Source organism: Petromyzon marinus, unplaced genomic scaffold, assembly GCF_048934315.1.
Source record: "Petromyzon marinus isolate PM22_M1 ecotype Great Lakes invasive population unplaced genomic scaffold, UKy_Petmar_22M1.pri1.0 PM_G_Scaffold_252, whole genome shotgun sequence".
Lineage (NCBI taxonomy): Eukaryota > Metazoa > Chordata > Hyperoartia > Petromyzontiformes > Petromyzontidae > Petromyzon > Petromyzon marinus.
The window spans coordinates 4,258-76,346 of record NW_027422820.1 but is presented as its reverse complement, the minus strand read 5'-3'; the positions used below and the strand labels follow the sequence as shown (position 1 = coordinate 76,346).

General features: G+C 45.6%; 4 protein-coding genes across 6 annotated transcripts in view; 2 read left to right on the top strand and 2 right to left on the bottom strand.

Annotated features, from left to right (window-relative positions):
- LOC142913415 (hydroxylysine kinase-like) overlaps positions 1-8,567 on the top strand; it is a 13,594-nt gene extending 5,027 nt beyond the window's left edge. The window contains exons 3-5 of the mRNA XM_076060958.1: positions 264-444; positions 1,592-1,871; positions 2,584-8,567. Coding sequence (XP_075917073.1) covers positions 264-444; positions 1,592-1,871; positions 2,584-2,758 — 636 coding nt within the window. The 3' untranslated portion in view covers positions 2,759-8,567. The remainder of the gene's footprint in view (positions 1-263; positions 445-1,591; positions 1,872-2,583) is intronic.
- An 11,425-nt stretch (positions 8,568-19,992) lies between these two features.
- On the bottom strand, positions 19,993-28,690 carry LOC142913414 (speckle-type POZ protein-like). 2 transcript variants are annotated; one of them, XM_076060956.1, is made up of 8 exons: positions 28,594-28,690; positions 27,907-28,028; positions 27,583-27,734; positions 24,237-24,364; positions 23,313-23,490; positions 21,848-21,903; positions 21,298-21,420; positions 19,993-20,274 (listed from the first exon to the last, which is right to left on the bottom strand). In XM_076060956.1, exons 1-8 carry the CDS (start codon positions 28,669-28,671, stop codon positions 20,119-20,121), a joined length of 993 nt encoding a protein of 330 aa, XP_075917071.1. In that variant the 5' UTR covers positions 28,672-28,690; the 3' UTR covers positions 19,993-20,118. The 2 variants fall into 2 exon arrangements, with proteins under 2 accessions (XP_075917071.1, XP_075917072.1); XM_076060957.1 differs by lacking the exon at positions 28,594-28,690 and adding an exon at positions 28,454-28,541 and having other exon boundaries at positions 19,994-20,274.
- Positions 28,691-34,480: 5,790 nt separating this feature from the next.
- On the top strand, positions 34,481-42,024 carry LOC142913413 (hydroxylysine kinase-like). Its single transcript, XM_076060955.1, has 5 exons — positions 34,481-34,805; positions 37,817-37,959; positions 38,449-38,629; positions 39,775-40,090; positions 40,227-42,024. Exons 1-5 carry the CDS (start codon positions 34,481-34,483, stop codon positions 40,399-40,401), a joined length of 1,140 nt encoding a protein of 379 aa, XP_075917070.1. The 3' UTR covers positions 40,402-42,024.
- A 23,046-nt stretch (positions 42,025-65,070) lies between these two features.
- LOC142913412 (speckle-type POZ protein-like) overlaps positions 65,071-72,089 on the bottom strand; it is a 10,843-nt gene continuing 3,824 nt past the window's right edge. Inside the window, exons 3-8 of one of the 2 annotated variants that reach the window (XM_076060954.1) lie at positions 71,848-71,975; positions 70,887-71,064; positions 69,668-69,723; positions 69,113-69,235; positions 67,947-68,092; positions 65,071-67,784 (exon numbers count right to left, since the gene is read on the bottom strand). In XM_076060954.1, the coding sequence (XP_075917069.1) occupies positions 67,751-67,784; positions 67,947-68,092; positions 69,113-69,235; positions 69,668-69,723; positions 70,887-71,064; positions 71,848-71,975 (665 nt within the window). In that variant the 3' untranslated portion in view covers positions 65,071-67,750. The remainder of the gene's footprint in view (positions 67,785-67,946; positions 68,093-69,112; positions 69,236-69,667; positions 69,724-70,886; positions 71,065-71,847; positions 71,976-72,089) is intronic. The other variant, XR_012934652.1, reaches the window with a different exon arrangement.

Here is a 72,089-nt window from a genome sequence, read left to right as displayed (position 1 = left end):
AATGATAGAATTTTTAAAAATGTAGTTGTTTTTTCATTTATTCTTTTATTTTATAGTTTTACCTACGTGACTTTACCGGAAAAAAAAACAAAGAGAAAATAATAAGTCAAGGAGAACATATTTTTTGAAACGAAGACTATCCTTTGCTAGCTTGACGTTTTGCTGCCTTTAACTTACATGTGTACTCAACTGGCCAATGCGATGTTAATCTCGTATTGCATTTTTTGTCATCTTACCGCCTTCGTTTTTAAACATCTGCATAGTTTGAGCACCCGTTCCTGCACTCCCTGCAACGAGACAATTTCATCTGGAACCTGTCAAACACCCACCTGCTCGAGCCCTACCTCTTCACTCTGGACGGCGACCCCAACCAGGGTCTGGTCAGGGAGGTCATCGCCAAGTTCCGCGAGGAGATCCAACCCAACCTGCACAAGTTTACCAGATGTACGCTCGCCTCGCAGCTTCACCCGGGACGTAGCTCCATGCCTCAGGGGGCGAGGGGCGCTTCAGGCCACCGACGAGGCCTTGAAGCCACGACGGGTGCCGCGTACGTGTGTACGTTGAACTTCTTTCGCACCGTACGTAGCCAACCGTGCTAATCGGAGGTGCGGGGGAAGGACAACAAACTAAACACAAAAAATCAGTTCAAAAATAAATTAGTGTTCAATCTAGGTTTAAAAGTGCATAGCTCCAGTGCCTTCCTAATATCGGAAAGAAGAGCTTTTCAGACGGCCGCAAAAGTGCATCTGAAAGCGCGCGATGCGGTGACCGTCTTTGTTTGTTCGATGGTTAGCCAAAAGCCGCTGCGAGGATCACCCGAATTCGCGTGATGGTTTATGCTGCTTGACGAGATCAGCAAGGTATTGTGATTCATTTGTGGCAAGCATTTTCTTTGCAATGTGCTTCACGTGATTACTTTTACCCAGCATACACAGATGCATTACAAGGCATGCATGTAATGGGGGACACTCGCACAGACACGGATCACAGGTGAAATCAAATGACAGGTTTATTACATTCAGATGCTACTGTATATAAATCATAATTGTAATTTCTACCAAATCATTTTTCAATGCATGCTAAATTGTGTTCAACAGTTTTTGTTACACATATACTCATAATAATAATGTACAGCCCTTTGTCAATGCACTATCTGGACGAAGGCATTCCCAGGCTGTGTAGGGTCATGGGGGTTGTTTTGCCTCCTTCACCATGCTGGTCGGTGAGGAGGTAGGTAGGATCCCAGGACTGGTTCAGATATCAGTGATGTTCTCCATGGCCGGGAATCAAGGGCTCGTGATGCGGTGTGCATACCACTACACACCGCTCCATATCTCGCCCCTGTACAGGGTTGTACGACGCTGGTGGGTTATTGTAATTCTGTGCCTTTGAAGGCAGGAGAAGTCGGTTATTCACTGAGACTCTGCGGGGGCCGTTCTTAGACTCGCACACGCGGCTTGCGCAACACCAATCGTGCGGCCGGAATAAAAACGGCACGGGCACGAACGATGACGACGGCGACGAGGGGAGGACGGTCAACAATAAAAGACAACGGACGAAATCAAATTCGACGTTTTCTCCCTCGCCGCAGGCATAATCCACGGTGACTTCAATGACGACAACATCCTGGTGCAGGAGGTGGCCGCGGGAAGCGAGCAGCAGCAGCAGCAGGGGCCCAAGTCGGCGGAGGGAGCGCCGCGGCACCGCGTCTCTGGCATTGTGGACCTCAACTCGATGATGTTCGGCTACCACGTGTACGACCTGGCCATGGCCATCATGTACATGATGGTGGAGAGCGGAGAGGCGATGGAGGCCGGGGGTCACGTCCTGGCCGGCTACGAGAGCGTGCAGGCCCTCAGCGAGGACGAGAGGTAGGGCCGTTTACTTCCTGGTGGCGTGCAGGTGAGAGCGGAGGTGGGGAGGGGGGCCGGGGCAGGTCGGGTCGGGTCTGCCCGGATCGCCGTTGGCCGCATCGGGAAACGTTGGCTTCAAAAACCAGTGGCGGTTGCGTAACGAGAATTAATCCAAGTCTGGCGAGAATCCGATAAACTCGATGATTGTGCGGCAAAAAAAAACACACGTGCTTTATTATTTATTTAAAGCTCTTCATCAGACCAATGATGAATGAAGGTCTTGCCAATGCCATGTCGATTGTCGCGGTGGTTGACCATACTTCACCATGCTGGTTAATGTGTATTGGTGAACGGGGGGGATCAGTAACAGTTAAGACATAATAATGCTGATTACCATGATGTTGCTAACAGCACTTCTACGGATGCTGCTGATGACGGTGATGATGATTATAGAAAAGACACTCATAGCGATGTTGTTTACGATCATGTTGCTGATCACGCTGCTGCTGCTGCTGCTGCTGGAGACGAGGAAGATGAAGACGGCGACTTTCCTTCTGCTGGCACTTCTGCTGCTGACCACGAGACTTGATCCAACTATGGCTGCGATTCCTGGACGCTAAAATCCCAGCCGATCAACAAGTCGGCAGCAAAAACCTCTTGAATAACAAACGATATTAACCGTCACAACAGCAACGGCGACAACAACAACATGGTCTACTTTTCCCCGCAGGTTCTGCCAGTCGCTGGTCATGGCCCGCTACACGATCCTGCGATACCCGCAGAACGCCGACTACCTGCTGATAACGGCGCGCACCGGCTGGGTGAAGCTACGCGAGCTCTGGACCAGGGGCCTGGAGGACATGCAGAGGCTGTGGTCCGATGTTGCGGCACGGTACAGAAACTAGAACCGTGGTGGAGATCGAGCAGACGGCGAGGAGAGAGAAGGGGGAGTTTGGGGTGGGGGGGGGCCCACCGTGAGACACGTCCTCCCACTCGCCCCACCGGTACCTCCCGAGGCTTCGCAAGGAACCGGTTTCAACTTGAACATGGCGCCGTTGGTTTTGGACACGTGCGATCTTTGAATACGGAATCTGGAAAATGTGAATTGCTCATGCCAGGCACTTAATGCATAGGAGAGGTTTTTCGTGGCTTCAGGTTGAGGAGGCCACAAGTGCCACCTCGGGTTTTCCAGTCTCGGGCAATGGCGCGCGCGTCCGGTGGATCCGTTGAGTAACTGGAATGCGACGGCATTGGCTTCATCGGCAATACGATCCAAGCGCATTGAGAGACCGTCTAAATCCGCATCGCTGGGAATCGCCCAAAAACAGGAAAGTATTTATTCATTTTCTTCTTTGAAACATTTCGGAGACTTGAGACGATCGTAGACAAGAAGGACGAGGAAAGATTTTGGGCTGGACTTGAACAGGGGTAGTAAGATGGGAGATCTTAGTTGCCGGTGTGCAGATAATATAGGCGATTAGAGGGGGGGAGAGGTAGGAGCGTTGAGAGCCCATGGAAGATCTTGAAGACATTGAAGGCGTCTTCAAGATCCTCCATCTTGCGGTTGAGTCGGAATTAGATTGAGAGCACAGTGGAGGGATCCGAGTACCGGGTTGATGCGTTCTCATTGATGGGTGCAAGTTTGAAGGTTGGACGATCACTTGCACTTAGGAAGGTGGGAGATTTGTGGAGTCCACAGAGAGGGGTCCCTCCATGATTAATCAACGAGCACGATGAAGGCACGAATAAGATTCGGAGCGGCAGTTACATCGGCGCTTTCTCCAACCGGACAGGGGCACATATCTTCCCGGGATAAACTGCTCCGTATAATTGGTCCCTAGCAAAGGAGCTTCTTCATCATCAGACTTTTTTTTCACGTTCCAGTTCTCAATGAATCCACCTGTACGCGCCAAGTGATGGGCGGGGAAAGCACAGGGCCGTCACAGACAAAATCCATTGTCGTATTGTGCTTCTATGCTCCCGTGTCCATTCTTGGCCGCCTTTAACCCGCACTGACCGGCACGGTGAATTGTGGTCACGTGACCCCAACGGAGCAGCACGACGTGGGGTGGGGGTCGTCCTCATACAGCAGTGGATTGACACGAGGCCTGTACGCGTGCCTCTCAATCTCACGTCACCGGAGGTTGAACAAACCTGAAGTGGAAGCTGTTGTTTCCTCAACCTGGAGGCACTGGTCACCCACTGCCTTGTTGCATATGTACATACACGGATTTATACATATTTCCATACACATGTACATTTGCTTTCCATAGGTTACGTGTGTATGCATGGATGTATACATGCATGTGTACATTCATACCTACACACATGCATTCATATGTACAGATATAAATATATAAGTCCACTAATAATTTACATAGGAACTTGTTGGCAGATCTATACATTTGTAAATACATTTACAAACATATACCCATGTATGTGTACGCAACACATGCATGGGTATATGTCTGTATGGCGCGTACATTGACACGTATACGTATTTCCATACACATACATTTTTTCCCATAGGTCATGTGTGTATGCATGCATGTATGTATACATGCATGTATGCATGTGTACATTCATACATGTTTTTATGGGGCGTACATTGACATTGCTTACTTAGGCCCATATAATTATATTCGTATGTATAGCACATTGTCCTGTACAGGGTGTGTTGTCCTTGAATGTACCCATAATTAAATAATCGTAATTATACATCTAATTGAACTGTGCGGTTCAAGTTTCAAGTTTGCTATGTTCATGCAGGTGAGAACCCAAGAGACCAGGATGGTCTCATGTGAAGACTGACCTGGGGCATTCGGATGGGCAGTAGGGAGAGTGATGAACACCATGTATCCAATCGAGATAATTTGCGGTGTAATTTTCGCCAAACGTGGACCCTGACACCAGCGCACAGTGGTCCCACTCTTGCGAACTACGCCAAGGGATCTTTAACGTGTCCCCCTGGCTGAAATATTGGCAGCAAAAATCATCCTTACCGTGCTTGCATTTAACGTTTGCGAAAACCTCGAGCGAATCCGTGTCGGCAGCACGCACAGAGGCGCGTGCCGAGCGCACAAAAATGTCTCCGCCTTGGTCATTGTGCAAAATCACCAATTCCTAAATAACTGCATCCGTTGGTCATCCATCTTTCTAGAGTGGTCGCCGATAGCAGCACACGAGAAAAGCACGTGATGTTGGCAAACACCTGGGACTTTTAAATCTCGATATGATGCGTGTCAACGCGATGGTCGACATGTGGCGGTCGAGAGGAGGGCATGAGACACAGATGATGAAATCTTCACATTACCAAGTGTGAATGGGTTATGTGATTTCATAAACATAGCTAGGACTGCAGTCTACTGTAATCCATTTTCTTCAGTGATTGGTGGACACCCCTGTAACAGGTACATTCACAATCTTATACAGTAAACGTGTACATTGAGACATTAAATGCATGCTGTTAGAATTATGATGTATATGTATTACTATTAGGGATGTTCCCGATTTTCAGATTAATCTGAAAAATCTTGCAATCCAGGCTGAGACGTAAAATTTGGGACAAAATAAATAAATATTCTTTATATTGATCTGAAAAAGTGATGTCACAAACAGGTGGCATCACCTTCACGCCAAGAGTGGTGTCACTTGACAGGAGGTAATTGCCACGTGACATCACTTGTTAAAACCCCCAAAACGCATAAAAATTAGGACATCGTGTAAGTGGTCAAAAATCCATAAGAAGATCCATAATTGTTGTTACAAATGCAAGCAAGTAATTTTTTAAAATCAGAATATCGCCCATAGTATTTTACATGCATAAGCGTATCTGTACACACAAGTATGGGTGTGCATACACAAATACTAGGCGTGTAGCGATGCATAGACCGTAAACAAACGATTCCTACACCCACAAACGTTCGCATCTAATCGTGCATTTGGGAATTTGTCATTTACAAGTGATGCAAACGATGTCCGAGCGACACGGTACGCATCGCAGTCGGGCCAAGTTGAGTAAACGAAAACCGTAGAGACGAGAACGAAAAAAAGTGTGAAACAATACAAATGCGAGTTTCATCATCGATGGTGACCCACTGCAGGACCGGTGTTTTTATCGGTCGTAGTAACGACGCAGCGGATCAGAATCCTCGATCGACGGCGATTCCGTATGCTCGCAACACGTGTGGCAAATAGCGAACGTTAGAATCGCCCCTTGCGCTGGTCCAGATGTTCCACTTTTACTGGGAAACCACTTGCATTCCATCCGTGCAATCCACCTAATTGATCCGGTCACCTAATCCACCGCAGGCACTCGAGGTGCCGCGTTCACCACATTTGGTAATTAAAACCAAATTGTTTAATCTTGAATCTATCGCAGCGCCCGAGTGATGACGATACGTCGAACTGCTGGGTGGTGGGGGGGGGTAGTCTTATTCGTACATGCCTAGTATTTACCTACATGCATAACCTGCGCGCACAGGATAGTACTGGCGTAACGCGTGTAGCCAGTTTTCCGCCTTCAAAAGTGCCTTTATTTTTTAACAAAACAGGAGAGACGCGAGCGGCCCAGCTGCGGAGAGCTATCCTCCGGAAACGATGCTTGCGTTCCTCTGCACGGCTACCTCCTGGGGCGACAACCTGTGGTTAATCCCAACATTGCTCCCTGCCGTAGCTGCTCGTGCGTTAGGAACGTATTGTTGCTGCATCCAGCGCTGTTGACAAAACGGCGTTCACAGTTGACATGTAGTTCACATGTAGTTCACATGTAGTTCACATGTAGTTCACGCAGAGTTTCAGTGCAGCGTGCAACGTGTGCCTAGCTTTGAACTATTGTGTCGTGTTGTTTTAGTTTCCTGCCCCCCCCCGCCCCCCTCCCCGAATATATTTCACGTTAAGTGTATTTTTTTTCGGCGCAGGTGAGAAGCAAAATAAAAATTGGCGCAAAAACAACTTTCGGCACGTAAAATATAAAAATCGAAAAAATAAAAATATAAATGAATGTCATTGAAGATATTCCCTATGGCGCTTGTCGATGTGATTTCCAATTATGCTGTCAATGTCGCGCGTATCCATTTGAAAATCCTGCATAGCAGCGCACCACCCTGTGTGCCACGCACTTACAAAAAGAAATCCCCCGAAAATTCAGTTATTGAAAAACGCGACATGTTTCGAATGCCAACCCCCTTCAAAGCACCGTCTATACGTACACACGCAAACCTGAACAGGCTTAGGCTGAAATTAAGCAACAATGCGGATGCCGAATTTTTTAAATTCTGTCATGTTTGGATTTGACATCCTTCAACACTTCCAGACAATACTTTCGCAGGACCCAAGCTTGCAAACGACAAACACACACACACACACAAGTTTTAGCCCACGGAATTTTTAAGAGGGCAAATCGCAGTTTTCGGATTTTAAAATCTGATGTCATGTTTGGAATGTGTCACCCTTCAGCATCTCCAGATGCAAACTTGATTAAGTCTGAGTTTGTGAAAAAATAAGACACCCAAGTCTAAAATGTTTTGGTCTTACATTTGAGGGGCCTGTCATTAAAATGGCGGTTTTTCAATTTTTCCAAGTCGTAAATGTCGAGACTCCGCTCTCGTTCTTTAAATTTTAAGCTCTCCAAACGCTTTAGAACATCATTATAATTGACATCGCTCGCTCGGTGAACTTACTCGCCACTGTAATTAGATTGGGGAGGCAGGAATGGTGATGTTAAGTCGCTTATTATTACTGGAATCTTTAGATGTTAATAATGATTTAGTTGCGGTTGATGATCAAATGTGACGGTGCTGTCGTAGGGTCTCTAGCAATTGCACCACAATCGAGGGGTGTCCCAGAATAACCTGGTAACCCACACTTATTATTCTTCTCTCTAACCCCACGTGTGACTTCTTTGAAGCGCTTGACAATAGAACTTTCCCCGTACAGATGTTCCGCACAGTGGCCTTAAAACATTCGCTCGCATCATCTCTTCCATCCCCTTACTCTCTTTTACAAAGCCCTACCTCTCACGAAGGTGTGCTGCTTGTGTGGGTTATCAAGTTTTCCTAACACGCCCGCCAGTTGCAGTAGAATCTGGATATAAGCACACCCTTTACAGAGCAAGGCCACCAGTGTAACGTAAGAATGTGTTGCCATATAGGAACTGTGCTTATAGCAGGTGTGCTTATATCCAGCTACTTATCTGTTTTTATTTGCCAATGATTATTGCCCAGGGTCCACAGCATGGGACTAGTCGCTCGTGACGCCGACGTGCAGTGTTGTCAACGCAAACCACAATGACATGCGATTTGTGTTCTAGAAGTGTCTGCATGCGACCCCTATTGGCCTGCGGCCTAACCGCGCACCTATCTCGTCTGAGCAGGTTTTGAGCCTGGATACTGCTCGGATGGGCGACCACCTTGCACAAAACACAGGTGCAGTAGTAGTGGGCGTTCCGGGCAGTGCAGCTAAATCCATTTTGTGTCTGTACTCCCCCTGAGCTTTATCAAGACACACTGACGTGTGGTCAGATAACCCCTCACTACCGACTGCTGGGTGGCGTGAGCCCTTATCCAGCAGTGGATTGACAAACGGGGGATGTATACACGCACACGTACGGCTGTGTAGCCAAGACGAAAGATAATCCGTTTGATCTCTTCGAAACAATGGCATTGTAATCGAACAAATTGTTCATTCATTTTCACAAGTGAGGGGGAGAGAAAGAAGGGGGAGGGGGGGGTGGATCTTTTCCAACTCTGACCTCTTTTTAGCTCGCTGGTTGCCCCCAGTGGTCCGGCAAAGGCCGTGGTTTTATTCCGGGGGTTTGTGCAGTGCACGGAATTTATAGCGGTCCGCATCCAGTTGGGCCAACCACCACACCCCCCGTACATTCCACGTACAACCAGAGGGCCACAGCCCCCCAAAGTCCATTCAGTCTTCACGCGTGGCGCGCCCGCACACGAGGAGGCCTTACATTTCTCATGGAATATTTTCCGGGTCGCTGGTAGACCGGAGGAGGCACACGTGATTTTTTTGTGTAGCCACGGCCGTAGTGTGAGAAGTGCGTACTGGACGTGGTGTGCCGTGTGTGGGACGTGGTTGAAATTAAGCCCCGCTCACATGCGCATCCGTGGGTGATAATAATAATACTGTCAGAATATTTTTTTTCCCGTTCATTTACTCAGGAAATCCTGACTGTTTCTGAGATTTTGTATTCATGAAGTTCCAGCGTTCAGATGTTCGACCAATTCCTTTGTAGCTTGTTTGGCTCGTGAGAGGAAACCGGAGTAACTCGGAGATTACCTGTGCATACGAAAGGTGGTGGGGGGGGGGGGTAACACTCGACAACTGCATAGATGTTTTACATTTTTATTTTATTGTTTCCCTTCTACGTGACTTTACCAAAATAACCAAGAATATAAAAAGCGTCACCGTACACCGACATCTGTTGGCCAACTTGCAGCGCAAGGCCTGAAACGTCTGCTTTTCCCAGACAGTCTTCAAATTAAGCACTAAACCCAGGCTCTTCCCCGGCTGAGCTTCAAAGATCTGACGAGATTTGGTGCATTCTGGGTTAATTTTGTTATTTTGTGAGTTGCGGTTGCATTCAGATATTTTTGTTAATCTAAACTACAGTTGACCTTAGAACCCTCAGACATGGGCGTGGGGAGTCCTGGCCTCGTGAAAGATCAGTCGACTTTCTTGCGTTGCCATGACCTTCCACTCGGCGGACTTTGGGAACGGTAGTGGGGTGGGGGTGGTGGGTGTTTGATGATTTTGCTGTAAAGGTTTCCTCTACAAAAGTGGGACACTCCTGGGTTTTGCCACCAAGTACTAAGTCATGTTTTGCAGAGGGGTCAAATACTTATTTCCCTCATTAAAATGCAAATCAATTTATAAAATTTTTGACATGCGTTTTTCTGGATTTTTGTTGTTATTCTGTCTCTCACTGTTCAAATAAACCTACCATGAAAATTATAGACTGATCATTTCTTTGTCAGTGGGCAAACGTACAAAATCAGCAGGGGATCAAATACTTTTTTCCCTCACTGTAAGTTCGATTACAGGGAATGACTATAACATGAATTGAAAGTGATATCTGGACTCCTTCAAACAAACCGCATTGACCAGTGTGGTGCAGTATGGTCAAGTAACCCATATAATATGGGGAAAGGCATCATCCAGCAGTGGATTGATCTGAGGCTGTGAAAATTGGCTAAGCCTCGAACGCAGATGCACCACGTATACACTGCCGCCTCCTGTCTTATGCCATTACCGACGAGAATGTTGCCCTCTCATACTAAATTAAAACTTTTTTATTTTACCAGGGCCCACTGAGCTGTAAAGCTCTTTTTTTTAGAAGCGACCTGGCCACAAATGATAGCTCAACGAAGTGGCTTATCGTGTGAAAATTTCTAGCAGCCAAATACTCCAAACACATGCTTCTGAATTGGGAGGGAAAAACCGGAGGACTCGGAGAAAAAGCCACACGATCAAGGGGAGAACATCCAAATATACAGCAGCAGGCGTCAGTCGAGATCGAACCAACGACCTCCTGTATACCAGGCGAGGTAGTTAACATCTGGCCACTGTGCTTGCAGCCCATCTTACCCGAGTGAATGTGAGCTTGCATTCTGTGCTCTGGTAACCCGTAATTGTACACAAGCGAGAGTGAGAAAGTACACCGCCAGTTTTTCAGGTCGCCCTATCCGATGAGAGCGATCAAACACAATGTGCGATTCTCAGAGACAGCAATAATATAATCCCATTCCTCTAGAATTACTGTCAGCTGTGCCCCTATGATAGGAAAGGTTATGCCACTCTTCAGAGGTATGGGGTGCTCTCCTTTCCTTCTCACCTCATCTATGCCAACCGTGTCACGATGTATTTATTTCAATTCTGCCTCTCGTTCGCCAGTCTGATTCTTCAGCTTGTGTACGTCTTGTATCGAGTAGGTGGTGTGGCCAACACCACGCCAAAGGGGTCGTCCATAAATGACGTCACGCACCTGGGGGGGGGGTCAGACATTTGTGACGATGCGTGACGAGGGGGGGGGGGTGAGAAATGTGACGTCACATCAAAATGCGCAACTTTAAATAAATATAGACAACACGCTCCACTTAATTAAATAGACTTGTTAATAAATGTTTTCTCCTACAACATCAGAGTGCAGCGGCACAATAAATACGCACTACAATGACAATAGTTTAAAGCGATTTGAAGCATGTTTTATCTTTTTTTTGGGGGGGGGGTCAGACATTTGTGACAATGACGAGGGGGGGGGGTCAAAATTCGTCCAAAATCTCGTGACGTCATTTATGGACGGCCCCAAAGCCGCTTTTGTCGCCCCAATGCTGACGTATCCACAGCACACCAGGTACTCATTTAAGTCTGAGCCGACATAATTGAGGCCCAGGAAGTCACCGTTGTGACCACATACACACGCACGAACATTCGCCAATGCGTCATCATCGCCTTTCCGATCACTTAGCGGCCGACGACAACGACGACGACGACGATGTCTGGGGCCGCTCTACCCGATGCAAGGATTCTGCCGACGGCTAAAGGCTCCTCCTCCCGTGCGCCTCTGGCGATGCCCCCCGAACATCGCTGTGCCGAGATGGCTGCATCAACGGCGGGCGCTGCGCGGCTCCCTGGCGTGTGCACCTGCAGGGACGGCTACTCAGGGCTTCGTTGCCACAAGCGTACGGCCACCATCTGCTGCTGCTGCTGCCGCCTCTCAAATCCCCGCCGTCAACTCTTCGTAGAGAGAGATTGGGGGGGGGGGGGGGGGGTATCCGATCGGGATTTCCTTGGCATTTTTCCATCCAGTCCTCTGCATTCTCAAACTGAAGTTTGTGGGCCAGTCTTCCACGGTCCATTCGCATCTCCCATTAGTCGCCATTGAAGTGTAAATTGGACCGTATCGCTGCATTGTATTGCAGGCTGCTGATTTTGTGGGAAGTGAAAAGTGGGCCGCAGAAAGGTGTATCTACTGGCTTTACGAAACACCTGTTGTAGCCTATAGTTACCTGTGTACTAGAGGACATCGAAAGAACGGGTCAACTCCTTGGTAGGTCGGTAAGCTGTACAATGTGGTTATTTATATAAGCATCGTGTCGATCTGTTGATTTGAGAGCTGGAATCAAGACATTCTTCCATATAAGCTGGTATGCTTGATTTGTCACATCGTGTTCCCTGAGATATCACAAATAGAGGCATCAAATGACTGCATCTAACAGAGAAATCCATGTTTAGAAGTCTGTCTCCTTCCTGTTTTATTTCCTCGTAATGATATTTCAAATTTTCAGATTCAGGTTAATGTATCAAGATGCGTTAAAATTGTGGGGAAGATATGTGACCGTTAGTCATTATACCCTGGTCAATGCAGGTTGGTGAGGAAACTCACCCGACGTGGATAACCACACACCACTTGCACTCAGATGACCCCAACCACTCGGGACTCAAGCAGGTACACGGATAGCACCGGGAGGTCTTCATCCAGCTGTGGATTAATCGTGGTCAATGATGACATTCAATGTTTAAGGTGTAGTAGCGGTGCAATTGTTAGCGCAATGCACTATGAACCCAGCAGCGACTCAAGTTTGATTACTGATCACGGATGACATCAGTAGCGAGTGATATCTGAACTAATTCTGGGCACCTACCTGTCCTTCACCAATCCACACTGACCAATGTGGTGAATGATGGTCAAACAACCCCCATGGCAGAAACATCGTGGTGGAGGAATTTATCCAGCAGTGGATCGACAAAGGTCTTCACATTTAAATAAAATGTTTAGTGCCAAGCGATTGGACTACACATTTTAATTCTAGATTTAAAGCTTTCGTGACTGCTAGGATCCATACTCTTTGGTTCTATTGGGTAAAGTCAGCGCTGTCCTCCAGACAGTCTTGTCCCTTCACCTGATGAAGGCCGCTTGTGTTGTGGCCGAAACGTCGTGATTTTTTGTTATGTTATTTTCACCTACGTGACTTTACCCAATAGAACCAAAGAGTACTACACATTTTACCCAGCAGAATGGCGGTGATTATCGCACGCGCAAAACGAAATCGTCTCGCAAGTTCACAGTGTCACATTGTGCGTCTTCATTCTTTGTGCCGTCTGCCTTTTGCTCAGGCCAAGCGCGACATCCCGTGTAGTCACGGCGCTGTCACTGATCACCAATCGATTATATAATTACTGCACCTGAATGAGTTAAATGAAGACGTCACCCTGCTGCTGCTCTATTTAAGACCGGGAGCAAGTGAGGGCTTTACCATTCTGGCGAATTGCCCGATGATGCTGTATGTAATTATCAGCGAAACGTCGTATTCAAACTGTAAATGTTGTTGATTCACCCTTCAACACAGCGGTGGGCTGATATAGTGAACTCTTTTGTCTTTTGTCAACGTGACACTTTTTTTGCTGATTGGCCGTGTCGGGTGGTGGAGGGTTACGACACATTTATAAATAACGCGATCTAACCCAAAAACCTTTATTATGAATCACGACTCTAATTACACCATAACTAGCTACGTGTCCACCAGGCTAACTACACTAATTACACCGTAATTAGCTACATAACCACCAGGCTAACTACACTAATTACACCGTACCTAGCTACGTAACCACCAGGCTAACTACAATAATTACACCGTAACTAGCTACGTGACCACCAGGCTAACTACACTAATTACACCGTAACTAGCTACGTAACCACCAGGCTAACTACACTAATTACACCGTAACTAGCTACGTGACCACCAGGCTAATGACACTAATTACACCATAACTAGCTACATAACCACCAGGCTAACTACACTAATTACACCGTAACTAGCTACGTGACCACCAGGCTAACTACACTAACTACACCGTAACTAGCTACGTAACCACCAGGCTAACTACGCTAATTACACCGTAACTAGCTACGTGACCGCCAGGCTAACTACACTAATTACACCGTAACTAGCTACGTGACCACCAGGCTAACTACACTAATTACACCGTAACTAGCTACGTCACCACCAGGCTAACTACACTAATTACACCGTAACTAGCTCCGTAACCAACAGGCTAACTACACAAATTACACCGTAACTAGCTACGTAAGCACCAGGCTAACTACACTAATTACACCCTAACTAGCTACGTCACCACCAGGCTAACTACACTAATTACACCGTAACTAGCTACGTCACCACCAGGCTAACTACACTAATTACACCGTAACTAGCTCCGTAACCACCAGGCTAACTACACGAATTACACCGTAACAAGCTACGTAACCACCAGGCTAACTACACTAATTACACCGTAACCAGCTACGTAACCCCCAGGCTAACTACACTAATTACACCATAACTAGCTATGTCACCACCAGGCTAACTACACTAATTACACCGTAACTAGCTACGTAACCACCAGGCTAACTACACTAATTTCACCGTAACTAGCTACGTCACCACCAGGCTAACTACACTAATTACACCGTAACTAGCTACGTAACCACCAGGCTAACTACACTAATTACACCGTAACTAGCTACGCAACCACCAGGCTAACTACACTAATTACACCGTAACTAGCTACGTAACCACCAGGCTAACTACACTAATTACACCGTAACTAGCTACGTAACCACCAGGCTAACTACACTAATTACACCGTAACTAGCTACGTGACCACCAGGCTAACTACACTAACTACACTGGGAGTAGCTACAACGGACAGGACCCCAGCTTGGGTCCAAGTCCACGTGTTGGTGACTCTTCACGGACGTCGAATGTAGATCTTCAGGATGACAACAGCAACTCTGGGGAACCCAGCTTATATCCTCCGTGGCCGTGGCTGGCCCCACCCTTGGCCACGACCACCTTCTAGAATCCTCGAGCAGGATCTCGCCCCGACACGTGACCACCCCTAGCCCCCCCACTTGGGGACCCTGTGTAGACTTTACCAGTCACGTGTTCTCCGGGGTCAACCCGAGTGCCATGGCCTAAAGTAACCCGATTCCATGGCTGACACTCTCACACCCCATCCTGTAGGGGTCGGCAATGCACACCTGAGCGTGGTGTCACTCAGCGCTATGACTCAGCGCTCACAGAACCCCTCTCGGGCCAGCACGACACCCGCATACAAGTGGTGTCCACGATGTGAGTACATCGCACACCGTGCCCCTCTAGTGCCGGCATTACACAGCGACGTCTGCGACGTCAGTACATCTGCATTCCTCTTTCCATCCCAGAGTAACTCTCAGCATGCACCGCTCCACGCTTTTTTCCTAAATACTTTTCAGCTTTTGTTCCATGTTCTTGTTTGATAATTCTTATTTATCACCGGTGCTATGGTATAAGCCATGGTCCCTTTGTATTCTGTGCAACGGCATGGACCATAAATAGCTCGGCACACACCCGGCTTGTTGATGTCCAATTGAACGATGCAATGCGGTGGCACTGGAACCTTAAAGCAGGATCCAAAATCCTGGCTTCTCGAGTTGCCACGCATCACTTCCCCATCCATTTGCCTCAATACTGCAACTGTCCGGGAAGCACAGCAAATCGTGGAAAAACGAACGTCTCCCCATCCATTCGGATCTCAATACAGTCCCTCGCCAGCACTCGAGTCGCGCAAGCCTTTTTGGACCCACGCGCTTAACCTTCAACAATGTAACTTCAAACGTGATATTCTTGGGTCTTTCGGTAAAGTCACGTAGATAGGTTCAAAGAAAATAATAAAAATAACAAAAAAACTGCAACGTTTCTATCACAACACAAGCAATCGTCATCAGGAGAGCAATCTTATTATCTCTGAGATCAGGGCTAGGCCAGCCCTGAACAAGATCCGTCGACTCGATCAAGTCACTCACATTTCTGAAGAGATGCCGCGACACTAAGGTAATACCGATCGCCTTCACACTGACATCTGCTGTTGTCACTTCTCCCAATGGTAAACGGATCTTGTTCAGGGCTGGCCTAGCCCTGATCTCAGGGATAATAAGATTGCTCTCCTGATGACGACTGCTTGTGCTGTGATCGAAACGTCGTAGTTTTTTTGTTATTTTCTTTGAACCTATCTACGTGACTTTACCGAAAGACCCAAGAATGTGAATTCCTGCAGTCACGAAAGCTTTAAGTCAACATTCAAACGTGATTCTTGGAAATCTGAATGAAGTCCACAAGACACAAACACCTCATGAAAGACCCGATGTAAAAGGTACCTGGCTTCGATCTTCCATAAAGCTTACGGGCTACCCTAAACAACATCCGGTCGATGCACAAAAAAGGAAAACAGAAAAAACTCTCCAGTGTGCGACTGGGCTCACCCAGAACCATGGAACATATAACAATTCAATGCCCGATTCACAAACATAATGGAGGCATTACAGTGATACAATCTGCTACAGCTGACGCAGTCATCCGGCTCTACCACCTCAAAGAAACATTATTGTAGTTGCTACACGTCTGCACATACGAATAAGAGGTTTGTGAAACTTGAATCGATGTGGTCATGCTATATAAAGCTGCTGCACTGGCTGAAATTGTCAGTTTGTATTTATGCATGTTGTTGTTGCAACGCGTTTTCTCAGTGGTCCGTGAACAGTACACGTCGTGTTGAGTGACCAGAACGACACGTACTGCCCCTTCGAGCTTAGTTGTTCCCCTGATAAATGGAGGCTAATGAAAACACTGTTCGTACAGACGTGTCTAATGCCAGACAAGACATTGATTTATGGCACCAATTACCGCAAATGCGAGCTGTTACCTGAGCAAAATGTAACCAAGCAAAAAGTACATTTAAAATGAATAAATCCAACACTCAGTTCAGCAGAAAATACTGAACGTATGACCACCAAAAATAGAATGCGACTTCTAGATTTGAAGCTTTCGTGACTGCAAGGATGAAATTGTCAGTTTGTATTTATGCATGTTGTTGTTGCAACGCAACAACATGCATAGTGGTATTCCAAACTCCCAGGGAGGTGTATTATCATCTTGTGCTAATTCCAAACTTTGTCAGTGGTGCGTTTCATGCTAATTTCCTTTGTCAGAGCGTTTGCTGTTTGCCCCCTCACAGCTTAAAGGGAGGCGACCAGCGCTTGGCTTTCTTCACTCCAACGCTGCCCGCTGGACAGGTTGGTCCCTTCACCTGAAGGCCGCTTGTGTTGTGGCCGAAACGTCGTGATTTTTGTTGTTTTAATTTTTTTACCTACGTGACTTTACCGAATAGAACCAAAGAGTAAGAATGCCACTTATAATTATACACATTAAACAGGATGTAATTGAATGGAGTGGTGGCACTAGGAAACTGACGAAACAACCAGTTCAATTCCCAGCCACAGTTAACATCAGTGGGTGAAGAATGACCGACATGGTGTGGTGAGGCCTTCGTTTAAGCAGTGGGTTGACAAAACGCTGTAAATGATGAACAGTGAACACATTACAATTCTCCAGTGAACTGTTTATCAACACATGGTAAACATGCCTATAAAAGTGGCAAGGCTCCAAAATACAACTTGTTAAAATGTTGTTGTTGGGTGTCAATTGAAATTTGACAAATCCACATATCTGTAACATTCCCAGAGTAAAGAACATGACAACTTAAACTGGACATATTTCCAGGTACATTCATGTTTTTTCAACTTTTAAATACACAGCAAAATAGATTCAAAGCTTTCGTGACTGCAGGAATGACTCTTTGGTTCTTTCGGGTAAAGTGTAGTAATTTCTTTCGACGAGACTTTACCGAAAATAAAAAGTGTAACACTGCAAAATGTCATGAATGAAAATATTAACATCAAAAACAATTTTAATGAAAAAAATGTGGAATAAGTGGTGCAGAGCTAAAAGCAGCTTTTTTTCTTATATCCAAATACTGATTTCTAGAAGAGATCAGATAACGGTAATATATTTACCACATGAAAAGGGTTTATATTGCCATTTATAATGCAAATCAATTTAGAAAACACGTAATATACAAGAATGGTTCATTTTGCAATTCCAATCATCTGCTGACAATTCATTGTAAAAGGGCCTTACAAAACATTTATATGACATCCAAAACAGTATTATCTGTAATGGAAAAAGATAAAAAGGTCAAACATTGGGGCACTATACCGCATTTCTAGCTTCAAGTTTATATTTTTGTATTACAATTGTAGCAAAAAATTTTAATTTAACCAATTAACATATTTTCATCTCTGAATATGCAAAAAAACTCGTGGGAAGAACCCAAAACTGTCTTGCATGCAATCACACTTTTTCAAAACACACACTTTTTACAAAGACCATATTATTATTTCTGCAATTATATATATTTTTTGGCAGTTACAGTATATCCATTTTCCAATAAACATTTACATTTGGCGCAAAGTGTTTTCAATTTCGGAAGTCATACAAGGCAACAATTTGAAGAGTACATTATCGGTAACTGCCTGATACATTTCAGGGGTCAATTAGTCCACCGCACTCACACTCACTTATGACAGCATAGACTTGCTGCAGATTAGAACCCCAATCAGATTTCAATGCTTTAACTCTCACCATGACAACAAATAACTTCCCCGAATCACCTAATCAGTTTTTAATTGAATAGGTAGAGTGCAATGTACCATATACATCTTTAGCATCAAATATATATAAGGACGAAACTAAAATATTAAACAAATAACAAAATAAATAGACTGCTTACAACACTGGCTATCCTTAATTTTGCATGTATTATCCAACTTGTTTTGTACGTTTAACACGTAAAAAAAACTCCAACATTCTCGTCGTTTGCATTTGTTCATATCCCAACACATTGCATTAGATTGTAATATTCTTCAAATCGACTCAAATCCATGACACTGCTCATTTGTTGTACTTTCATATTATATCCTGCAGCTTTGAATATTATTTAAATCTGTGCTTCCAAATCTATGTGTGTAATCCTTCAAAGCTTATGCAATTTTATGTACAATTTAATTTTAAGTGAGAGGTTACGTAAAACAGCGCTGATGCAAAAATTATGGTCCTTCCAATCACGTAAAACTCTGGGTTGACATGATGCTACGAGTTGGTAATAGATGAAATTCATAATAAAAACAAATCATTACAATATAATACGAAACAAAACTTAGAAAACAGCACATCTTGTTTCCGTGAATACAAACTACTAAATTGATGGACATAAGATTTACTTTTGTTGTAAGTCAAAAACCTTTGGGTCATACATGAAAGCCCATACGAGCAAAAAAGTGAAATGTTATCAACTGCGTAACATGGCCAAATTGATGCTGTGCCTTGCCTTTTCTTACACCGAGCACTCCATCCATGCTTTGTTATACGCAGGATACACGACTGCAATATTATCTTTGTCAGTCTTCAAACTCGCGCAATCATAGTACTCCTGTTCTAGTCAATGCATAAGCTGTCTGTGCAATGAAAAATCAATCTGAAAAGTTTACCTCTTGAATTAAGGCCTTATATGGCTTGGCACATTCTTATCTTTTAGAACTGGTTGTTCCCTATACCACTATCTGTAACCTTGAGTACACAGACACTGGACGAATACTCATCCTTCACGTTAAGGTAGACATTGCAGGGTTTTAGACCATTGTTTTTGCTTAACTAAACAATTGAACCAAATTGTCCTGCCACCTAGGGACAATCACATCGAACGTTTTATTTTACACTCTCTCAATTGGGATATGTCGTGGTGTTTATTAGGTTGTAGTTTTCCACTTTTTCTACATATATACTTGTTTATAGAGTTGTAGATGTATAGATGTAACACTATATTACATGGTAAAGTGAATTTGGCCACCTTTTTGTGAAAGTAAACATATTTGCTTAAATTAACATTATTTTCAAAGCAGAGGAAAGTTGGTAGTCTGATGCAAAGTCTTCACGGTTGTTTGCATGGAGGCCACAGGTAAATAACCGCACCGTGCAGCCAAAGTTTTCCTGGTCATAGATGTTCTTTGCCTGCCACCGTTAAGTCTGTTTGAGACGCTTGCATGGAGGTCCCAGCTGTGGAGACTGGGCCGTGGCCAAGGCACGGAAAGCATCCGCAACCAGGTGAGGGCGAGACAGAACCATGGACTTCCAGCCCGCCGTCTCCATTACGTCCATCGCATGACTGCAAGTACAAGTCAGGGTTAAGCGAGCTCCTAATAAGCAGTGTCTATAAGGATTGGGGCAAACGGTTAGTCTCCATTAAAAGGGACTGTAATGCAAATTGCCAGGTAACATCATCAATGTTACGCAGCTCAGTGACAGTCACACTCTCACTAGACTTGCCTGTTTATTATGAAGTCAATGGCCCGGGCCTTCAACTGCTCTGCACTGTGCAAATCGGCCAAGATCAAAGTCTCTACAACATTTTCCACCGACAAGTTTGTGCATAGTGCCTCCTCGCACATCACCTTCAACCTCTCTAATGCATACTTGAGAAAAGTAAAAACAAAGTGCAATTTCAGTATTAAGAACACTATTTTCTCTACCTATTTCGCTTGTATAACATTCCCTCACCCCATGAACTACTTTATAAACGCAGTATATAGCAGTCAAATGTTTGAGAATTTTCTTAAAACATGGCATCAACCTTTCAGCATATTTATGTTTTAAGTCATGTATTTATTGATCTCTACTATAATTAGGGGTCCTTGTCCTAAACTTTATTATATTGGTTACAAAGTCATGCAAATTACAAAGGAGGTGAGATGTTGTTTTCCAAGAGCTTAAAGAGTTTGGTTGTTAAGCTGATAAACAATGCAACTGCAAGCCACCATATTTCAACTCTAGCATAATATTAAACTTTAATGAACAAAGCTTGAACATGCGACTTTATACGATTTGTATTCTTATTTCATTACAATCGCTTTAGGAACTATTGAATATGATGTTCCAGAAGGGAGAGTAATGACTCTTAACTGATTATCTGGCAGATCTTCAGGAACAGCAGGATATCCGTTTCCTTAATAAAAGTATATTTGTTCCAATTTATTTCTATACAGCCATGCCATATCAAACAATCTTTTAAAACACTTCCCTTTATTTTATTACTAATTGTATCAATTGTTAATGTGATTAACAAAAAACCCTCAATACAAGAACACACAGCCAAATGGTTGCACTTAGGATAAAAATGCTGCATGTGAATGCACTTCAATGCACACGTACTAGCCTCTAGCATGGACTAATACCAGTTTGACATTCAATTCAATTGTGAAATTGCATGACAATTTATATTTTTTGTTGAAAATTCAATCATCTCCCAGGACATCAATTCCAAAACCTGAAAGCACTAATGTGAACGTCTACATCATATACATTTGCTATTCATATTATTTGTGACACGGGCTTTAGAAAATACCTAAATGCTGTTTTAATTTCACTTGCGACCTACAACTGCATACCGATACATCACAAGGTGGTGCGATCTCATGTTAATATTTTAAGCGTGTAACCTTGTCAGCAGCGGCCAGCAGCTCATCAGCCATCTTCTCCAGGTTTGGAGCCCTTCCCGTATAGACAAAACTCATCATTTCCTTGAACACGTCAGGCTCCACATCATTAATCTCCACTCGATTCTGCAAGGTAGCAACACAATATATTCAAATTAACTTCGGCATATATTGGGAGACGAAAATATAGCATTAAATTAAATAAACATCCTTTATATCTACACAACACATGTAAAGTGGCTCCATTCAAGTTGTATTCAACTTGCCGATGACTATTTATTGCGCGTAATAAATCCATTCTTGACACACATGCAATGGCCTTCTGTGAAATGTTGTATAAAAAATAGCTATAAAATACAATCTAACATTCCCTCGGAATGAATACTTTTTGATAATAAACGTGCAATGCGCCAAAAGAGTTACTAGGGTAATAGTTCAACATTTGACAGCACTCTCAAGAGATACTTATCAACCGATCCATTGTGACAAATGCACCTTGGAAATGTATGATCACAGTATTAATGTGCTGTATTAAGATTGCATTTAAAGATACCTTTTTGCTCTCTTCCATTTCATGTTCAAACATAGCATTAAAAACAAGTGACCGACCTGAAAAAGGTAAAGCAACTGTTAACAAATAGAGTAAAACCTTGGATTGCGAGAATAATTTGTTCCGGAAACGTGTTTGTAATCCAAAGCACTCGTATATCAAAGCACTCGTATATCAGTTGTGATCACGTGACGCTCGGCAGACAAAGCGTATACGTACTACTCGTATTGCAAAACCTCACTCGTTTATCAAATTAATATTTATTAAAAAAAATTGCTCGTCTTGCAAAACACTTGCAGACCAAGTTACTCGCAATTCAAGGTTTTACTGTACAGTGAATTGGAAAAACACCAGAATGTGGTACAGACACATTTAGATGTTATATCTAGAGATCAAATAATCTAGATACAAAAGAGGTAAAATCCAGATCCATATTTTATTTCATATGGCATATCCATTACAGATTTGTCAAACATGGACGCAAATAAATGTCCAAATTAGAGGCTCAAAACCTACACCATAACTGCATTGTGAAAAATGAATTCCTGCACAACAACGATATAGTGAAGTAAATAAAAACGGAATAAAAACTTTAGCAACAGGCTAATTAAATATGTTCATCTCTCACACAATACAATATTACATTTATATATGTAGTGACATCGCGAATGTCACTGTGTAATGCCGGCTATAGAGAGGCACGGCGTGCGATGTATTAACATCGCGGGCACCACGTGGATGTGGGTGCAGTACCGGCCCGAGAGGGGCATGGTGAGCGCTGTCTGACAGTGCTGAGTGGCACCACGCTCTGCGTGCGGTGCCGACCCCTACAGGATAGGGTGTGAGAGTGCTGGCCATGGGAATGGGGTTACCAAGGGCCATGGCACTTGACCACGAAGGACACGTGACCGGTAAAGTGTACACAGGGCCCCCAGGTGGGGGCTAGGGGTGGTCACATGTCAGGGCCGGGAACCCGCTAGAGGATTCCAGAAGGTGGTCGTGGCCAAGGGCGGAGCCACCCCCGCCACAGAGGATAAAAGCCGGGTCCCTGAGAGGGACCGGCTGCTGTTGTTCATCCTGAAGAATCTACGTCCTACAAGAGTCACCAACACGTGGACCCGGACCCCGGCCAGGGTCCGGTCCGTCGTAGCTAATTCCCGTGTAATTAGTGTAGATAGCCTGGTGGTCCACCACCATAGGTTGTTCATGTGTTACGGGGTAGTACCCCGTGTGTCGGTTGAAGAAGTGCATCTGTGACTCAGTTGAATTCATTACACATATTTACTGATGTATCCTTTAACAAAAAGCATTACAAATTGACGTAAGCATTTGCCAGTGTAAGTTAATAAAATTCAGTGTAAAACAGGAAATGGCTGTAGTTGATTACCCCAAACTAATTACAGTATCATTAATTATATGGTTCTATTGTACACTAAACGACGCATGTGTTGCTTGTTGTGGCACAGACCTGCCAATACGGCCTTGTGTGCTTTAAACTCCTGGCCACCAACACGAAGCAGGCAGTCAGTGAAGCGGGAATTGTCCCAGATCTCCCCGAAGTCAACTGCCAGCCGGCAATCTGGCACTATCAATGTACTCATGCTGGATTGACCAGAAATGTTCACGGAATCCTGCACCACACTAACCTGCATAGACATCAACCAGCTTTGAGAAGGCATTTGATGATTGAAGATGTAGGCTTTGGTTCAATCAAGCAAGCAAATCTGCACAGACATCCTATATCAGAACAAGTGTTGTGAATAATGCCAAAATAGAGGTCCGTGAAATGTTTTTCATATTAATCAATTTTCATTCTATATTTTTGTCAAGTTATTTTACACTGTATAAACAGTTTAAACAGGTAGTGAGGCCCCTAATTATGGGTTCTGCACAACAACAGAGGAAGTGAACAGCCCTTCTTGATGTGCTTCCTTTCATTATCAAAAATGCTTGTATTTTGTAAAGTATTTTAAAGATAAAAAATATAAATCTGGCTGATTAAAAGGACCCCCCTAAGGACAAGAAACATTTACATCAAACTGGCTGATGTCCGAGAATAGGAAAAGGAATTCATGTGGCGACATTTAAACAAAACACTTTATGTAATACCTGACATTCTAGTTTATAAAAATGTCAAGGTTTAAATATAAACACTATCCAGAGGGAGAAAACCTAAAAAAAATTACGCTTGATTATTTAATTGTTGTGCTATGTTAACTCTAGCACCAGTGGAGGAAAAACGTGCTTGTAAAACTCATGTTAACAATTTCCTTGTATGGAACAGGGAAAGTAATTATTACAATCTTCAATTAAGTAGAATATTGACTCCAACTGTGCAATTGTAATGACTAAAATAGAAAATTACACATTAGCTGCAGCATGTCATACTTACTTCACCAAATAGTGTCAGTTTGTTATCTGGAAGCAAGCTATTAGATTCATCAAGCAAAAAATCTCTTCGAATGATTTTTTTAAATCCCCAGTCTTTTCCTTGGAAAAAGCGGTATGCTCGCGGGCTCTCTGTAAAAAAATAGATTTCAAACAATACTCACCAGTTCTTACAATAAACGGTGGTAATTTCATGTAATGGGAAAAACATTTTTTATTCTATTTTCAAAGTGTAAAGACAGCAATGTATTCTAAAGCCCTGCGCCACGGTGGCAGTCAACTACCTCGCCTGGTATATAGGTCATGGGTTCGATCTCAACCCTGATGCCTGTATATTTGGAATCTGCATGTTCTCCTTGTGGTTGCATGTATTTTTATCCAGATCTTCCGGTTTTTTCCTCCATATTTATAAAAATCCAGAGTATTTGGCTGCTATACATTTCCACACAATAAGCCATCTCGTTAAGCTATCGTTTGTGGCCAGGGCACTTCTGAAAAAGAGCTATGTACAGTGAGGGAAAAAAGTATTTGATTCCCTGCTGATTTTGTACGTTTGCCCACTGACAAAGAAATTATCAGTCTATCATTTTAATGGTAGGTTTATTTGAACAGTGAGAGACAGATAAACAACAAAATTCAGAAAAACGCATGTCAAAAATGTTATAAATTGATTTGCATTTTAATGAGGGAAATAAGTATTTGACCCCTCTGCAAAACATGACCTAGTACTTGGTGGCAAAACCCTTGTTGGCAATCACAGAGGTCAGACGTTTCTTGTAGTTGGCCACCTGGTTTGCACACATCTCAGGAGGGATTTTGTCCCACTCCTCTTTGCAGATCTTCTCCAAGTCATTAAGGTTTCGAGGCTGATGTTTGGCAACTCGAACCTTCAGCTCCCTCCACATATTTTCTATGGGATTAAGGTCTGGAGACTGGCTAGGCCACTCCAGGACCTTAATGTGCTTTTTCTTGAGCCACTCCTTTGTTGCCTTGGCCGTGTGTTTTAGGTTATTGTCATGCTGGGATACCCATACAGGACCCATTTTCAATGCCCTGGCTGAGGGAAGGAGGTTCTCACCCAAGATTTGACGGTACATGGCCCCGTCCATTTTCCCTTTGATGCGGTGAAGTTGTCCCGTCCCCTTAGCAGAAAAACACCCCCAAAGCATAATGTTTACACCTCCATGTTTGACAGTGGGGATGGTGTTCTTGGGGTCATAGGCAGCATTCCTCCTCCTCCAAACACGGCGAGTTGAGTTGATGCCAAAGAGGTCCATTTTGGTCTCATCTGACCACAACACTTTCACCCAGTTGTCCTCTGAATCACTCAGATGTTCATTGGCAAGCTTCAGACAGGCATGTATATGTACTTTGTTTTGCAGGGGGACCTTGCGGGCGCTGCAGGATTTCAGTCCTTCACGGCGTAGTGTGTTACCAATTGTTTTCTTGGTGACTATGGTCCCAGCTGCCTTGAGATCATTGACAAGATCCTCCCGTGTAGTTCTGGGCTGATTCCTCACCGTTCTCATGATCATTGCAACCCCACGAGGTGAGATCTTGCATGGGGCCCCAAACCGAGGGAGATTGACAGTTCTTTTGTGTTTCTTCCATTTGCGAATAATCGCACCAACTGTTGTCACCTTCTCACCAAGCTGCTTGGCAATGGTCTTGTAGCCCATTCCAGCCTTGTGTAGGTCTACAATCTTGTCCCTGACATCCTTGGAGAGCTCTTTGGTCTTGGCCATGGTGGAGAGTTTGGAATCTGATTGATTGCTTCTGTGGAAAGGTGTCTGTTATACAGGTAAGCTGAGATTAGGAGCACTCCCTTTAAGAGTGTGCTCCTAATCTCAGCTCATTACCTGTATAAACGACACCTGGGAGCCAGAAATCTTTCTGATTGAGAGGGAGTCAAATACTTATTTCCCTCATTAAAATGCCAATCAATTTATACAATTTTTGACATGCGTTTTTCTGGATTTTGTTGTAGTTATTCTGTCTCTCACTGTTGAAATAAACCTACCATTAAAATTATAGACTGATCATTTCTTTGTTAGTGGGCAAACGTACAAAATCAGCAGGGCATCAAATACTTTTTTCCCACACTGTAGTTCAGTGGGCCTTGCCTGGTAAAATAAAAATAGTTCAGTTTAGCTTTTAACTTCAAGGTAGATGAAAATCAGACCTGGATTTAAGTGTATGAAGATATAGTTCATATGGATTAGTTGAATGTGTTTGTGTATTAATAATGCTTGTCTTTGTAAACATGGTTGTGTGACGTGAGTTACATGTTAACATTACCAAAGACAACACCAAAGCAAATAATAAGAAAAAAACATGAAAGTTTAAAACAAAAAGATAGATTTAGACTCTCAGAAACATGTTAATAGCCTTAGCAAAGCACAGTAAATGTATGGATGTCATCACTTAAAATAGTTATCGCGCATTGAAAGAGTATCCTGAAAGTAATAAGGCAATTATAAAACAAACAATATGAACCACTAAAGCAAGGTAAAGGAGAAGTGTGAAATGGGATGAAAATGCCAACCTTTGTAAAACCACCAGAAATGAATAAAAAAATGGATGAGAATACAAACAAAAATAATGAAGTTGTAATAAACAGTGAGTGCAAGCAGAAAAATAAAGCCGTCACTTGATAAATTACAATGGAATAACACATGGTGAAGATTGTAAAACTAGGAAAAGAAATGTCCGTGAATGACAATGTCCAGGTACACTAAGCAAAATAAAATAATTATTGGAGGGTCAATATCATGGAAAACACAAAAAATATGCATAATGGCAACTTCTGAAGGTGGAACAGGATCAAGAGCACTTTTGGAATATTAATTTGATAATGAAAAGTTGCAATGTGCTACAGGATGAAAGATTCCAATCTAGTGCATATTACCTACTATGAAACACTGATTACAAATAGAAACACTGACAAATGGAACAAAACCAAAAAGTACACAAAGCGTGGAGAGAAGTATGTTGAGAATTACAGTGAGAAACTGAAAGAAGAACACGTTGGTCAAATCAAAACGGCAAATTAGAGACAACATATTGACTGTTGTAAATATAGATTGGGCTTGGACAGGACACATCGCTAAATGGGATGGTTGATGGATGAGACTAGTGGTCGAATAGGAAGAAAAGTAGAGTACATGCCCAAGACGATGTCAAACGTAGACAAGGAGATATTAGATCAGCTCATGTGAAGAATGAGGGATGGTGTTCGTAAGGTTTATACAATGTTTCAAGCAGTCGATAAATAATGGCTGATTATGATATAATCCTGTTACCAAATACACATATGACGTGAATTGATACTTAAATACAAGTAGTTTCACCCATAGCCTTGGTTTCCTCTCCCTTGGCATTAAGAATAGAAACCTTGAACTTGGCGTAGACTTCACTCTTGGGACAGCTGACCAATAACAAGTACAACGATAGGTAATCTTTACTCTCTTCGTCAAGACCCTTGGGGTGTATGCGTAGGCACCTGATTGAACATATAAACAAGACATATTAGGTGTGTATGTACGCGCAGACTACATTGCTAAAACAATATAGTATGAACTAAAACATGCACTATGCAAAATTGTTCTAGTAAAGCACCTCCGTGAGCATTGTGATTTTTTTTAATGTCATAAAATAGCCAGAATTTACTGTACCATTTCAATGTATCATTGGTGCCTGCTGAAAATGTAGAACTCTTGAGAACTTGGCCCATTTCTTCACGACAGAAGCTGAAATTGTTGATGGTCCACATATAAGAGAACTTTACAACCTTAACCTGAAATACACGAGCACATAACAGCTATAAAGCTCATTCATTACCATAAATACATGACCATTGACAAACCCTCAAGTATTTCACCCACACATCTGAATATTGTGCTCAAAAACACAAACTGCCTATAAGGAAAGAAACATTACTGTACATGAAAGGGTCTTATTAGTGTTCTGGGATTACCTTGCATGTTCATTACTGCACAGCGTTAACACAACAAGTCTCAACATGTCATAGATTAGAGTGTGCAATAAAAGGCCTTTTTATTTTTTTTATTTGATAAAAACTGCTGCCCCTTTTGTAAAAATACACTACCAGTCAAAATCAGAGACAATTATCTAGTATAATGTTGTTAGTGCAATTCTATGAACTTTGCAATCTGATGTACAAAAATAGCCTGTACAATGATAATCCATAATTGCACTTACACATAATTATGAAACCATTTTGGATGGCTTTGCGATGAACAAAAAACGTGTAAAAGTTAAATGCATTAGCCATGCGCATACTTTGACCGGCACAAGACGGAGACCCGTTGAATGTGATTGGCCACAGGGGAACAAGTTACCTGTGTGTAGCACCAGCTTTCTGCGATGGGCGCATTGGACATTTCAGACGGAGGTGGGGGGCTCGGGGCCCTGGACATGTTTGCATTGAACGCGAGGGAAGTGACATCATCAGGTGACATTAAGAAGGAAGTGACATCATGAGGTGACATTAAGCAGGAAGTGACATCATCAGGCGACATTAAGAAGGAAGTGACATCAGGCGACATTTAGACGGAAGTGACATCATCAGGTGACATTGAGAGGGGGGAAGTGACATCAATAGGCAACAATAAGAGGGAAGTGACATCATCAGGCGACATTAAGAAGGAAGTGACATCAGGCGACATTAAGAGGTAAGTGACATCATCAGGCGACATTAAGAGGGAAGTGACATCATCAGTCAACATTAAGAGGGAAGTGACATCATTAGGCGACATTAAGAGGGAAGTGACATCATCAGGCGATATTAACATGTAAGTGACATCATCAGGCGATATTAACATGTAAGTGACTACGAGATTACGAGTTAAATGTTCTTGCTGTGGTTTTCACACCTGACGATGATTGCTTGTGTTGCGGTCGAAACGTCGTAAGAATTTTATTGTTTTATATTTTTTATTATTTTATTGTTTCCCTTCTACGTGGTGACTTTACCGAAAGAACAAAGAATATGAATCGCTGCAGTCACGGAAGATTTAAATAATTAAATAAATCGCCAGAGATTGATTATTCGTGCAAAAGAGCGTCGCGTAACCGATCACTCAGGAGTGGGACCTGCGCCTTTAGTGGCACCCCGACGTGAAACGAGCACACGGCACCAACTGTCCCCACCTCCTGAAACGGAACGGGGTTTTACAATCGATGCACGTGCAACTAGTCTCAATGATTGTTGCGCACAGGAGTGCTTCAGGAGAGCATCAGCGAGGTTTTACTGTTCCTCCTCCACTGGAGGGGCGCAGGCTACAGCACAGCGGTTTACCACCAGGCACTCCGTAGTTTGGGTTGTGTGGACACAACATCGCAGGGCTGTGAGACTTCTTGAAGGAGGAGATGTGGCACATCAGCCTGTTGATGTTTTGATTTAAAGCTTTCGTTACTGCAGTAATTCATATTCTTAGCTCTTTCGGTAAAGTTACGTTGAAGAGAAACAATAAAATAATAAAATATATTGTGCTTTATATATATTTTATTGTTTTATTGTTTCCCTTCAACGTGACTTTACCGAAAGAGCTAAGAATATGAATTAGTGCAGTCACGAAAGCTTTAAATCAAGAGTCCATCTATGTTCTGAAAAGAGGAGATGGGAGACAAAAAAATAATTTATGCTGTCTGAAAGCCACCGTAAGCATGAACAATCAATTAAGACCTGAAATGGTTTATCAAATCCTTCCAATGATTGCTAAGCCAGAGTCCATCTTCTCGGTTGAAATTGTCTCTGTGTTTGTATATGTGGATAGCCTCATGAACAAATCTCTCATGGTAGCCAGATGGATTGCAAAGAACCTCTGTCTTGGAGAAGTCAATGTCATGTGAGCCTACTGAATTATAACAGTGATCTGCCATGGTCGAGGTGTTGGTCCTACCGTGTTTAAGGTCTGCTTTGTGTTCACGAATGCGGTCCGAGACATGGCGTTTGGTTTCTCCAATGTAACTACTACCACAGAGGCAACTTAGTTTGTAGACACCAGGGTACTGTATGTCGTGATAGCGAACTAATGCGTATAACGCTCCCACGTTTATAATGAACTTAGGTGGGTGACCACTATTGATTCCCATGTCACAGGGCTATACCTAATACATGAAAACTTGAAATGAAACTTGAAATAACAGACTGTTGAGGCAATTGCTGTTGGGGAGTAGCAGCGTCTATGAAGGCTGGCACAGCACACGAGCAGTGGGTGGCCAACAGCAGGCCCGGCCACCAGAGACCCACAGAGACCCACAGGGACACACAGAGACCGACAGAGACACACAGAGACCCACAGAGACTCACAGAGACCGACAGAGACACACAGAGACCCAGAGACACCCACAGAGACACACAAAGACACACAGAGACCAACAGACACACAGAGACTCACAGAGACCCACAGGGACACACAGAGACCCGTAGAGACCCGTAGAGACTCATAGAGACCCATATAGACCCAGAGTGACTGAGACTCGTAGACACCCATAGAGGCTCAGGGACTCACAGAGACCCATAGAGAGACCATCACCACCACCATCATCACAACTATGATCATCACCACCATCACAACCACCACCACGATCACACTGCACCAGGTACTCATTTAAAGCCATGGCGACCCATGGAAAGCGGTTTAAATATTCGGCACCGTTATTGGTCGTGAGTGGGGAGGAATTGAACTCTGTTCACTGGGTTCGCAACACAGCGTTGCAAGCCACCACACTGCCGCACCCCATTAGGACGACGCACACGGCATTGACAACCTTGATGCTTCCGGTTGCTTGCGATGAAGTGACCGGTTGGCTCAGCCTGTCAAGAGCACCGAGCTGTACCGCTGAGACCATGGGTTTGAAATTCAGGCAACTTGCTTGTGATTTTAAACCAGGTTTCTCAAGCGTATTGCATTTGGCTAAATTCCAGCTGAGAATGAAAATATCAGTTTCACTCTCGTACGTGAAACATTTTTCTCGGTGGCAGGGCGTGTGGGGAGGTGCTGCTCATGACTGTTTGGGGGGGGGGGGGTGGTGGTGGCACGTGGCCCCCCAATGATCCGATCAAAATCCCTCATTTCGATCGGATCAGTGGGGTTTACAGTGAGGGAAAAAAGTATTTGATCCCCTGCTGATTTTGTACGTTTGCCCACTGACAAATATAATTTTAAGAAATATAATTTTAATGGTAGGTTTATTTGAACAGTGAGAGATAGAATAACAACAACACAATCCAGAAAAATGCATGTCAAAAATGCTATAAATTGATTTGCATTTTAATGAGGGAAATAAGTATTTGACCCCCTCTCAATCAGAAAGATTTCTGGCTCCCAGGTGTCTTTTATACAGGTAACGAGCTGAGATTAGGAGCACACTCTTAAAGGGAGTGCTCCTAATCTCAGCTCGTTACCTGTATAAAAGACACCTGTCCACAGAAGCAATCAATCAATCAGATCCCAAACTCTCCACCAGTCAACGCCCTACCTGGTTGATTGACGTTGAGAGACCACGCCCACACACGTGATCGTCTAACGTGGTCGATTCCCACGTCCACACAGTAGGAATCGATTAATGAAGGTTCATTTTAGACCACTGTTGATTCCCATGTTATCCCAATGCAAATCGATTTTATTAGCCTAAGCCACAAATAAATCGATTCCCATGTTATCCCAATGGAAATCGACTCATACATCCGTAACTCTACTATAATGGATTCCTAATGTTATCCCATTAGGAATCGGCGCGAGTATAGTTAATCGAAATTTAAATCGATTTTCCCTGCAGGTGACTTGGCGCAGCAACCACGGTAAGCCGAGCCGATCGATACATCATCGGGTGCCAGGTTGTGGTGGACGTGGGGAGCGGTGGTGCAGTGGTTAGCGCACTGTGTGTGTGTGGGGAGCGGTGGTGCAGTGGTTAGCGCACTGTGTGTGTGTTGAGTTTGTGTGCGTTGGGGTGGTAGCTGTGAACACAGTGGGTACTGTGTGGTTAGTAGTGACAAGTACATTATTATACAGCAGTGCCTTAAACTTGTTATTAGATTCAAGTATAACGTTGCAATGACTATTGTTTGCTAAACATAACTTAACATTTTTAATGACTGAGTTGAGTTTATGCGTGCGTTGGGGTGGTAGCTGTGAACACAGTGGGGACTGTCTGTGTACTCAGTAGTGAGTAGTACATTATTATACAGCAGTGCATCTCATACACACACATCTCATACACACACACATCTCATACACACACATCTCATATACACACACACATCTCATACACACACACACACACCTCATACACACACACACATCTCATACACACACATCTCATACACACACATCTCATATACACACACACATCTCATACACACACACACATCTCATACACACATGCATCTCATACACACACACATCTCATATACACACACATCTCATATACACACACACATCTCATACACACACACACTCGCATGCATCTCATACACACAAAGACAAAGACCCCCGTATAGCCTTAACAGACTCGGGGCAATGGCTGGGAGCCAACACCTATGAAGGCCGGCCCAGCACACGATGGGGTGGGTGGCCAAACACCACGCCCGGCCGCATTTGTCTCCCAAGTGGCGATGTTCACACCCTGCACCAAGTACTCATTTAAGGCTGAGTTGACTTCAAAGACGGAAACAGGAATACTTCTTCACAATTATGGCAAATCGCCTGATGAAGCTGGTTGTAATAATCAGTGAAACGTCATACTCTAATGGTAAATGTTCTGGGTTTACTATCCAATACACCAGTGTGCTGAAGAAGTAACTAATTGGCACGTTTTGTTTACGTGAAATATGCTCTGACTTTAACATAGCTATTTCTGTGACCAGTTACAAGCTAATCACTCAGCTATTTCAATGCTAAATTCTATGCTAATTCCTTTGTCAAGGGGTACCTCTGCGGATGTGTATGCTTTAACTTAGCTATTTCAATGAACCATTTCAATGCTAAATTTTATGCTAATTCCTTTGTCAAGGCACTTTGTGTTTTCTCACACAGCTTAAAGGTCGTGATCTAAGCGTGGCTTCTCTCACTCCAGCGCTGTCCTCCAGACAGTCTCGTCCCTTCACCTGATGAAGGCCGCTTGTGTTGTGGCCGAAACGTCGTGATTTTTTGTTATTTTATTTTCACCTACGTGACTTTACCCAATAGAACCAAAGAGTATATTTTATACTTTTTGCATTGTTTACAGTCTGGAAGCTACCCACATGGCAAATTTCAAGTTTGTTGCATGTCGGGAAGTACGCTAAACATTTGAACAGACACACATAATCACAACTTTGCCTTTTACATTTATATGGAGATAATTTCGGCCAGGGCTGCCCTGTGTCAGCGACTCTGAAAAATCTGCTGACACCCGGCACACCACGTCCCGTGTGTACCTTTCGCTATCGCCGTGGCTACCGGGGCTGTGCTGCCCACTCCACTCCGCACCAGCGACCCGGAAAATATTCAGTGACAGATTAAGCCCTGATTATTATTCACACAATTACACATCCAGTGGAATTTGAACACGTGATTTCGTGCTTACGGGACAAGGTGTTTACTCGGTGGGCCATAGCTGCAGCTCCCCAATGCTGCATAAACCCACGGTTCTTGTTAAAATTCCAGTTACAGTATTGCTACTTTATCAGGCACTGGCTGTATTTCCACTGAAATACACAAGGAGAATTCTCTGTTATTACGAATCTTATATCTGACATGTTTAAGTGGTGCTTTTCTGTTCGGTGAAATGTGTCGCTATTAAATGTGATGCGAGCAAAGAGACGTGTTTATTGATCGCTGATCGATCGATTGACTTCATGGCCGAGCGGTAGCGCGTTGCAGATGTTTGTGGTACAAGTCCCACGACTGCCCCGGTTAACGCTGTGGGTGTATGAACTGAAAATATTGCGCACTGTCTGCTTCACAGTCGGATGCTAAAGATCTCGGAGATGTAATTTAAATAAGTAGTATGCCACGTGTGTCGGCACAACTCTGTAAAAGCGACAACTACTGTGGGCTGTCCGTGAAGCGTAGCGCCTCCAGGGTGTAGCCTCGTGTGTACGCTGAGCTTGTTTCGCACCGTACGTAGCCAACCGTGCTCATCGGAGGCGCCTCGCGCTGCACGGATGGAGCGGACGCCAACGTGCACTCGCAAAACCGAAAAGCTTTTCGATTGCCCTCGTTTTGTCCGTTGAAGACGATGCAAGCCGCGCCGCAGGACGATGGCCGCGAGCACGAGAAGCCGTGCCTCAGCGAGTCCCGCGCGGCGGAGCTGGTGGAGCGCCTCTACGGGGTGAGCGTGGCGGGGGTGAGCCCGCTGGCGAGCTACGTCGACCAGAACTACCGCGTGCTGGCGCGCGACGGTCGCCAGTTCGTGCTCAAGGTCACCAACACGCGGGACAGCCAGCGGCCGCAGCTGCTCGAGGTGCAGATGGCCATGATGAGGTTCCTGCGGGAGAGGGGCTTCCCCATGCAGGAGGTGGTGGACAACGTCAGCGGGAAGATCATGTCGCTCGAGAGCATCGGTGAGCTGCGCCTGCGTGGGTCCCGGGAGCAGAGACATTGGAGAAGAGATGTACATAATACTAAATCTTGTTCTACTTGATGTGCGTCTCCATCTCTCTTTGTCTCCCCCTACATGCTAAGGCCTCGGCACAGAGACCCTATCTCTCTGTGCTCCGTACGTTGTGTCTCTCTTTGTGTCTCTGTGTGAACTCCCTTCTACTTAGGTGTCTGTATATCTATCTGCGGTTCTGTGTTTCCTCTCTCTTAAATTTAGCTCTTCTATGCCTGATGATGATTGCTTGCGTTGCAATCGAAACGTCGTATGCTATTATGTAATTTTATTATTATTTCTTATTTCTACGTGACTTTACCGAAAAAACCAAAGAGTAATTCCTGCAGTCACGAAAGCGACAAATCAAGTTTAATAGATGTACAGTGCAGTACAATTGATTTTGCTGCAACTGAACTCTGGCCCCCACAACGTAGCACCACGCAGCAGCCTGTGATGCCTGTTTAATGCACGATTGTCACCCATAGAAGCCCTAATCCAGGCTCAACCTGCTTAGCTTTCAGATCTTATGATAGGGCACATTCCAGGTGATTTAGTAATAGGCTGATAGTAATCATACGAACACAGCATTGGTTTATACTTGCAAAGACAACGATCAATATCCGAGCATGAGGCGGTGGTATAATACTGGGTCGCACTCCACTGACGATAAGTGATGTAAAAGGATCATACTTTTTAGTTTTTGTGAGGTTGGTGGATGTAACGCACTGCTTGTTGGTACTGGCCCAAGGTCCACATTGTGATATTTTGTAAATTCTTCATATATATATAAAAAAAAACAATGTTTGGTGTGTGGGATGAAACTGGAATGACTGCTCACAGCAAAGCCACACGGACGAGATGATAACATCTGTGGTGAGAGATCAGAAGCACACTTGCTGTTTTCTCATCTACTGACCTGCAGGTTGGTAGATATAATGTTTGTACAGTTCACCGACGCCGCCATTCGCCAACTGCACAGTGTGTTCTACCTCCCCACACCTCCGATGAGCACGGTTGGCTACGTACGTATGGTGCGAAAGAATTTCAACATACTTACGAAACCTAAATCGTAATTTTTGTTTCTGCTTATCTTCCCACGAGACCCTGAGACGTTTTAATGGCACAGAGAAGCAAACGTCAAACTCTTTGCATCGAGTTCCGGATTGGCTGACAAGGGGAACACGTCAAACCAAAACCATGTATTACATGAACAAGCATAGACGGGAGAGAGATGTCACAAGCAATATAATGTAGAGATATGAGAGAGATTTATTCATGAGAAAGGTTTTTGGGTGAGATCGCGTTATTAATAAATTTGTCGTAACCCTCCACCACCCGACACAGCCAAACAGTAAAAAACGTGTCACGTTGACAACAGACAAAATAGTTCACTACTTTAGCCCACCGGTGTGATGAGTGAATACACAACATTTACAATATTTGAGTACGACGTTTCGCTGGTAATTACATCCAGCATCATCGGGCAATTCGCCAGAATGGTGAAGCCCTCACTTGCTCCCGGTCTTAAATAGAGCAGCAGGGTGATGTCATCATTTAACTCATTCATAGAGAGATTTAATCAGAAATATATTTATATGGAAGAGATAGGAGAAAGATCTATCCGCAAGAGGAGAGATTTAGAGAAATGCAAACATGTCGATACAGAGCTTATCTCTCCCCCACACCCACTCCGACCTCCTGCATCGCATCACTTCTATTAATATTATTATTGTAATCATCATCGTTACACTTGTTTTCACAGCAGAGCCTCACTGAGTATCGGGAGGGTCTTGTCAAACTTTTCAGTTGGGGGTAAGGCGCGGGGGCGACGGTTGTCGTGTGTAATTTCAAGTGAGTATTGCTGACTGAGACATGTACTTAATTAGTTCTTGTAAGGCGTGGCGGGATAGTTGTCCTGTAGACCAGAATGAATTAATTTTGGTGGTTCGGGCTTGGCCCACGGGCTGTAGTTGGGACAACACTGGGCTGCTAAACATTTGTAAAGCAAAGTGCTTCATAGCTCATCGGATTCCTCTAGTAAAAGTACATATTCTGATTATAATGCCTGGGCTAGCAGCGCTCCTTTAAACCCAGGCTCGGGGTTCATCGCGTGAGCTGACATCGCCACCCAACGCCGTGTTTGGAATGCGAAGATCACGGAATGCCGCTGACCCTTATATTTACGTGATGGAACGAGCGATAAAAGTCGCCTCCTGATGCAGATGGGGCCCCCATTCACCCTGCTCCTAAGTAATTTGCTCAAGCTGAACCCAGGGAATTCAGCTAGACTCGTGGTGCTGACGTATCCATTCTGGCCCGAACCTGGGCGAATTGCCCCCGGTTCCGGCCAGCGTGCGCTAAGGCGTGAGGGTTGCGTGCCACGTTGCAACTTTGGCGGATGCCTTACGCATGGGTGTGGCGAGGTATTATTCCTCTCAAATGCTTTATTTAGCTACAGCGGTTTAGACAACAAGGCCATATAGGAATGCGAATTTCGGAATGCGTTCGTGTTATTAATTTCTGCGTTAATAGTACCGTGAAAGAAAGTCATGAGGAAAAAATCACTCCAATTTACTATTTTTTGGGGGGGGGAACAGAAATACTCGATTCAAGTTGCTTGAGAGATTGGCGTTTTAAAGACTACACGAATTTTATGTGCGTTATATATCGGACTTAGCACGTTCATTATTGTTATTAACCATTTAATACTGAGCAGCAAATTGTCGCTTAATTTCCTAAAAAAAGAATAGTAGCCTTGGCTATCAGTTCAGCAATTCATAAGAGACCCTGTGTAGTATAGCACGTGGGTAATGGACACAGGGCGCAAAGTGGTGAGTTGACACTTTGGCCAGACCTTGGAGGTTCCGATATCAGCTTCCGAACAGCTTTTTATGTTCCAGCAAAAGGAAGCGACGGTGAGATTTCACTAACCGTGGTGACCTCTTGACCTCGGTGGCGACTCCTGCTGTGAATTCTCAGACTGCGGCGAAGGAGAGAAGGAGTTCAACGTGCGGCTGCTCACGTACCTGCCCGGCGTGCCGCTGTCCAGGGTGCTGGCGGATGGCAGCCTGTACTACCAGGTGGGCAAGCTGGCAGCGAGCATCCACCAAGCCCTGCAGCAGGTACGAGCGCACGAGCGCCTCTTGACAGGTGACGTGAGACTGCAGGGATTCATATTCTTGTTGCTTTCGGTAAAGTCACCACCACGTAGAAGGGAAACAATAAAATAATAAAAAATCTAAAACAATGAAATTCTCACGACGTTTCGACTGCAACACAAGCAATCGTCATGAGGTGTGAAAACCACAACAAGGAAATTTGAAAAAAAAAAAAATTCTTGTTGTGGTTTTCACACCTGATGATGAAAAAATGTAGTTGTTTTTTCATTCATTCTTTTATTTTATAGTTTTACCTACGTGACTTTACCGAAAAAAAACAAAGAGAAAATAATAAGTCAAGGAGAACATCTTTTTTGAAACGAAGACTATCCTTTGCTAGCTTGACGTTTTGCTGCCTTTAACTTACATATGTACTCAACTGGCCAATGCGATGTTAATCTCGTATTGCATTTTTTGTCATCTTACCGCCTTCATTTTTAAACATCTGCATAGTTTGAGCACCCGTTCCTGCACTCCCTGCAACGAGACGATTTCATCTGGAACCTGTCAAACACCCACCTGCTCGAGTCCTACCTCTTCACTCTGGACGGCGACCCCAACCAGGGTTTGGTCAGGGAGGTCATCGCCAAGTTCCGCGAGGAGATCCAACCCAACCTGCACAAGTTTACCAGATGTACGCTCGCCTCGCAGCTTCACCCGGGACGTAGCTCCATGCCTCAGGGGGCGAGGGGCGCTTCAGGCCACCGACGAGGCCTTGAAGCCACGACGGGTGCCGCGTACGTGTGTACGTTGAACTTCTTTCGCACCGTACGTAGCCAACCGTGCTAATCGGAGGTGCGGGGGAAGGACAACAAACTAAACACAAAAAATCAGTTCAAAAATAAATTAGTGTTCAATCTAGGTTTAAAAGTGCATAGCTCCAGTGCCTTCCTAATATCGGAAAGAAGAGCTTTTCAGACGGCCGCAGAAGTGCATCTGAAAGCGCGCGATGCGGTGACCGTCTTTGTTTGTTCGATGGTTAGCCACAAGCCGCTGCGAGGATCACCCGAATTCGCGTGATGGTTTATGCTGCTTGACGAGATCAGCAAGGTATTGTGATTCATTTGTGGCAAGCATTTTCTTTGCAATGTGCTTTACGTGATTACTTTTACCCAGCATACACAGATGCATTACAGGGCATGCATGTAATGGGGGACACTCGCACAGACACTGATCACAGGTGAAATCAAATGACAGGGTTATGACATTCAGACGCTACTGTATATAAATCATAATTGTAATTTCTACCAAATCATTTTTCAATGGATGCTAAATTGTGTTCAACAGTTTTTGTTACACATATACTCATAATAATAATGTACAGCCCTTTGTCAATGCACTATCTGGACGAAGGCATTCCCAGGCTGTGTAGGGTCATGGGGGTTGTTTTGCCACCTTCACCATGCTGGTCGGTGAGGAGGTAGGTAGGATCCCAGGACTGGTTCAGATATCAGTGATGTTCTCCATGGCCGGGAATCAAGGGCTCGTGATGCGGTGTGCATACCACTACACACCGCTCCATATCTCGCCCCCGTGCAGGGTTGTACGACGCTGGTGGGTTATTGTAATTCTGTGCCTTTGAAGGCAGGAGAAGTCGGTGATTCACTGAGACTCTGCGGGGGCCGTTCTTAGACTCGCACACGCGGCTTGCGCAACACCAATCGTGCGGCCGGAATAAAAACGGCACGGGCACAAACGATGACGACGGCGACGAGGGGAGGACGGTCAACAATAAAAGACAACGGACGAAATCAAATTCGACGTTCCCCCTCGCCGCAGGCATAATCCACGGTGACTTCAATGACGACAACATCCTGGTGCAGGAGGTGGCCGTGGGAAGCGAGCAGCAGCAGCAGCAGCAGCAGGGGCCCAAGTCGGCGGAGGGAGTGCCGCGGCACCGCGTCTCCGGCATTGTGGACCTCAACTCGATGATGTTCGGCTACCACGTGTACGACCTGGCCATGGCCATCATGTACATGATGGTGGAGAGCGGAGAGGCGATGGAGGCCGGGGGTCACGTCCTAGCCGGCTACGAGAGCGTGCAGGCCCTCACCGAGGACGAGAGGAGGGCCGTTTACTTCCTGGTGGCGTGCAGGTGAGAGCAGAGGTGGGGACACTAAAATCCCAGTCGATCAACAAGTCGGCAGCAAAAACCCTCTTGAATAACAAACGATATTAACCGTAACGACAGCAACGGCGACAACAACAATATGGTCTACTTTTCCCCGCAGGTTCTGCCAGTCGCTGGTCATGGCCCGCTACACGATCCTGCGATACCCGCAGAACGCCGACTACCTGCTGATAACGGCGCGCACCGGCTGGGTGAAGCTACGCGAGCTCTGGACCAGGGGCCTGGAGGACATGCAGAGGCTGTGGTCCGATGTTGCGGCACGGTACAGAAACTAGAACCGCGGTGGAGATCGAGCGAACGGCGAGGAGAGAGAAGGGGGAGTTTGGGGTGGGGGGGGGCCCACCGTGAGACACGTCCTCCCACTCGCCCCACCGGTACCTCCCGAGGCTTCGCAAGGAACCGGTTTCAACTTGATCGTGGCGCCGTTGGTTTTGGACAGTGCGATCTTTGAATACGGAATCTGAAAAATGTGAATTGCTCATGCCAGGCACTTAATGCATAGGGGAGGTTTTTCGTGGCTTCAGGTTGAGGAGGCCACAAGTGCCACCTCGGGTTTTCCAGTCTCGGGCGATGGCGCGCGCGTCCGGTGGATTCGTTGAGTAACTGGAATGCGACGGCATTGGCTTCATCAGCAATACGATCCAAGCGCATTGAGAGACCGTCTAAATCCGCATCGCTGAGAATCGCCTAAAAACAGGAAAGTATTCATTTTCTTCTTTGAAACATTTCGGAGACTTGCGACGATCGTAGACAAGAAGGACGAGGAAAGATTTTGGTCTGGACTTGAACAGGGGGCAGTAAGATGGGAGATCTTAGTTGCTGGTGTGCAGATAATATTATAGGCGATTAGAGGGGGGGGGGAGAGGTTGGAGCGTTGAGAGCCCATGGAAGATCTTGAAGACATTGAAGGCGTCTTCAAGATCCTCCATCTTGCGGTTGAGTCGGAATTAGGTTGAGAGCACAGTGGAGGGATCCGAGTACCGGGTTGATGCGTTCTCATTGATGGGTACAAGTTTGAAGGTTGGACGATCACTTGCACTTAGGAAGGTGGGAGATTTGTGGAGTCCACAGAGAGGGGTCCCTCCATGATTAATCAACGAGCATGATGAAGGCACGAATAAGATTCGGAGCAGCAGTTACATCGGCGCTTTCTCCAACCGGACAGGGGCACATATCTTCCCGGGATAAACTGCTCCGTATAATTGGTCCCTAGCAAAGGAGCTTCATCATCATCATCAGACTTTTTTTTCACGTTCCAGTTCTCAATGAATCCACCTGTACGCGCCAAGTGACGGGCGGGGAAAGCACAGGGCCGTCACAGACAATATCCATTGTCGTATTGTGCTTCTATGCTCCCGTGTCCATTCTTGGCCACCTTTAACCCGCACTGACCGGCACGGTGAATTGTGGTCACGTGACCCCAACGGAGCAGCACGACGTGGGGTGGGGGTCATCCTCATACAGCAGTGGATTGACACGAGGCCTGTACGCGTGCCTCTCAATCTCACGTCACCGGAGGTTGAACAAACCTGAAGTTGAAGCTGTTGTTTCCTCAACCTGGAGGCACTGGTCACCCACTGCCTTGTTGCATATGTACATACGCGGATTTATACATATTTCCATACACATGTACATTTGCTTTCCATAGGTTACGTGTATATGCATGGATGTATACATGCATGTGTACATTCATACCTACACACATGCATTCATATGTGCAGATATAAATATATAAGTCCACTAATAATTTACATAGGAACATGTTAGCATATCTATACATTTGTAAATACATTTACAAACATATACCCATGTATGTGTACGCAACACATGCATGGGTATATGTCTGTATGGCGCGTACATTGACACGTATACGTATTTCCATACACATAAATTTTTTTCCCATAGGTCATGTGTGTATGCATGCATGTATGTATACATGCATGTATGCATGTGTACATTCATACATAGACACATGCATTCATATGTACAGATATATATGTAAGTCCACTAATAATAAACGTAGGAACATGTTTGCAGATATATACATCTGTAAATACACGTACAAACATATACCCATGTATGTGTACGCAACACATGCATGGGTATATGACATTGCTTACTTAGGCCCATATAATTATATTCGTATGTATAGCACATTGTCCTGTACAGGGTGTGTTGTCCTTGAATGTACCCATAATTAAATAATCGTAATTATACATCTAATTGAACTGTGCGGTTCAAGTTTCAAGTTTGCTATGTTCATGCAGATGAGAACCCAAGAGACCAGGATGGTCTCATGTGAAGACTGACCTGGGCCATTCGGATGGGCAGTAGGGAGAGTGATGAACACCATGTATCCAATTGAGATAATTTGCGGTGTAATTTTCGCCAAACGTGGACCCTGACGCCAGCGCACAGTGGTCCCACTCTTGCGAACTACGCCAAGGGATCTTTAACGTGTCCCCCTGGCTGAAATATTGGCAGCAAAAATAATCCTTACCGTGCTTGCATTTAACGATTGCGAAAACCTCGAGCGAATCCGTGTCGGCAGCACGCACAGAGGCGCGTGCCGAGTGCACAAAAATGTCTCCGCCTTGGTCATTGTGCAAAATCACCAATTCCTAAATAACTGCATCCGTTGGTCATCCATCTTTCTAGAGTGGTCGCCGATAGCAGCACACGAGAAAAGCACGTGATGTTGGCAAACACCTGGGACTTTTAAATCTCGATATGATGCGTGTCAACGCGATGGTCGACATGTGGCGGTCGAGAGGAGGGCATGAGACACAGATGATGAAATCTTCACATTACCAAGTGTGTATGGGTTATGTGATTTCATAAACATAGCTAGGACTGCAGTCTACTGTAATCCATTTTCTTCAGTGATTGGTGGACACCCATGTAACAGGTACATTCACAATCTTATACAGTAAACGTGTACATTGAGACATTAAATGCATGCTGTTAGAATTATGATGTATATGTATTACTATTAGGGATGTTCCAGATTTTCAGATTAATCTGAAAAATATCGCAATCCAGGCTGAGACGTAAAATTTGGGACAAAATAAATAAATATTCTTTATATTGATCTGAAAAAGTGATGTCACAAACAGGTGGCATCACCTTCACGCCAAGAGTGGTGTCACTTGACAGGAGGTAATTGCCACATGACATCACTTGTTAAAACCCCAAAACGCATAAAAATTAGGACATCGTGTAAGTGGTCAAAAATCCATAAGAAGATCCATAATTGTTACAAATGCAAGCAAGTAATTTTTTTTAAATCAGAAAATCACCCATAGTATTTTACATGCATAAGCGTATCTGTACACACAAGTATGGGTGTGCATACACAAATACTAGGCGTGTAGCGATGCATAGACCGTAAACAAACGATTCCTACACCCACAAACGTTCGCATCTAATCGTGCATTTGGGAATTTGTTATTTACAAGTGATGCAAACGACGTCCGAGCGACACCGTACGCATCGCAGTCGGGCCAAGTTGAGTGAACGAAAACCGTAGAGACGAGAACGAAAAAAAGTGTGAAACAATACAAATGCGAGTTTCATCATCGATGGTGACCCACTGCAGGACCGGTGTTTTTATCGGTCGTAGTAACGACGCAGCGGATCAGAATCCTCGATTCCGTATGCTCGCAACACGTGTGGCAAATAGTGAACGTTAGAATCGCCCAGTAAACCGTTTGGCCAACGTTGGCCGAACGTTCACCTCTTGCGCTGGTCCAGATGTTCCACTTTTACTGGGAAACCACTTGCATTCCATCCGTGCAATCCACCTAATTGATCCGGTCACCTAATCCACCGCAGGCACTCGAGGTGCCGCGTTCACCACATTTGGTAATTAAAACCAAATTGTTTAATCTTGAATCTATCGCAGCGCCCGAGTGATGACGATACGTCGAACTGCTGGGTGGTGGGGGGGGGTAGTCTTATTCGTACATGCCTAATATTTACCTACATGCATAACCTGCGCGCACAGGATAGTACTGGCGTAACGCGTGTAGCCAGTTTTCCGCCTTCAAAAGTGCCTTTATTTTTTAACAAAACAAGAGAGACGCGAGCGGCCCAGCTGCGGAGAGCTATCCTCCGGAAACGATGCTTGCGTTCCTCTGCACGGCTACCTCCTGGGGCGACAACCTGTGGTTAATCCCAACATTGCTCCCTGCCATAGCTGCTCGTGCGTTAGGAACGTATTGTTGCTGCATCCAGCGCTGTTGACAAAACGGCGTTCACAGTTCACATGTAGTTCACATGTAGTTCACATGTAGTTCACGCAGAGTTTCAGTGCAGCGTGCAACGTGTGCCTAGCTTTGAACTATTGTGTCGTGTTGCTTTAGTTTCCTGCCCCCCCCGCCCCCCTCCCCGAATATATTTCACGTTAAGTGTATTTTTTTTTGGCGCAGGTGAGAAGCAAAATAAAAATTGGCGCAAAAACAACTTTCGGCACGTAAAATATAAAAATCGAAAAAATAACAAAAATATAAATGAATGTTAAAGAAGATATTCCCTATGGCGCTTGTCGATGTGATTTCCAATTATGCTGTCAATGTCGCGCGTATCCATTTGAAAATCCTGCATAGCAGCGCACCACCCTGTGTGCCACGCACTTACAAAAAGAAATCCCCCGAAAATTCAGTTATTGAAAAACGCGACATGTTTCGATTGCCAACCCCCTTCAAAGCACCGTCTATACGTACACACGCAAACCTGAACAGGCTTAGGCTGAAATTAAGCAACAATGCGGATGCCGAATTTTTTAAATTCTGATGTCATGTTTGGATTTGACATCCTTCAACACTTCCAGACAATACTTTCGCAGGACCCAAGCTTGCAAACGACAAACACACACACACAAGTTTTAGCCCACGGAATTTTTAAGAGGGCAAATCGCAGTTTTCGGATTTTAAAATCTGATGTCATGTTTGGAATGTGTCACCCTTCAGCATCTCCAGATGCAAACTTGATTAAGTCTGAGTTTGTGAAAAAATAAGACGCCCAAGTCTAAAATGTTTTGGTCTTACATTTGAGGGGCCTGTCATTAAAATGGCGGTTTTTCAATTTTTCCAAGTCGTAAATGTCGAGACTCTGCTCTCGTTCTTTAAATTTTAAGCTCTCCAAACGCTTTAGAACATCATTATAATTGACATCGCTCGCTCGGTGAACTTACTCGCCACTGTAATTAGATTGGGGAGGCATGAATGGTTATGTTAATTCGCTTATTATTACTGGAATCTTTAGATGTTAATAATGATTTAGTTGCGGTTGATGATCAAATGTGACGGTGCTGTCGTAGGGTCTCTAGCAATTGCACCACAATCGAGGGGTGTCCCAGAATAACCTGGTAACCCACACTTATTATTGTTCTCTCTAACCCCACGTGTGACTTCTTTGAATCACTTGACAATATAACTTTCCCCGTACAGATGTTCCGCACAGTGGCCTTAAAACATTCGCTCGCATCATCTCTTCCATCCCCTTACTCTCTTTTACAAAGCCCTACCTCTCACGAAGGTGAGCTGCTTGTGTGGGTTATCAAGTTTTCCTAACACGCCCGCCAGTTGCAGTAGAATCTGGATATAAGCACACCCTTTACAGAGCAAGGCCACCAGTGTAACGTAAGAATGTGTTGCCATATAAGAACTGTGCTTATAGCAGGTGTGCTTATATCCAGCTACTTATCTGTTTTATTTGCCAATGATTATTGCCCAGGGTCCACAGCATGGCGACTAGTCGCTCGTGACGCCGACGTGCAGTGTTGTCAACGCAAACCACAATGACATGCGATTTGTGTTCTATAAGTGTCTGCATGCGACCCCTATTGGCCTGCGGCCTAACCGCGCACCAATCTCGTCTGAGCAAGTTTTGAGCCTGGATACTGCTCGAATGGGCGACCACCTTGCACAAAATACAGGTGCAGTAGTCGTGGGCATTCCGGGCAGTGCAGCTAAATCCATTTTGTGTCTGTACTCCCCCTGACCTTTATCAAGACACACTGACGTGTGGTCAGATAACCCCTCACTACCGACTGCTGGGTGGCGTGAGCCCTTATCCAGCAGTGGATTGACAAACGGGGGATGTATACACGCACACGTATGGCTGTGTAGCCAAGACGAAAGATAATCCGGTTGATCTCTTCGAAACAATGGCATTGTATCGGACAAATTGTTCAGTCATTTTCACAAGTGAGGGGGAGAGAAAGAAGGGGGGGGGGTGGACCTTTTCCAACTCTGACCTCTTTTTAGCTCGCTGGTTGCCCCCAGTGGTCCGGCAGAGGCCGTGGTTTTATACCGGGGGTTTGTGCAGTGCACGGAATTTATAGCGGTCCGCATCCAGTTGGGCGAACCACCACACCCCCCGTACATTCCACGTACAACCAGAGGACCAGAGCCCCCCGCAGTCCATTCAGTCTTCACGCGTGGCGCGCCCGCACACGAGGAGGCCTTACATTTCTCATGGAATATTTTCTGGGTCGCTGGTAGACCGGAGGAGGCACACGTGATTTTTTTTTTTGTTTAGCCACGGCCGTAGTGTGAGAAGTGCGTACTGGACGTGGTGTGCCGTGTGTGGGATGTGGTTGAAATTAAAGCCCCGCTCCTCACATGCGCACCCGTGGGTGATAATAATAATACTGTCAGAATCTTTTTTTTCCCGTTCATTTACTCAGGAAATCCTGACTGTTTCTGAGATTTTGTATTCATGAAGTTCCAGCGTTCAGATGTTCGACCAATTCTTTTGTAACTTGTTTGGCTCGTGAGAGGAAACCGGAGTAACTCGGAGATTACCTGTGCATACGACATCTGTTGGCCAACTTGCAGCGCAAGGCCTAAAACGTCTGCTTTTCCCAGACAGTCTTCAAATTAAGCACTAAACCCAGGCTCTTCCCCGGTTGAGCTTCAAAGATCTGACGAGATTTGGTGCATTCTGGGTTAATTTTGTTATTTTGTGAGTTGCGGTTGCATTCAGATATTTTTTTAATCTAAACTACAGTTGACCTTAGAACCCTCAGACACGGGCATGGGGAGTCCTGGCCTCGTGAAAGATCAGTGGACTTTCTTGCGTTGCCATGACCTTCCACTCGGCGGACTTTGGGAACGGTAGTGTGGTGGGGGTGGTGGGTGTTTGATGATTTTGCTGTAAAGGTTTCCTCTACAAAAGTGGGACACTCCTGGGTTTTGCCACCAAGTACTAAGTCATGTTATGCAGAGGGGTCAAATACTTATTTCCCTCATTAAAATGCAAATCAATTTATAACATTTTTGACATGCGTTTTTCTGGATTTTTGTTGTTGTTATTCTGTCTCTCACTGTTCAAATAAACCTACCATGAAAATTATAGACTGATCATTTCTTTGTCAGTGGGCAAACGTACAAAATCAGCAGAGGATCAAATACTTTTTTCCCTCACTGTAAGTTCGATTACAGGGAATGACTATAACATGAATTGGAAGTGATATCTGGACCCCTTCAAACAAACCGCATTGGCCAGTGTGGTGCAGTATGGTCAAGCAACCCATATAATATGGGGAAAGGCATCATCCAGCAGTGGATTAATCTGAGGCTGTGAAAATTGGCTAAGCCTCGAACGCAGATGCACCACGTATACACTGCCGCCTCCTGTCTTATGCCATTGCCGACGAGAATGTTGCGCTCTCATACAAAATTAAAACTTTTTTATTTTACCAGGGCCCACTGAGCTGTAAAGCTCTTTTTTTTAGAAGCGACCTGGCCACAAATGATAGCTCAACGAAGTGGCTTATCGCGTGAAAATTTCTAGCAACCAAATACTCCAAACGCATGCTTCTGAATGGGGAGGGAAAAACCGGAGGACTCGGAGAAAAAGCCACACGATCAAGGGGAGAACATCCAAATATACAGCAGCAGGCGTCAGGGTCGAGATCGAACCAACGACCTCCTGTATACCAGGCGAGGTAGTTAACATCTAGCCTCTGTGCTTGCAGCCCATCTTACCCGAGTGAATGTGAGCTTGCATTCTGTGCTCTGGTAACCCGTAATTGTACACAAGCGAGAGTGAGAAAGTACACCACCAGCTTTTCAGGTCGCCCTATCCGATGAGAGCTATCAAACACGATGTGCGATTCTCAGAGACAGCAATAATATAATCCCATTCCTCTAGAATTACTGTCAGCTGTGCCCCTATAATAGGAAAGGTTATGCCACTCTTCAGAGGTGTAGAGGAGTAGAATGGGGAAGTGGCATCACTTGTGCTGTCCAGGGCGATGACGTGACGTCATGCGCTCGGGGCAGCAGAGTGACGTCACGGCTCCTGAAGGATAAAAAGGGGACCCCGGGACATAAGAGGGGTCGTAGCTGGAGAGTAGGGTCTGAGAAGGGTGAAACGGGGAGCCAGGGGCAAGAGGGTAGGGATAGGGGAGAGCACAGTGCCAGGCTAGACGTGGCTGTGCTCTTCGCTCGGCCGTTTTGGTTGATCCCACGGCCGGGGCAGAGGAGACAGCACAGGGCAGCCGGCTGTGTCGGGACCTAGCCCGGGACCCCTAACCCCTGGGGAGTTGTTCACCCCTGTGTATTGTTAAAGATTTGTAATAAAACCTTGGCAGAAGCCCCTACCTTACCTTAGCCTCCGAGTGAGTTGTCGGGAACTCCTTTACAACTGGTGTCAGGAGTGGTTACGCTGCCGTCGCTATGCCTAAATCGGGCGGGCGGCGTAAGAATCCACCAGCGAGACGCCGGGAGAGTGCTGACGATGTCGGGGAGGCTCCGGCTGCGACCCGGGGGCAGTCCGTCGCCATGGAGATGGACTCGGCGGGGCAGGTGGTGTCAGCGGTTGGGGGTCCCAGCGCACCACCGCCGGTGGCGGGGGGCGATGCCGAGGAGCAGTCGCAGCTGCTCCTGCGGGCGATCGAGCAGCTCACCGCCGCCCTTACAGAGGTGGGAGCGCGGACGCACCCACCCGGCCCACACTCCGCGTGGCACCGGCGGATTCCCGCCGCTTTGCCGCCCGCCAATTTGGAAGTTGGCGCCATTTTTCATGCGCCGCCGGAAGTGGCGGCCATGTTGGTGGGGGAGCCGCAAGCGGACGTCATTTCCGCTGCGACGCCGGAAGCGGCTGCCATTGTTGCGGCTGTGGCGGCCGCGGATGCGGCTGCGGATGCCGCCGCGGCTCCGCGCCTCGCCGTGTCTGCGAGCTTGCCCTCGGAGGCCGCAGCGCCGCCGGCCCTCTTCGCGGGCGGGGCCGCTGGGCTGGCCGTTGGCGATGCCGCGGGCCCACACCTCGTCGCGCCTTCAAGGTGGGTCACGGGCGCTAGTGCGCCTCCGCATTCCGCCGCGCCGGCGGGGTTGGCGGCGGCCGCTGCTGCACCTCCGCACCTCGCCGCGTCTACGGCGTGGCCCGGGGGGGCCGCAATGCGGCCGCTGCTCGCCGCGTCTCCGGCGTGGCCCACGGGGGCCGCAACGCTGCCGCACCACGCCGCGTCGCGGGAGGATGCCGCGGATGCGGAGGCCGCCGCAGGCACGCACGCCGGCACAGCGGCTCCGTACGGCGCCGCGGACAGGTGGGTCGCGGGTGCTGTGGCGCCTCCACACCTCGCCGCGTCTACGGCGTGGCCCGGGGAGGCCGCAACGCCGCCGCCCCTCGCCGCATCGCGGGAGGTTGCTGTGGCTGCGGCTGCAGATCGATCCGTCGCCGCGCCTGCGGGGTGGCCCACAGGGGCCACCGCGGGGCCGTGTTATACCACCGCGTCTCCGGCGTGGCCTACGGGGGCCGCAGCGCCACCGCACCTTGATGGATGAGATGGATGAGAAGGCGATGCAGGTCTTCAAGTCTATTCCCCCGGCCGATAAGGCTACGCTTCCGACAGTGTACCTCCGGATGGCCGATGTACTCGAGCCGCCGTCCAGGACACGCCAGAAGTTTTCACTACGGCGACAGGAGGAGGGGGAATCTCCATTGGTTTTCCGCTGCATGCTCCTGGCCTTGGCACAGGCCACATACCCTGATATACAGGGCAGGGCGCTGGACTCGATGGTCCTGGAATGGCTACTCGACCTGGCACGTGAGCTGGGGATCGCTTTATCCATAAATAGCGATCACCAGATCACGTCGTTGGCGGTGGCCGAAAACATCCAGGTGCACCTCTCCCTCCGCCAACAGCCCCGGATGGCGGTGTGCGCGGGGATCCCGGCACCAGAAGAGGAGTCCGCCTCTCAGGGGGTGGACACCCTCGCGGCCCTGGCGATGCCCGGTCGTCGCGGGAGGGGGGCGGGTGGTCGCCGTCCGGAGCAGCGGGGGCAACCGGGACCTTCCCGCCCGCAGGACACTGCCACGGTGACCTGTTTCCGCTGTGGTCAGCAGGGCCACATTGAGCGGGGGTGTAGGAATGCCCCGGGGGCCTTCAGCAAAGGGGCTCCAACTCCTCCCGGACCTTCATCGGCATCGAGCCCAGGGCCCCAGGCGAGTCGCGACGCATCACCCGCGCGGCCGCCCCCCTCACCTCATGCATCTAGCGGGGCTAGGGTTCATCGTCAGGTGGGTGTCCTCAAGGGGTCGGGTGCACCACCATTGTCACCCACTGGATGGCCCAGGCTGACCCGCCACTGGAACACGCTGGCACATCGGATGGTGGCGGCAGCTGCTGGCTCCTCAGCGTTGGCGGGTTGCATGCAGGGGGTGCGAGTTCGCCTCTTGGTGGATACGGGGGCGTCTGCCACCATTATTTCAGAGGCCATTTTCAAGCTTCTACCCCACAGCGTCGGTCCGTTAGGGCCGGTTCGTGGGGCTTGTGTCGCCGCGAACGGCAGCAGTTTGGGCATATTGGGCAAAGTTATAGCGTACCCCTTAGGTTGCGCAGACCGCTCAAAGGGGGCTCCACGGAGACAGGTATCCTCCTGTCCCCGTCTAGTTACTTTTCAAGGACGATGGAATTGGTGGGCGCCTTGACGGCCGTGTCGGGGGGCCAGGACCTTTTTCTACAGGTCCTCAATTCGGAGCCCACGCCGATCGTAATCCCGGCCAGTGCCGTCCTGGCGCACGCGACCCCGGCTCCCCCACCCGAGAGCGCTGCCCCGGATGGAGGAGTCGTGGCAGGCGTGATGCGTGCGGGGGACTCTGACGCATTGTGGATCGCCACGTTGTGCGACGAGAATGCCACGTTGTCCACCGGGGAGCGTCAGCAACTCCGCGAACTCATCGAGAGGTTCACCGATGTGTTTAGCCAAAGTAAGTTTGATCTGGGTCGCACTACTCTTTTGGAACACCACATAGATACGGGCGACTCAGCCCCTATTCGGCTTAATTCCCACCGCTTTAGCCCTGCGGAAAAGGAGCATGTCCGCTCGGCTGTCGACGAAATGTTGGCGGCGGACATCGTCTCCCCTTCCACTAGCCCTTGGGGTGTCCCCATTGTGCTAGTCAAGAAACGGGATGGGAGTCTCCGGTTCTGTGTTGATTTCCGTAAATTGAACAAGATCTCGGTTGCTGACGCATATCCATTGCCTCGCATGGATGATTCCCTGGACGCCCTCTCGGGCGCGCGGTTCTTTTCGACTCTAGATTTGCTCTCCGGCTTCTGGCAATTGCCGCTGGACGAAGCCTCTAGACCCAAGACAGCGTTCCGCACGCCCCAGGGGCTGTTCGAGTTCAATCAGCTTCCTATGGGTTTTCATTCGGCCCCAGCCACCTTCCAGCGTCTCATGGAGATGGTTTTGGCGGGGCTGCAGTGGGAGTCTTGTTTAATCTACTTGGACGACGTTATTGTTTTTGGGCGTCCGTTTGACGAGCACTTGCAACGCCTCGAGGCTGTGTTCGCCAAAGTGCGCGCTGCGGGCTTGAAATTTAAACCCCAGAAATGCCATTTGCTACAACCATCGGTGAAATATTTGGGACACATTGTTAGTGCGTCAGGTGTCGCCACGGACCCGGAGAAAACGGCTTGTGTCCGGACGTGGCCGACTCCCACATCTGTCGCGGAGGTGCGTAGCTTCGTCGGCTTCGCATCGTACTATCGCCGGTTTGTCCGCGATTTTGCGACGATTGCGAAGCCGCTGCACGCCCTCTCTGCCAAAGGCCAAAGGTTTTACTGGGGCGCGGAGGAGGAGGCTGCTTTTGCGACGCTTCGCACGGCCTTGGCGGATGCGCCGCCCTTGGGGTACCCCGATTTCTCGAAGCCCTTTCTGCTTGACACCGATGCCAGCGACATGGGCATTGGGGCAGTCCTGGCCCAGGTGGTCGACGGGGTGGAGAGGGTGGTAGCCTACGGCAGTCGGGTTCTGTCTCCGACGGAACAGCGATAATGCGTGACTCGGAGGGAGCTTTTGGCCATAGCTTTTTTTGTTCAATTGTATAGGCCCTACTTGTACGGTAGGCGGTTTACAGTCCGAACCGACCACGCGGCCCTGCAATATTCGCTGAGGATTGGTCAGCCCTCGGGTCAGCTGTCCCGCTGGCTCGAGGTGCTCCAGGATTACCCCTTTGACGTAATCCACAGAAAGGGGGCACTGCATGGAAATGCGGACGGTTTGTCCAGATTGCCGGCAGGCGGCGGGTGTGCTTGCGCCCTGGGCTCTAGCCATTGCAAGGCCCCAGGGGACGTCGCGGCCCAGTTGGTCGCGTCGGAATTTCTCATCTAAGCTGCTCAAGGAGGTGTGTGACCTCCTTGGCACCAAGAAAATCCGCACCTCGCCCTACCACCCCCAATCGGACGGGATGGTAGAGCGCTTGAACCGCACCCTCACTTCCATGCTGTGCCACCATGTAAACACGTCTCAATCGGACTGGGACCTGTTCGTCCCGTGGGTCTTGGCAGCGTATCGGTTGGCTCCTCATGCCTCAACGGGATTTTCGCCTTCTTATTTAATGTACGGGAGGGAGCCGGAGCCCCCGGTGCACGTCCGACTGGACGTGGGGTCCTTCAGGAAGGGGTCGGCTGTGCCAGTCCCTTTGAAAGTTGCGCTTGACCGGCTGCGCGAGGCACGGCAGGCCGCTGTTGAGAATTCCGCCGGCCGGCAGGCGGCTAATAAGCGGCTGCCCAAACACCAGGCAGCGGGCCTCCCGTGGGTAGCGGGCCAGAAAGCATGGCTGCATTGTCCCCAGGTCCCGGTTGGCACATCTGCCAAATTGCACCGCCCTTGGCAGGGTCCCGTTGAGGTCGTGGAAGTCCCCCGGCCGCAGTGCGTCCGGATTCGGTTCGGACGCCGGCGGTGGATAGTGCACCCGTCCCAGCTCAAATGCTATATTCCATCTACCCTGGGGGATCCACCCCCAACTCCGGGGCGGCCGGCGGGTGATGCGTCCGTCGTGCCTGTCCGGCCGGGTCCTGTTGACAGGGGCGGCGTTCGCCCTGTTTGTGTGCCCCCAGGGCCCTTCCAAGTAGCGGCGGCGGGGACCCCCCGGCCACCGGAGGCTACGGCGGTGGGCCTGTTGCCTGCGAACAGCCCACCTGCACCGGCGGCGGACGCCACACGGGGAAGCGGGCCAGCAGCGCATACCCGTTCAAGGGGGATGCGGCTCCAGTGATGGCCTGGGCGGCCATTCGTCGGACCCAGCCCCGGCGCCCGCTCGGCACTGCCGGCCGGAAGAAGCTGTCTTACTTTTTTTTTCCCGTTCATTTGGTTGTTGTTATTGTGATGCCTGGGATGCCGTGCTGTCCTAAGGTTGGGGTTTTCTTGCAGCCGGGTCGGCTGTTTTTTTCACAGGGGGGGGGGGTAATGTAGAGGAGTAGAATGGGGAAGTGGCATCACTTGTGCTGTCCAGGGCGATGACGTGACGTCATGCGCTCGGGGCAGCAGAGTGACGTCACGGCTCCTGAAGGATAAAAAGGGGACCCCGGGACGTAAGAGGGGTCGTAGCTGGAGAGTAGGGTCTGAGAAGGGTGAAACGGGGAGCCAGGGGCAAAAGGGTAGGGATAGGGGAGAGCACAGTGCCAGGCTAGACGTGGCTGTGTTCCTCGCTCGGCCGTGTTGGTTGATCCCACGGCCGGGGCAGAGGAGACAGCACAGGGCAGCCGGCTGTGTCGGGACCTAGCCCGGGACCCCTAACCCCTGGGGAGTTGTTCACCCCTGTGTATTGTTAAAGATTTGTAATAAAACCTTGGCAGAAGCCCCTACCTTACCTTAGCCTCCGAGTGAGTCGTCGGGAACTCCTTTACAGAGGTATGGGGTGCTCTCCTTTCCTTCTCACCTCATCTATGCCAACCGTGTCACGATGTATTTATTTCAATTGTGCCTCTCGTTCGCCAGTCTGATTCTTCAGCTTGTGTACGTCTTGTATCGAGTAATTATCGAATCAAGAAGGCGTCCTGTTCTTACGCGGTGCTAAATGGATCGCTACATCCCAGAACCATGAGAGATGCCAACGGTTTTGGGAGTGGATTATGGCTGATGAAAATGATGAACATACACATGAACCCAGAAATCTGAGTTGAATTCGCAGCCGTGACTCACATCAGTGAAGAGTTACATATTTATTCATCGTCGCTGGGACTTCCCCCATTTACCATCCCACACTGACCAGCGTGGTGAAGTATGGTCAAATAACCTTAATGACCGACATGCATGGGGATGCCTTCATCCAGCACTGGATTGAAAAAGGGATTCAAATGATCATTGTTATTATATATATAAAAAAACATGTTTCAAATTCTGTCTTTTGTTTTGTGTGTAGCCCTCTGCTATCCACCGTGCTACAATGGAGGTACCCGCTTGAACAGTAACCGGTGTGCTTGTTCCAAGGGATACATGGGTGCGCGATGCACCATCGGTATGTATTTCCTTTATCTTACCATTCAGCGACACGTGTGCGCATTTCATAATTTTTTTGGGGAGTTTGTGCCATCTGCATTTCATAAAAAACCCATCAATGTTTAGTTTTACATACTGCGTCGTTCATGCAAATTACGCCTCACAATCGCCGTCGAACTACAGACGAGCTGGAAGAGACAGCAGCCTGCGCGAGATGAGCGGGCGCATTCATAAATTGCCCAAGCTCTGCTGATCTCAATATATTAAGATTTTTCAACCAAATAATGAGCGATTATATGTGGCAGATTAAGAGGTCTGCAGGTGTGTGTGTGTGTGTTTAGCAATGGAAAGTGATAACAAGGTCAATAAGGCAAGATCCTTTGCATGTGACAACCACCTATGGCTCATTGCTGGAAACCCTTATTCTTAAAAAGTGTGTTCACGCTGTGTTCACGTGAAAGTGTTTCTACTCCATTGTCGATCAACACTGCAGTGTGTGCTGCACATCCTTTAACATGGTTCCACGTGTAATGACTTTTAACACTTAGTATGTAATTTGTTCATGGTCTGCCAAATGAGGAAAAACGGGATTGCAGTAAACAAAATATATAACTCTGACCGTCAGTACATCAATTCCATTTGTCGTGTCTTCACATGAAGAAGGTAAGCCTACCGTCAACGTATTTGAATCACAAGGGGATATTTCAGACTGGTGGCTAGAAACCCACCATCATTAACAGCGGTCTCTCATACAGCGTTGTTGGGATAAGCACTGTTAGCAATAACATTGCCCATTAAGGTTGGCATGGCTACATGAGTAGGTGGTGTGGCCAACACCACGCCAAAGGGGCCGTCCATAAATTACGTCACGCACCTGGGGGGGGGGGTCAGACATTTGTGACGATGCGTGACGAGGGGGGGGGGGGGTGAGAAATGTGACGTCACATCAAAATGCGCAACTTTAAATAAATATAGACAACACGTTCCACTTAATTAAATAGACTTGTTAATAAATGTTTTCTCCTACAACATCAGAGTGCAGCGGCACAATAAATACGCACTACAATGACAATAGTTTTAAGCGATTTGAAGCATGTTTTATCTTTTTTTGGGGGGGGGGGGGGTCAGACATTTGTGACAATGACGAGGGGGGGGGGGTCAAAAATCGTCCAAAATCGCGTGACGTCATTTATGGACGGCCCCAAAGCCGCTTTTGTCGCCCCAATGCTGACGTTGTATCCACAGCACACCAGGTACTCATTTAAATCTGCACCGACATGATTGAGGCCCAGGAAGTCACCGTTGTGACCACATACACACGCACGAACATTCGCCAATGCGTCATCATCGCCACTCCGATCACTTGGCGGCCGACGACAACGACGACGACGATGTCTGGGGCCGCTCTACCCGATGCAAGGATTCTGCCGACGGCTAAAGGCTCCTCCTCCCGTGCGCCTCTGGCGATGCCCCCCGAACAGCGCTGTGCCGAGATGGCTGCGTCAACGGCAGGCGCTGCGCGGCTCCCTGGCGTGTGCACCTGCAGGGACGGCTACTCGGGGCTTCGCTGCCACAAGCGTACGGCCACCATCTGCTGCTGCTGCTGCCGCCTCTCAAATCCCCGCCGTCAACTCTTCGTAGAGAGAGATTGGGGGGGGTATCCGATTGGGATTCCTTGGCATTTTTCCCTCTAGTCCTCTGCATTCTCAAACTGAAGTTTGTGGGCCAGTCTTCCACGGTCCATTCGCATCTCCCATTAGTCGCCATTGAAGTGTAAATTGGACCGTATCGCTGCATTGTATTGCAGGCTGCTGATTTTGTGGGAGTTGAAAAGTGGGCCGCAGAAAGGTGTATCTACTGGCTTTACGAAACACCTGTTGTAGCCTATAGTTACCTGTGTACTAGAGGACATCGAAAGAACTGGTTAACTCCTTGGCAGGTCGGTAAGCTGTACAATGTGGTTATTTATATAAGCATCGTGTCTATCTGTTGATTTGAGAGCTGGAATCGAGACATTCTTCCATATAAGCTGGTATGCTTGATTTGTCACATCGTGTTCCCTGAGATATCACAAATAGTGGCATCAAATGACTGCATCTAACAGAGAAATCCATTTTGATTTAAAGCTTTCGTGACTGGAGTAATTCATATTCTTAGTTCTTTCGGTAAAATCACGTTGAAGGGAAACAATAAAATAATAAAATATATATAAAACAATAAAAATTCTCACGACGTTTCGACCATAAAACAAACGGTCGTCATCAGGTGTGTCGGTTTGCATAAATTTATTTATTTTTAAACGGTGTATTTATTTATTTATAAAAACGTTAGCGCCGCGCGCAGCGATTTGGCAGTTTATTTAGAAGGACTAGTCCATCTATGTTCTGAAAAGAGGAGGGGAGAGACGAAAAATTTTAATGTATGCTGTCTGAAAGCCACTGTAAGCGTGAGCAATCAATTAAGACCTGAAATGGTTTATCAAATCTTTCCAATGATTGCTAAGCCAGAATCCATCTTCTCGGATGAAATTGTCTCTGTGCTTGTATATGTGGATAGCCTCATGAACGAATCTCTCATGGTAGCCAGATGGCTTACAAAGAACCTCTGTCTTGGAAAAGTCAATGTCATGTGAGCCTACTGAATTATAACAATGATCTGCCACGGCCGAGGTGTTGGTCCTACCGTGTTAAAGGTCTGCTTTGTGTTCACGAATGCGGTCCGAGACATGGCGTTTGGTTTCTCCAATGTAACTACTACCACAGAGGCAACTTAGTTTGTAGACACCAGGGTATTGTATGTCCGGAATCACATCTTTTACAGACGGAACCAGATCACGGATTTTATGTAATGTGTTGAAATGGACCTGGATCTTGTGTTTATTCAAGATTTTTGACATCTTTTTTGTGATACCCGCAATGTAGGGTAAAGTGATGGTTTTGAAAGGCTCCTCAAGAGGGTCCTTCTTCATGGTTTGAGTGATAGCTATGCGGATTGTATAGTCGGAGTAACCATTAGCCTTAAGAGCTTGGTGTACGTGCTTGAGTTCACTGTCTATGTGTTCCTGGTCGGATATGCATTGGGCTCTATGATACAGAGTCTTGATGAGAGAATTCTTCTGTGATGGATGGTGGTGGGAATCCGGTTTCAGATAAGCATCCGTATGGGTAGCTTTCCTGTAGACAGAGTGGCTCATTGAACCATCAGGTCTCTTTTTAATTAGGACATCCAAAAAAGGTAGCTTGCCATCTTTTTCGACTTCCATGGTAAATCTGATGGCTGGGTGTATGCAATTGATGTGGTCGAAGAATTGGTCTAGAGCAGGCCGGCCATGTGGCCAGATGACAAAAGTGTCATCCACGTACCTCTTCCATAAGGTTGGGCGCAGAGTGGCAGTCTGGATGGCGTCTCAAATTTCTCCATGAAAATGTTAGCTATAACCGGAGATAGGGGGGAGCCCATTGGGGTGCCCTCAGTTTGTTTGTAGAAAGTTCCATTCCAAGTGAAGTATGTATTGGTTAAACAGTGTCTCACCAGGGGGTGTACCTCAGTGTTTAGTCCTTGATGAACCAAGTCTTCAATGATTGCGATGGTGTCAGGTACAGGAACCTTGGTGAATAAGGAAACTACATCAAAACTGACAAGCAGGTCGTCTGGGGACAGGGAAATACCCTTGATTGTCGATACCAGGTGAGTAAAATTTTGTACCGCAGAGGTGGTTTTTCCAGTGAAAGGATGCAGGATTTCAGACAAAAAAAGATCTGAAATCGCTGCAACCTTCAAAAACGCTAAGATGCCAGCTAGCAACCTCAGCAAAGATGAGCGTTTTGAATTATATAAATAAAAAAAGAGGGATGATATTGTAGTCCTTTCAGCTGACAAGGGCAATGCTACTGTCATCATGGATAAATAGAATACAACAACAACATTAAAGAATTACTCGACGATGGTAGTTATACAAAAATAAAAAGAGATCCCACCAACAGCCTCGTCACACAAACCAACAAAATAATTTCTGATTCAACTGCATTAATTGATCAATCTAAACAGTTTTCGTTGAAACCTTCTGCTGCCAGGCCACTAAGATTATACGGCTTACCAAAAATACATAAAGTAGATACACCCCTTCGTCCCATCGTCTCTACTATCAACTCCCCCACCTACAAACTGGCTCGTTTTTTGTCTGAAATCCTGCATCCTTTCACTGGAAAAACCACCTCTGCGGTACAAAATTCTACTCACCTGGTATCGACAATCAAGGGTATTTCCCTGTCCCCAGACGACCTGCTTGTCAGTTTTGATGTAGTTTCCTTATTCACCAAGCTTTCTGTACCTGACACCATCGCAATAATTGAAGACTTGGTTCATCAAGGACTAAACACTGAGGTACCCCCCCTGGTGAGACACTGTTTAACCAATACATACTTCACTTGGAATGGAACTTTCTACAAACAAACTGAGGGCACCCCAATGGGCTCCCCCCTATCTCCGGTTATAGCTAACATTTTCATGGAGAAATTTGAGACTGACGCCATCCAGACTGCCACTCTGCGCCCAACCTTATGGAAGAGGTACGTGGATGACACTTTTGTCATCTGGCCACATGGCCGGCCTGCTCTAGACCAATTCTTCGACCACATCAATTGCATACACCCAGCCATCAGATTTACCATGGAAGTCGAAAAAGATGGCAAGCTACCTTTTTTGGATGTCCTAATTAAAAAGAGACCTGATGGTTCAATGAGCCACTTTGTCTACAGGAAAGCTACCCATACGGATGCTTATCTGAAACCGGATTCCCACCACCATCCATCACAGAAGAATTCTCTCATCAAGACTCTGTATCATAGAGCCCAATGCATATCCGACCAGGAACACATAGACAGTGAACTCAAGCACGTACACCAAGCTCTTAAGGCTAATGGTTACTCCGACTATACAATCCGCATAGCTATCACTCAAACCATGAAGAAGGACCCTCTTGAGGAGCCTTTCAAAACCATCACTTTACCCTACATTGCGGGTATCACAAAAAAGATGTCAAAAATCTTGAATAAACACAAGATCCAGGTCCATTTCAACACATTACATAAAATCCGTGATCTGGTTCCGTCTGTAAAAGATGTGATTCCAGACATACAATACCCTGGTGTCTACAAACTAAGTTGCCTCTGTGGTAGTAGTTACATTGGAGAAACCAAACGCCATGTCTCGGACCGCATTCGTGAACACAAAACACGGTAGGACCAACACCTCGGCCATGGCAGATCATTGTTATAATTCAGTAGGCTCACATGACATTGACTTTTCCAAGACAGAGGTTCTTTGTATGCCATCTGGCTACCATGAGAGATTCGTTCATGAGGCTATCCACATATACAAGCACAGAGACAATTTCATCCGAGAAGATGGATTCTGGCTTAGCAATCATTGGAAAGATTTGATGAACCATTTCAGGTCTTAATTGATTGTTCACGCTTACAGTGGCTTTCAGACAGCATACATTAAAATTTTTCGTCTCCCCCCTCCTCTTTTCAGAACATAGATGGACTAGTCCTTCTAAATATACTGCCAAATCACTGCGCGTGGCGCTAACGTTTTTTATAAATTATTAAATACACCGTTTAAAAATAAATAAATGTATGCAAACCGACACACCTGATGACGACCGTTTGTGTTATGGTCGAAACGTCGTGAGAATTTTTATTGTTTTGTATATTTGATTATTTTATTGTTTCCCTTCAACGTGACTTTACCGAAAGAACTAAGAAAAGAGAAATCCATGTTTACAAGTCTGTCTCCTTCCTGTTTTATTTCCTCGTAATGATGAATATTTCATATTTTCAGATTCTGGTTAATGTATCAAGATGCGTTAAAATTGTGGGAAAGATATGTGACCGTTAGTCATTATACCCTGGTCAATGCAGGTTGGTGAGAAAACTCACCCGACGTGGATAACCACACACCACTTGCACTCAGATGACCCCAACCACTCGGGACTCAAGCAGGTACACGGATAGCACCGGGAGGTCTTCATCCAGCTGTGGATTGATCATGGTCAATGATGACATTCAATGTTTAAGGTGTAGTAGCGGTGCAATCGTTAGCGCAATGCACTATGAACCCAGCAGCGACTCAAGTTTGATTACTGATCATGGATGACATCACTAGCGAGTGATATCTGAACTAATTCTGGGCACCTACCTGTCCACCAATCCACACTGACCAATGTGGTGAATGATGGTCAAACAACCCCCATGGCAGAAACATCGTGGTGGAGGAATTTATCCAGCAGTGGATCGACAAAGGTCTTCACATTTAAATAAAATGTTTAGTGCCAAGTGATTGGACTACACATTTTAATTCTAGATTTAAAGCTTTCATGACTGCTAGGATCCATACTCTTTGGTTCTATTGGGTAAAGTCAGCGCTGTCCTCCAGACAGTCTCGTCCCTTCACCTGATGAAGGCCGCTTGTGTTGTGGCCGAAACGTCGTGATTTTTTGTTATGTTATTTTCACCTACGTGACTTTACCCAATAGAACCAAAGAGTACTACACATTTTACCCAGCAGAATGGCGGTGATTGTCGCACGCGCAAAACGAAATCGTCTCGCAAGTTCACAGTGTCATATTGTGCGTCTTCATTCTTTGTGCCGTCTGCCTTTTGCTCAGGCCAAGCGCGACATCCCGTGTAGTCACGGTGCTGTCACTGATCACCAATCGATTATATAATTACTGCACCTGAATGAGTTAAATAAAGACGTCACCCTACTGCTGCTCTATTTAAGACCGGGAGCAAGTGAGGGCTTTACCATTCTGGCGAATTGCCCGATGATGCTGGATGTAATTACCAGCGAAACGTCGTATTCAAACTGTAAATGTTGTGGATTCACCCTTCAACACAGCGGTGTGTAGTTTTTGTCAACGTGACACTTTTTTGCTGATTGGCCGTGTCGGGTGGTGGAGGGTTACGACACATTTATAACTAACGCGATCTAACCCAAAAACCTTTATTATGAATCACGACACTAATTACACCATAACTAGCTACGTGTCCACCAGGCTAACTACACTAATTACAACGTAACTAGCTACATAACCACCAGGCTAACTACACTAATTACACCGTACCTAGCTACGTAACCACCAGGCTAACTACAATAATTACACCGTAACTAGCTACGTGACCACCAGGCTAACTACACTAATTACACCGTAACTAGCTACGTAACCACCAGGCTAACTACACTAATTACACCGTAACTAGCTACGTGACCACCAGGCTAACGACACTAATTACACCGTAACTAGCTACATAACCACCAGGCTAACTACACTAATTACACCGTAACTAGCTACGTGACCACCAGGCTAACTACACTAATTACACCGTAACTACACTGGGAGTAGCTACAACGGACAGGACCCCAGCTTGGGTCCAGGTCCACGTGTTGGTGACTCTTCACGGACGTCGAATGTAGATCTTCAGGATGACAACAGCAATTCTGGGGACCCAGCTTATATCCTCCGTGGTCGTGGCTGGCCGCACCCTTGGCCACGACCACCTTCTAGAATCCTCGAGCAGGATCTCGCCCCGACACGTGACCACCCCTAGCCCCCCACTCGGGGACCCTGTGTAGACTTTACCAGTCACGTGTTCTCCAGGGTCAACCAGAGTGCCATGGCCTAAAGTAACCCGATTCCATGGCTGACACTCTCACACCCCATCCTGTAGGGGTCGGCAATGCACACCTGAGCGTGGTGTCACTCAGCGCTATGACTCAGCGCTCACAGAGCCCCTCTAGGGCCAGCACGACACCCGCATACAAGTGGTGTCCGCGATGTGAGTACATCGCACGCCGTGCCTCTCTAGGGCCGGCATTACACAGTGACATCCACGATGTCACTATATACGTGGTGTCCACGATGTGAGTACATCGCACACCGTGCCCCTCTAGCGCCGGCATTACACAGCGACGTCTGCGATGTCAGTACATCTGCATTCCTCTTTCCATCCAGAGTAACTCTCAGCATGCACCACTCCACACTTTTTTCCTAAATACTTTTCAGCTTTTGTTCCATGTTCTTGTTTGATCATTCTTATTTATCACCAGTGCTATGGTATAAGCCATGGTCCTTGTGTATTCTGTGCAACGGCATGGACCATAAATAGCTCGGCACACACCCGGCTTGTTGATGTCCAATTGAACGATGCAATGCGGTGGCACTGGAACCTTAAAGCAGGATCCAAAATCCTGGCTTCTCGAGTTGCCACGCATCACTTCCCCATCCATTTGCCTCAATACTGCAACTGTCCGGGAAGCACAGCAAATCGTGGAAAAACGAACGTCTCCCCATCCATTCGGATCTCAATACAGTCCCTCGCCAGCACTCGAGTCGCGCAAGCCTTTTTGGACCCACGCGCTTAACCTTCAACAATGTAACTTCAAACGTGATATTCTTGGGTCTTTCGGTAAAGTCACGTAGATAGGTTCAAAGAAAATAACAAAAAAAACTGCAACGTTTCGATCACAACACAAGCAATCGTCATCAGGAGAGCAATCTTATCATCTCTGAGATCAGGGCTAGGCCAGCCCTGAACAAGATCCGTCGACTCGATCAAGTCACTCACATTTCTGAAGAGATGCCGCGACACTTAGGTAATACCGATCGCCTTCACACTGACATCTGCTGTTGTCACTTCTCCCAATGGTAAACAGATCTTGTTCAGGGCTGGCCTAGCCCTGATCTCAGGGATAATAAGATTGCTCTCCTGATGACGATTGCTTGTGCTGTGATCGAAACGTCGTAGATTTTTTTTGTTATTTTATTTGAACCTATCTACGTGACTTTACCGAAAGACCCAAGAATGTGAATTCCTGCAGTCACGAAAGCTTTAAGGCAACATTCAAACGTGATTCTTGGAAATCCGAATGAAGTCCACAAGACACAAACACCTCATGAAAGACCCGGTACCTGGCTTCAATCTTCCGTAAAGCTTACGGGCTACCCTAAACAACATTCGGTCGATGCACAAAAAAGGAAAATAAAAAAACTCTCCAGTGTGCGACTGGGGTCACCCAGAACCATGGAACATATAACAATTCAATGCCCGATTCACAAACATAATGGAGGCATTACAGTGATACAATCTGCTACAGCTGACGCAGTCATCCGGCTCTACCATCTCAAAGAAACATTATTGTAGTTGCTACACGTCTGCACATACGAATAAGAAGTTTGTGAAACTTGAATCGATGTGGTCATGCTATATAAAGCTGCTGCACTGGCTGAAATTGTCAGTTTGTATTTATGCATGGTGTTGTTGCAACGCGTTTTCTCAGTGGTCCGTGAACAGTACACGTCGTGTTGAGTGACCAGAACGACACGTACTGCCCCTTCGAGCTTAGTTGTTCCCCTAACTGATAAATGGAGGCTAATGAAAACACTGTTCGTACAGACGTGTCTAATGCCAGACAAGACATTGATGTATGGCACCAGTTACCGCAAATGCGAGCTGTTACCTGAGCAAAATGTAACCAAGCAAAAGGTACATTTAAAATGAATAAATCCAACACTCAGTTCAGCAGAAAATACTGAACGTATGATCACCAAAAATAGAATGCGACTTCTAGATTTGAAGCTTTCGTGACTGCAAGGATGAAATTGTCAGTTTGTATGTATGCATGTTGTTGTTGTTGCAACGCAACAACAACAACATGCATAGTGGTATTCCAAACTCCCAGGGTGGTGTATTATCATCTTGTGCTAATTCCAAGCTTTGTCAGTGGTGCGTTTCATGCTAATTTCCTTTGTCAGAGCGTTTGCTGTTTGCCCCCTCACAGCTTAAAGGGAGGCGACCAGCGCTTGGCTTTCTTCACTCCAACGCTGCCCGCTGGACAGGTTGGTCCCTTCACCTGAAGGCCGCTTGTGTTGTGGCCGAAACGTCGTGATTTTTGTTGTTTTAATTTTTTTACCTACGTGACTTTACCGAATAGAACCAAAGAGTAAGAATGCCACTTATAATAATACACATTAAACAGGATGTAATTGAATGGAGTGGTGGCACTAGGAAACTGACGAAACAACCAGTTCAATTCCCAGCCACAGTTAACATCAGTGGGTGAAGAATGACCAACATGGTGTGGTGAGGCCTTCGTTTAAGCAGTGGGTTGACAAAACGCTGTAAATGATGAACAGTGAACACATTACAATTCTCCAGTGAACTGTTTATCAACACATGGTAAACATGCCTTTAAAAGTGGCAAGGCTCCAAAATACAACTTGTTAAAATGTTGTTGTTGGGTGTCAATTGAAATTTGACATATCCACATATCTGTAACATTCCCAGAGTAAAGAACATGACAACTTAAACTGGACATATTTCCAGGTACATTAATGTTTATTCAACTTTTAAATACACAGCAAAATAGATTCAAAGCTTTCGTGACTGCAGGAATGACTCTTTGGTTCTTTCGGGTAAAGTCGTGTAGTAATTTCTTTCGACGAGACTTTACCGAAAAAAAGTGTAACACTGCAAAATGTCATAAATGAAAATATTAACATTATCAAAAACAATTTTAATGAAAAAAATGTGGAATAAGTGGTGCAGAGCTAAAAGCAGCTTTTTTTCTTATATCCAAATACTGATTTCTAGAAGAGATCAGATAACGGTAATATATTTACCACATGAAAAGGGTTTATATTGCCATTTATAATGCAAATCAATTTAGAAAACACGTAATATACAAGAATGGTTCATTTTGCAATTCCAATCATCTGCTGACAATTCATTGTAAAAGGGCCTTACAAAACATTTATATTACATCCAAAACAGTATTATCTGTAATGGAAAAAGATAAAAAGGTCAAACATTGGGGCACTATAAAGCATTTCTAGCTTCAAGTTTATATTTTTGTATTACAATTGTAGCAAAATTTTTTAATTTAACCAATTAACATTTTTCATCTCTGAATATGCAAAAAAACTCGTGGGAAGAACCCAAAACTGTCTTGCATGCAATCACACTTTTTCAAAACACACACTTTTTACAAAGACCATATTATTATTTCTGCAATTATATATATTTTTTGGCAGTTACAGTATATCCATTTTCCAATAAACATTTACATTTGGCGCAAAGTGTTTTCAATTTCGGAAGTCATACAAGGCAACAATTTGAAGAGTACATTATCGGTAACTGCCTGATACATTTCAGAGGTCAATTAGTCCACCGCACTGCACTGGCTGCACTCTGCTAAGCTTTTTTGTCACACTCACTTATGACAGCATAGACTTGCTGCAGATTAGAACCCCAATCAGATTTCAATGCTTTAACTCTCACCATGACAACAAATAACTTCCCCGAATCACCTAATCAGTTTTTAATTGAATAGGTAGAGTGCAATGTACCATATACATCTTTAGCATCAAATATATATAAGGACGAAACTAAAATATTAAACAAATAACAAAATAAATAGACTGCTTACAACACTGGCTATCCTTAATTTTGCATGTATTATCCAACTTGTTTTGTACGTTTAACACGTAAAAAAACCTCCAACATTCTCGTCGTTTGCATTTGTTCATATCCCAACACATTGCATTAGATTGTAATATTCTTCAAATCGACTCAAATCCATGACACTGCTCATTTGTTGTACTTTCATATTATATCCTGCAGCTTTGAATATTATTTAAATCTGTGCTTCCAAATCTATGTGTGTAATCCTTCAAAGCTTATGCAATTTTATGTACAATTTAATTTTAAGTGAGAGGTTACGTAAAACAGCGCTGATGCAAAAATTATGGTCCTTCCAATCACGTAAAACTCTGGGTTGACATGATGCTACGAGTTGGTAATAGATTAAATTTATAATAAAAACAAATCATTACAATATAATACGAAACAAAACTTAGAAAACAGCACATCTTGTTTCCGTGAAAACAAACTACTAAATTGATGGAAGTAAGATTTACTTTTGTTGTAAGTCAAAAATCTTTGGGTCATACATGAAAGCCCATACAAGCAAAAAAGTGAAGTTATCAACTGCGTAACGTGACCAAATTGATGCTGTGCCTTGCCTTTTCTTACACCGAGCACTCCATCCATGCTTTGTTATACGCAGGATACACGACTGCAATATTATCTTTGTCAGTCTTCAAACTCGGCAATCATAGTACTCCTGTTCTAGTCAATGCATAAGCTGTCTGTGCAATGAAAAATCAATCTGAAAAGTTTACCTCTTGAATTAAGGCCTTATATGGCTTGGCACATTCTTATCTTTCAGAACTGGTTGTTCCCTATACCACTATCTGTAACCTTGAGTACACAGACACTGGACGAATACTCATCCTTCATGTTAAGGTAGACATTGCAGGGTTTTAGACCATTCTGTTTTTGCTTAACTAAACAATTGAACCAAATTGTCCTACCACCTAGGGACAATCACATCGAACGTTTTATTTTACACTCTCTCAATTGGGATATGTCGTGGTGTTTATTAGGTTGTAGTTTTCCATTTTTTCTACATATGTACTTGTTTATAGAGTTGTAGATGTATAGATGTAGCACTATATTACATGGTAAAGTTAATTTGGCCACCTTTTTGTGAAAGTAAACAAATTTGCTTAAATTAACATTATTTTCAAAGCAGAGGAAAGTTGGTAGTCTGATGCAAAGTCTTCACGGTTGTTTGCATGGAGGCCACAGGTAAATAACCGCACCGTGCAGCCCAAGTTTTCCTGGTCATAGATGTTCTTTGCCTGCCACCGTTAAGTCTGTTTGAGACGCTTGCATGGAGGTCCCAGCTGTGGAGACTGGGCCGTGGCCAAGGCACGGAAAGCATCCGCAACCAGGTGAGGGCGAGACAGAACCATGGACTTTCAGCCCGCCGTCTCCATTACGTCCATCGCATGACTGCAAGTACAAGTCAGGGTTAAGCGAGCTCCTAATAAGCAGTGTCTATAAGGATTGGGGCAAACGGTTAGTCTCCATTAAAAGGGACTGTAATGCAAATTGCCATGTAAGCATCATCAATGTTACGCAGCTCAGTGACAGTCACACTCTCACTAGACTTGCCTGTTTATTATGAAGTCAATGGCCCGGGCCTTCAACTGCTCTGCACTGTGCAAATCGGCCAAGATCAAAGTCTCTGCAACATTTTCCACCGACAAGTTTGTGCATAGTGCCTCCTCGCACATCACCTTCAACCTCTCTAATGCATACTTGAGAAAAGTAAAAACAAAGTGCAATTTCAGTATTAAGAACACTATTTTCTCTACCTATTTCGCTTGTATAACATTCCCTCACCCCATGAACTACTTTATAAACGCAGTATACAGCAGTCAAATGTTTGAGAATTTTCTTAAAACATGGCATCAACCTTTCAGCATATTTATGTTTTAAGTCATGTATTTATTGATCTCTACTATAATTAGGGGTCCTTGTCCTAAACTTTATTATATTGGTTACAAAGTCATGCAAATTACAAAGGAGGTGAGATGTTGTTTTCCAAGAGCTTAAAAAGTTTGGTTAAGCTGATAAACAATGCAACTGCAAGCCACCATATTTCAACTCTAGCAGAATATTAAACTTTAATGAACAAAGCTTGAACATGCGACTTTATACGATTTGTATTCTTATTTCATTACAATCGCTTTAGGAACTATTGAATATGATGTTCCAGAAGGGAGAGTAATGACTCTTAACTGATTATCTGGCAGATCTTCAGGAACAGCAGGATATCCGTTTCCTTAATAAAAGTATATTTGTTCCAATTTATTTCTATACAGCCATGCCACATCAAACAATCTTTTAAAACACTTCCCTTTATTTTATTACTAATTGTATCAATTGTTAATGTGATTAACAAAAAACCCTCAAAACAAGAACACACAGCCAAATGGTTGCACTTAGGATAAAAATGCTGCATGTGAATGCACTTCAATGCACACGTACTAGCCTCTAGCATGGACTAATACCAGTTTGACATTCAATTCAATCGTGAAATTGCATGACAATTTATATTTTTTGTTGAAAATTCAATCATCTCCCAGGACATCAATTCCCAAACCTGAAAGCACGAATGTGAACGTCTACATCATATACATTTGCTATTCATATTATTTGTGACACGGGCTTTAGAAAATACCTAAATGCTGTTTTAATTTCACTTGCGACCTACAACTGCATACCGATACATCACAAGGTGGTGCGATCTCATGTTAATATTTTAAGCATGTAACCTTGTCAGCAGCGGCCAGCAGCTCATCAGCCATCTTCTCCAGGTTTGGAGCCCTTCCCGTATAGACAAAACTCATCATTTCCTTGAACACGTCAGGCTCCACATCATTAATCTCCACTCGATTCTGCAAGGTAGCAACACAATATATTCAAATTAACTTCGGCATATATTGGGAGACGAAAATATAGCATTAAATTAAATAAAATAAACATCCTTTATATCTACACAACACATGTAAAGTGGCTCCATTCAAGTTGTATTCAACTTGCCGATGACTATTTATTGCGCGTAATAAATCCATTCTTGACACACATGCAATGGCCTTCTGTGAAATGTTGAATATAAAATAGCTATAAAATACAATCTAACATTCCCTCGGAATGAATACTTTTTGATAATAAATGTGCAATGCGCCAAAAGAGTTACTAGGGTAATAGTTCAACATTTGACAGCACTCTCAAGAGATACTTATCAACCGATCCATTGTGACAAATGCACCTTGGAAATGTATGATTACAGTATTAATGTGCTGTATTAAGATTGCATTTAAAGATACCTTTTTGCTCTCTTCCATTTCATGTTCAAACATAGCATTAAAAACAAGTGACCGACCTGAAAAAGGTAAAGCAACTGTTAACAAATACAGTAAAACCTTGGATTGCGAGAATAATTTGTTCCGGAAACGTGTTTGTAATCCAAAGCACTCGTATATCAAAGCACTCGTATATCAGTTGTGATCACGTGACGCTCGGCAGACAAAGCGTATACGTACGACTCGTATTGCAAAACCTCACTCGTTTATCAAATTAATATTTATTAAAAAAATTTGCTCGTCTTGCAAAACACTTGCAGACCAAGTTACTCGCAATTCAAGGTTTTACTGTACAGTGAATTGGAAAAACACCGGAATGTGGTACAGACACATTTTCTCTCACAATACAATATTACATTTATATATATGTAGTGACATCGCAAATGTCACTGTGTAATGCCGGCTACAGAGAGGCACGGCGTGCGATGTATTAACATCGCGGGCACCACGTGGATGTGGGTGCAGTACCGGCCCGAGAGGGGCATGGTGAGCGCTGTCTGACAGTGCTGAGTGGCACCACGCTCTGCGTGCGGTGCCGACCCCTACAGGATAGGGTGTGAGAGTGCTGGCCATGGGAATGGGGTTACCAAGGGCCATGGCACTTGACCACGAAGGACACGTGACCGGTAAAGTGTACACAGGGCCCCCAGGTGGGGGCTAGGGGTGGTCACGTGTCAGGGCCGGGAACCCGCTAGAGGATTCCAGAAGGTGGCCGTGGCCAAGGGCGGAGCCACCCTCGCCACAGAGGATAAAAGCCGGGTCCCTGAGAGGGACCGGCTGCTGTTGTTCATCCTGAAGAATATACGTCCTACAAGAGTCACCAACACGTGGACCCGGACCCCGGCCAGGGTCCGGTCCGCCGTAGCTAATTCCCGTGTAATTAGTGTAGATAGCCTGGTGGTCCACCACCATAGGTTGTTCATGTGTTAAGGGGTAGTACCCCGTGTGTTGGTTGAAGAAGTGCGTCTGTGACTCAGTTGAATTCATTACACATATTTACTGATGTATCCTTTAACAAAAAGCATTACAAATTGACGTAAGCATTTGCCAGTGGTAGTTAATAAAATTCAGTGTAAAACAGGAAATGGCTGTAGTTGATTACCCCAAACTAATTACAGTATCATTAATTATATGGTTCTATTGTACACTAAACGACGCATGTGTTGCTTGTTGTGGCACAGACCTGCCAATACGGCCTTGTGGGCTTTAAACTCCTGGCCACCAACACGAAGCAGGCAGTCAGTGAAGCGGGAATTGTCCCAGATCTCCCCGAAGTCAACTGCCAGCCGGCAATCTGGTACTTTGAATGTACTCATGCTGGATTGACCAGAAATGTTCACGGAATCCTGCCCCACACTAACCTGCATAAACATCAACCAGCTTTGAGAAGGCATTTGATGATTTTTTTTTACAAATCCTCACTTAACTTCACATTTTGCATGAAGATGTAGGCTTTGGTTCAATCAAGCAAGCAAATCTGCACAAACATCCTATATCAGAACAAGTGTTGTGAATAATGCCAAAATAGTGGTCCGTGAAATGTTTTTCATATTAATCAATTTTCATTCTATATTTTTGTCAAGTTATTTTACACTGTATAAACAGTTTCAACAGGTAGTGAGGCCCCTAATTATGGGTTCTGCACAGCAACAGAGGAAGTGAACAGCCCTCCTTGATGTGCTTCCTTTCATTATCAAAAATGCTTGTATTTTGTAAAGGATTTTAAAGGTAAAAAAATTTAATCTGGTGATTAAAAGGACCCCCCCAAGGACAATAAACATTTACATCAAACTGGCTGATGTCCGAGAATAGGAAAAGGAATTCATGTGGCGACATTTAAACAAAACACTTTATGTAATACCTGACATTCTAGTTTATAAAAATGTCAAGGTATAAATATAAACACTATCCAGAGGGAGAAAACCTAAAAAAAATTACGCTTGATTATTTAATTGTTGTGCTATGTTAACTCTAGCACCAGTGGAGGAAAAAAGTGCTTGGAAAACTCATGTTAACAATTTCCTTGTATGGAACAGGGAAAGTAATTATTACAATCTTCAATTAAGTAGAATATTGACTCCAACTGTGCAATTGTAATGACTAAAATAGAAAATTACACATTAGCCGCAGCATGTCATACTTACTTCACCAAAGAGTGTCAGTTTGTTATCTGGAAGCAAGCTATTAGATTCATCAAGCAAAAAATCTCTTCGAATGAATTTTTTAAATCCCCAGTCTTTTCCTTGGACAAAGCGGTATGCTCGCGGGGTCTCTGTAAAAAAATAGGTTTCAAACAATACTCACCAGTTCTTACAATAAACTGTGGTAATTTCATGTAATGGGAAAAAAACTTCATTATATTTTCAAAATGTAAAGATAGCAATGT

Excerpts from the sequence above, each read along its gene's own strand:
- LOC142913414 (XM_076060956.1), bottom strand. The coding sequence starts at position 28,671 with ATGTCCAGGGCCCCGAGCCCCCCACCTCCGTCTGAAATGTCCAATGCG. Across the intron at positions 23,491-24,236 it reads AACTGACACTATTTGGTGAA|GTTAGTGTGGTGCAGGATTC; the intron begins GTAAGTATGACA and ends ATGTCTATGCAG. Across the intron at positions 21,421-21,847 it reads AAATGGAAGAGAGCAAAAAG|AATCGAGTGGAGATTAATGA; the intron begins GTATCTTTAAAT and ends GCTACCTTGCAG.
- LOC142913413 (XM_076060955.1), top strand. The coding sequence starts at position 34,481 with ATGCAAGCCGCGCCGCAGGACGATGGCCGCGAGCACGAGAAGCCGTGC. Across the intron at positions 34,806-37,816 it reads CATGTCGCTCGAGAGCATCG|ACTGCGGCGAAGGAGAGAAG; the intron begins GTGAGCTGCGCC and ends GTGAATTCTCAG. Across the intron at positions 40,091-40,226 it reads TACTTCCTGGTGGCGTGCAG|GTTCTGCCAGTCGCTGGTCA; the intron begins GTGAGAGCAGAG and ends TTTTCCCCGCAG.